Genomic DNA, 60,948 nt, shown 5'->3' on the forward strand with positions numbered 1-60,948 from the left:
CCCACCCCTACCCCGCCCCGTTGCCATTCCTAGGGATGACCTAACCCAGCCCAAGTTTCCCCATGCTGAGATTGTTTACATTAATATTTTAAAAACCGACCCCGAGACTAAACCATTTTTGCCTCTATGTTATGGGTCACCGGTTCGACCGACTTGGTCGAACAGTTCATACCATGCCATGTCATCATATATATGTATGTATATATGCATATACATGTACAAATATATATTTTATCAATAAAAAATGTATAAATATGTTTTAGATAGGTTATATGTATTTTTTCTATTTAATTTATATTTGTAACTCAGCTCTTAATTTTTTTATTTATAAAAAATATTAAAATTTACAATTTAAGGCCAAAAGGGGTTTTTTGTGAAAATAACGGGGCAAGGTGCCTATGTAGAGGTGTAAATCAGGTTATGCCGCCCACAGCCCGACACGACCCAGCTCGACTTTGGACCAGCCAAGCACAATTGTATGGGCCGTGCTAGGCCTGGGGTTTTAGGTCCGTGGGCCAAGCCGGCACTATATGACTGAGCGGGCCCCCAACATGGCCCATATATATTATTTATATATGTTTTATATATATTTAAATATAATATATAATATATTTATATAAATTATAATTATATAATAATATATTAATAAAATAAATAATTGCTCTCAATTTTATTATACTAATTTATTTAATTGTTGTATATATAAGCAATTGTATACATCAAAATTCATATAAAATAAAAAATTTTAAGTTTTTTTCAATTGTTTTAAATAAATAGCTTTGTCCTGGTCTAGCCCAAGGCATGACCCATTTTACACCTCTATGCCTACAACTCCCTTGGGATGCATAGATCTCGAAAAGTTACCCAAATTAAAAAAAAAAAAAATCACCACAATCGAACATCGGAGTACAATGTTGTGGCTTTCAAAAATTTGTATACATTGTGTGCAACCCAAAACCCGGTGACCGGATTGAACCAGTCAACGGTTGAATCAGCCGGATCAAACAGTTTTTTACTATCTGACAGGTCTTGACTGAACCAGACCTAAAATCTTGGCTGGGTGACAATTCAAACGATTCGACCGACTGGGTCAACATCTGGTTAAAAACACTAGGAATATCCTACAAATGAAGCCCAAATATCCTGAAAACACTGGTTCGACTGACTGGTTTGCCATAGTAGATCATTTTTTTAGCTAAAAGAGAAAATTAAAAAGTAATGGATAGGTGATGATAACATGGAGCCCAAATATCCTGAAAATGAAAATTTTGAGAGCATGGCATCTGTACATTGGGAATATCTCCCATATATGTTTGTTAAATTCATGGGAGATGCTCCCAAGGTGCAGTTGGATGCATATGTTTTCAGAATGATTGTAGTGTTTTTGCTTTCAGTAAATACTCTTGTTCACCTAATATGTCCCAAAATACCTAGTTCAAGGCGAAAACGGGAATGCCATGCGAGTAGAGGAAATTGAGAGCTTCTCACATAATATTGTGAATTTATGATGTCTATGTAAAAGATGTAGCCAAATAACAAAAAGACGTCTGATGATAGCAGAATTTTTTGTAATTTACACTCTCATAGTAATGTAGCATTCTCAAAAACTCTCTCAATAGCATAAATTGTTGGGGGAGATTTTTCCGTTTTCCCTTCTCTATCCTGGGATACCTGTAATAGGAATGTCAGTATCCCTTCTTGAACCATTCTCATTTGTGAAATTTACAGAGGTATTGTTACTTGGGACAGCCCTCCCTCTTGTATTAAACATCTTGTTTCCTTTTGTTAGTATTTAGTTTTCTCTACCTATCAATGAAAAATCAAAACGATGCCACATAAACAACAGGACCCAATACCAAAGAAATATCAATCAGATTCTAGGTGCTAATTCTAGGTGCTAATTGGATCTGATTATTAATTGATTAGCTCCAGTATTTTGGTATGCATGCCTAACAATCCTTATAAACCAAATGATGAATGTGGGATGTAGGATCTACAATGTGAATGGGTTGGATAGTGTAAAGGTATTTGTTATACAAGGATAAAAATATAAATTGACATTATATAATTAAATTAATTTTGACCAGTTAACCAAAACCAATGCAAATATCCCTAGTATACATATACAAATATTTAATTAAAGTAAAATTAATAAAAATAGATAAAAATCACTTGACAAATATACTAGACTCAGAACAAGTTGACGGGATGGGGTGGGTTACCCGATTAACCAGTTCTATTTCACATCCCTAAATCAATGGGGATGTCAACGGATCGAGTTTGGCAGTTGTTTGGCTCAACCTGAAACCATGCCAACTCAACCCAATCAAGAATCTTTTTCTTTTTTTTGAATCAGAAAATTTTACAATAAAAGAGGTCATAGCCACGAAAAGAAACTAGTAACAAACCCAGGAAACTACAGAAATAAAGACACCAAAGGGCCAATAACAAGGACGAAAGATTTATGGTAAGTCAGCTTGGACCAAAGCCGATAACCTGTCAGGATAATCTTCCACAAACACCTGTAAGTAGTTAGACTTCTTAAAGTTTAAAGTATTCACACTTGTTGACTCGCATCGGCCGATATCTATTATTTCGGGACTCCTTCAGTATACTTCTATACTTCTATAGTGGGTGTGTCGGGGGTCTGATCAGTTCAGGGGGTGAAGGAGTTCTAAATCAGCCTCTCTGAATTAGTTTCAGAAAAAATAAAATAAAAAATAGTATCAATTCACCCGATACGCCCTTACCAGCATATCGAGTATATCGATATTTTGAACCTTAGCTTGTCTATTTAAACGGGTTTTGAATGCATTTTGCTCGATTTAATTGATTGATCGAACTAAATCCAATCTCTTTCTTCATGAGGGAATGCCTTCGTGCTTGCCAATATTCCACCATGCGTGGCCTATTGTATTTCTTCAATCAACAAAGGTGAAGGGAAAAAAGTAAGGGAAGAAGAGAAATGGAGCCACTTATGACAATAGCAAAAGAAGATTATGGTGATGAACAAAATAGGAAAGGAGAAAAGGGGAACAATGACATGAAAAGAAGGAAAAAATTATTATATAATAATTTATTTATATCTATACTACTAATAAAAGACTGAATAAATCCATTTTCTGAATTTTCATTAGACATTTTTACTCCTTCTTTAAGCAACATACAACAGACATAAAAAAGGAATACATATTTTTTATTCTCACTCCAAAAGCTGTCCAGTGATAATAGTTAATAAATTCTTCACTTATAACTATTCAAAATAAGTGCCCATTTATATTTATTCAAAAACTATTTATGAATATTAATAATTTTGTCTTGGAGATATTGTCATGTACAAATGAAGTACATATTTACAAGTAGGAGTGTTCATGGTTCGGTTAACCAAACCGTGGGGTAATTTTCTAGACCAAACCGACATGTTCGATTTTAAATCTAGCCGAACCGATGCAACCAGTCAATTGGTTAACTGCGGTTCAATTTTTTGGTATTTTATGCACTGAAATTAAAAAAAAAAAAAAGGAAAAGACCTTCCTTTTGCAGATTGAGAGTGAAGAAGAGTGAATAGAACTAAGACTGAGATTAGATAAGAGAATGAGAGAGATGAGTGGCTGAGACTAAGAGAGAAAAGGAAGACGTTGGGGAAGAAGAAGAAGAAGAATCTGAGAGAGAGAGAGAGAGAACAGAGAGTGAGACACATGGTCGCCTGGTCCTACGTTGGTGATGGTGACTTGATCGTTGGAGGCTATCGATGATTGGATAGGAGGGCGAAGCGTCGGAGGCTGTCGGTCCATTGGGAAAGAAGAGAACTAAGACTGAGAGTAACAAAGAAAACTTAGAGTCTCAAAGAGGAAAGAAAGGGGAAACTAGAAACTGGAAAGGCACGACGGAGGTAAGAGGCTTATTAGGGATGAAGGGAGAAATTGTCGGTCTGGCAAGTGAGTTTGCCTGAGTTCACTTATTCGCCAGTTTGCTAGCCTTTTGAAGAGAAAGACTGAAAAAGCCTGAGTTAGCATGTTCGCCAGTCACTAGTCTGCCTTCAAAAGGATGAAAGCCTAAATTAGATTTTCAAAAAAAATGAAAAAGATAATATATAATATAATATAATATATATAATATGTATATGAATATATATATCGGTCGGTTCAGTTAACCACCGATTTTTTTAAATGGTTAACTTAAACAGAGCCAAAATTGTCGGTTTTTTTAAAACATCGAACTGAAACCGACCAGTTTGGTTAACTTATTTTTCAATTCATATTTGGTCGGTTTTTTCAATTGGTTTAGTTTTTCGACTTTTTTTTTTTGTTCACCCCTAGCTACAAGAAGAAAATACCAAAAAATAATATTTTCTCATACTACACCTTTCCCAATCTCCAAAAATGGTCTAAAAAACATTTTTTGGAAAAATGTATAACCAAACATCAGATAAGTCCTAGAAAAAAAGAAAGAGGATTTCATACATGATGTTGATGTGGTACCAATTTTTCAAAAAAATAAAAAGGAATGACATTGGTACTAAACACCGGCTTTGAATTGGTGGTTGAATTTTGAAACCTACTAAGTCCATGTTTGGGAGTGCTTAAAAATAAGCGCTTATTTGGGCAGGGACCACACCATTAAGCACTTATTGGCGTTTGGGAAATCAGCCCAAAATAAGGCTTATATTTTAAGCCCAAATTTCCAGCTTTTTTCAAGTGCTCATACAACAAGCGCTTATTCAATTTTTTACTCCCAAAATTGTCCATGGTAAATTTTTAGAATACCAATTATACCCTTTTACAAAAGCAATTTTACAAAGGCACTTTTATAAAGTATTTTTACGAAAATACTTTTACAAAAGCACTTGTATAAAAATACTTTTATATAAAATCGCTTTTATGAAAGCACTTTTATAAAAGTATTTTTATGGAAGTACTTTTACGAAAGCACTTTTACAAAATTACTTTTACATGAAAGCACCTTTACCAAATTACTTTTACATGAAAGCACTTTTACCAAATTACTTTTACATGAAAGCACTTTTACGAAAGCATTTTTATAAAAATACTTTTCTGAAAGTACTTTTACGAAAAAACTTTTATAAATACGTAAATACTTTTACAAAGGCACTTTTACAAAAGTACTTTTATGAAAGCATTTACAAAAGCACTTTTATAAAAAGTACTTTTACATAAATACTTTGTAAAAACACTTTATAAAAGCACTTTTAAGGAAGTACTTTTATAAAAGCACTTCTACAAAAAAACACTTTTATAGAAATATTTTTACGGAAGTAATTTTATCAAAATACTCTATGAAAGCACTTCTGTAAAAGTACTTTTATTCATTCACTTTGGATTGGGTGTTTTGAAAATTTGAAAGAAAATGGACAAAAGAGTCCCAATTGCTTATTTAAGTACTTATTGAAGAGAAAAAACTACCAAATACCCAATATAAAATAAGTGCTTATTTTTTAAAATAAACACTTAAAAAAATTAAGTGTCAAATGCAAATAAATGCTTATAGAAATAACCACTTATTTTTAAGCACTTATTTATAACATAAACACTCTCAAACATAGCCTAAATGCCGTAAGCTCACCATATGGCGGTTAGGCGGATGAAATTATCGGCATCAACTTTAACACAAGAGTGACGAAAGCTACTAAACAAGTACAAAAGACAAAACGCACTGCAAGATTACAAAATAATGGTCTAGTTTTCTACTTCTCTTCCATGGAAATTCCAAATGGAGCCAAACAGATGTTGGATGGGACATGGGACCATGCCCTGTTAAGTTACGTCCACTTCATGAGTTTAACTTTACTCACCGGAGAATCAGAGAATGTTGACGCTGGACTTGATATGTCGTCATCGTCACAGTTCTCTGTTTTCTTTAGCTGTTTTTGTCTGTCTTTTTTAGTTGGATAGAACATGGATGGATGGAAGCTAGAGTTGAGTATAAAACGCTTTCTTGCATTTTATTACAGGATAGATTTACGTTACAGTTGTAACGGCTCCTCTGTTTTTACCCATTTTGGAAGGAGTAAAAATATTTACAATACAAATATAAATATGTATAATACAAATATAAATATATATATATATATAATATAAATACATATAAAATAATATAAAATACAAAATTTTACACTATATATTTGTATTTGTACTCCTTCCAAACTGAGGCTTTCGGAGAGACCGGTTAAGGACACCAGTCTTGTTATACCAATCTTCGCAATCCTCCATGTGACAAGACAGATAGTAGAGAAGGAGCAAAAATTGGATAAAATACCAACTGGACAATGAGAAAGAGTGCAAACGATGAACATTGATGGGCCATGGTAGGGTTGAAGGGAGAATAAAACCGGATAGAGACATGGGGCGAAATTTTCAATCATGGTTAGAGGTTAGAGGAGAAACAAAAGAACATGGATATCTGGCATCATCCATTGAGATTCTGGGGCATATGGGAGAGTCAGGAGACCGTCCCTAAATGACCAATAAAATCAGAATGAACATCCATAGAAAAGCATAAATTGAGGTTTTTGTGCAATTTTCCACTTCCCTTTCCGTCCATCTTCGTTCAAGCCTTCAACGAGAAGAAAAAAAAATCAAAAAGACATGCCATCACCACATAAGTGAGTCAATATGCTATGCCATGTCAGGATGACGTGGCATATCATTATTGATAGATGTGTTCAGATTTCAAATCAGCCCTTTTTTACCAACTTCAGAGATGGATAGGACTATTCTACCAAAACAAAAAAACACAAAGGGGAAACGGAGATGCATAGGACCACAACAACCGTGCTCTTTTCAGCAGAGAATCATATAGGTCTGGTGGTGGTGGGTCTTTGATAAAAGAAATTTGATATTTTTGCTACCTGCTTTCAAAGACCTGTGTATTCCAGTTGGAATCAATTTCCCTATCATACAAATCTTTTTCAGAACAGAAGCAGTAATTCACGGAAATCTTAGCAATCGTATCTTAAAAGCAAAAGTGAGAATGAGCTGAAGAGCCGGCAGAAAACAGGCTAGCTGTCCACAAATAAAGAACCACACATTACTAACAACTCAAAGTGCCTCATGCATATACCCATTAATGAACCAATAAACACATAAATATCCAAATATAAAAACCATAATCCATAACGATAGGTTTTACTCCACACGCCAAATACGAATTATAACAGAACAAGTAGGTCCAATGCCTCGTATAAAAGTATGATCATAATCAAAATACACAACTAGACTAAACAATTACCCAGCTCAAAACTAAACGAAGACCAAAACGCAGCCAGACCCTAAACTGTTAAGTGTAAACAATTCTGTTTTATTTTATCTTCCTCCTCTTTCCCGCAGGATTTCAGACTTGACTTGGGAGACCAGCAGTTGCCAGCCCAAGTGAAACTTTGATATACAACGGCACCACCTATTGCAAGCGACTGGTAGGTCTTTTCTCCATGTCTATATCCCAGTACGTCAAGTGGGAACTCCCACCCGACTTCCTTGATCACAGCATCAAAATGCATGGCTGTAGAGAATTCCCTCAGATGGAAACATGCCAACACCCTCCCAACCAACTGTGACAGATTCACAGCCTTCAAATCATAACCTACAGCTTCAAAGCTTGCGTAACTGAAACCATCTTCTGGTGTGACATGAATGGTGGAAACCGAAGCTCCTTCGATGGCATTCATGGAGTAACCGCATGGCTCAAACTCAAAGTCACATATCTCAGAATCCGGAAGTATCTTCCTTATACCAGACATGTCAGTCATCTTCGCAGCTGAACTTGCTTCGGTCTTGTAGAAGATGGATGCCAACTTCTTGTCCAAACCAGTCATGCACATTTCCAGGGTATAAATTGGTTCGTAGTGGTTAACCACCTCCGCACTTGCAGAGTAAACATGCCACTTCTGTGATTTGATCAGATTCCCCACCACATACGCTTTGCTGCCAGAACCAAGATTGCCAAAGTACTTGTCAAGGACAACTATTTCCTCGGAGATGTTGCGATGAGGAAAGGGCTGAGCCCCAGGAACTGTGAAGGTCTCACGAGTGTACTTCACAGCTCTTACAGTGAGGGATAAGCTGTTGGCCAACTTGAGGATGGCTGGGATTGAGAGAAGCAGCTTTGTAGTGCCACAGGTCTTGATGATGATCTTGTAAGGGTACACAAAAAGGCTAGATTCTGAGAGGACATAAGAGTCAACATTTGCATTTGACTGTGGCGCAACTATGGTGCACTCAGCTGGTTTTAGTATTTCATCCAATTGAGCTTTGGAAAGAGATCGTAGGACCTCTCCTCCTGGATCTGCAAAGATGCTTGGCTCGAAGAATGATATTTCAAGCCTCTTCTCATAGCCTTTGAATCCAAATGGAGAGATGGGCAATGCCATCTCTGCTTAGAGGGAAGAAATAAGGTTGCCAAAAAGAGGAGACTGGGAAGAAGAACAATATGATAAAAACTATCAAACTAAAGCGGTAACTACTGTGAACTACGTCAGGTAGATATATCACACTTTAAAAGAACGTCAGGATGGCTTCCGCACGCACTGCACAATGGAACACAAAATGATAGATTAAGTTAGTAATGAAATGATGATATAAAATGCTAGCTAGTTAACACCATGAATCCCTAGAAGGAAAATAAATAGCCTTGAATTTTCAGGAGCAGATAACGTGCATTTTAATAGCCTTCAAGATATACACGCAGAACAAACTGGAACTTACGTTGGAGTAGGCTGCAGATCTGAATTTCTTAATTCCACCGTGAGGACGGACGTCTTCAATGCTGTAACCTAGAGGAGCTTCATAGAATTTGGTTTTACTACTAGACTTTTTGCCACCCTTAGCCTCCATTAGATCATTCAGTCTTGCCTGAAGAGGAGACAGAAGATAAATGAGAATGAACCACCAAATGTATAACATGAGAACCAACCGGAAAATGAAGTAACAGATAGAAAGAGAAAGACCGGACCACCTTAAGGAACATAAGATAAACTTCAAGAAATAAACAATATAAGTCCCACAGGACTATATTTAATAAAAGCATTGACTATATTTATCCTGATCAGTAACCAATAAAAATGAACAAGTACTGCAGTAAACCTATACTAACAACAAAAGCTACCAAGTAATATATGTAATGTGCATGTGAGAAGTATCCTGCATGTAATATATGTATTACCAACTTTGACTACGAGTAAATTACACATTGGTAACAATTATGAGAAGAATATCCTGCAAGCAAATGCTGCAAATCTGAAACATATTAGCGCAATTTTAGCAGTAAGTTATGCCAATGGTAAAAAGTAGCCAGAATTAATATTTTTCCCCAATCAAGCGCAAAGATCAAATATGAAAGAATTAAAACAAAGAAAATAAAATAAGATGTGAAAAGAACAAACATAAATTTATTAATTCTGAATGAATGTTCTTATGCTACAAGTCTACAATATACACGCTTCTAAAAAATATATTCTCGAAGAAAATGGAACATAGATTCATAAAAAGGGATTTTAGGAAGAAGTCCACATAATAACATAGACTAACCAATGCCACCAATAAAAACTATTCAAGAAATAGTATGGAAGGAGTATTTGAACAATTATTCAGATTAATTAGTAACAAATCTATAGAGCCATGCATTGTTTCCATATGCATAACAATAATTTAAGTCCAATCTATCAAGACCAACAAGTTTTATCACATTGTCTCTGTAGGACACAAAAAGAGGGGAAGAAAAATGGGGACATGGAATTATACTTCATGGTTCAATGGAAAGCAGAACCGGCAGGAAGAACCAAAAGAAAAAGGGTAGAACAGAGTCAATAAACAAGTCAACACTACAGGAGCCTAGGCAGGAAGAAAGAACCCAAAGACGATTTGGAAAAAAAACAACATTAAACCAGAAATATAATATTAAACTAAGAAAGAAAATCTCGAAAATAACAGAAAAAAAAATGCAAAATTCAAACATAGAGAGAACAGAAGGCCTTATAATGGTTAACAATAATTTCGACAAAACCAATGATGTAGCATGGAAAGTGGCAGGAAATTCTGTTGGGATGCTAGACAGTTATGTTTGTTGTATTAGTTGGCATGAGCTGGCGGTTGGACGAGCTGTTATAAAGCCCTTGTACCGAGTCGAATCAATACAGAAAATATACACATACATTCTCTCATTCCCTTCTTCTTCTCTACTTCCTTCATTTCTTTTCTCTGTTCGTGTGGTTTTTTTGTGCTAACCATACATGCAAGATAATTCAGTAGTTCTCGGAGTGCTTCACAACCTAAGTTGCATCATTGGTATCAGGGCCTGTTTTGATTCTGGATAATGGTAAATGCGACACAGCAACAAACCTCCATTCGAGAAGTGGAGGAATCTTTAACAAGGAAGTTGAATGAAACTAATGCTCGACTGGATCAATCCATCACTGGGCTAAAGGATATGATAATGGCATTGGTTAATCAGCAAGCAAGGTATGAGCAGACCGGGGTGACGTCAGGGAGAGGACACCCAAGAAGTGGTGGAGATGGTAATTCCTTCTCTGATTCCTCCTTCTCCACGAGGCTTACAAAGGTAGATCTCCCGAAATTCAATGGAGACAATGTGAAGGATTGGCTTTATAAATGTGACCAATTCTTCTCTTTGGATAACACTTTGTCTACTGCTAAAGCCAAATTGGCAGCGATTCATTTGGAAGGTAAAGCGTTGCAATTGCATCACGCTTTGATGAAGTCTAGACTCGCTAATGACCCCATGAATTGGGAGGATTATGCTAAGGCCATTTGAGTAGGTTTGGCCCTGCCTTTGATGATCCTATGTCAGAATTAATGTCGCTCAAACAATCAGGATTTGTTGTTGAATATATGGAGCAGTTTGAAGACATATTGACCAAGGTGGAATTGACTAAAGAATATAAAGTCAGTTGCTTCATTACCGAGTTAGAATATGAAACACAGATGCATGTGAGAATGTTTCATCCCACGACTATTCAGCATGCTACCAACTTAGCAAACTTATTTGAATCTGCACAAAAATACAAGCAGTCGAAGTATTCTCAAATCAAGAATGTGTATACGAAGGCTGTGAGTAATATAATCAGACGTCTAACCAAGGTACTATTAAGCCATCACCACCTGTTCCTCTCAAGATTCAGGGAACACCTATCTTGGAAGCCACCTACGGTGTATTCAACTACGGAAATGGTTGATAGAAGAGCTAAAGGGTTGTGTATGTTCTGTGATGAACCCTTTACACCAGGACACCAATTGAAACACAAGAGAGCCCAACTATATGGTGTGGAACTAAATGATGATGAGGAGGGACATGGCACAATGTAAGGAAGAAGAACCCCCTGTTGAGCATTGCATATCAGTGAATGCGATTAAAGAAAACTCACATTTTTAGACTATGAGGGTGACTAGGTATCACAATAAAAGACCTTTACAAATCTTGATTGATAGTGGTAGTACACACAACTTTGTTGATGAACAAGTTGTGAAGAAGTTGGGGTGTAAAGTGGTGAGTACTAAGCCAATGGTTGTATCAGTTGCTGATGGTAATAAAGTGTATGTAGCAGCAGTCTGTAAAGGATTTAGTTGGCAGATACAAGGCACCACTTTTGTAGCAAATTGCATGGTCATACCTTTAGGATTCTGTGATGTGGATATGGGAATTCAGTGGCTATCCACTTTAGGGCCTATAGTTTTGGATTTCCAACAATTGAGAATGGAACTTAAGGTTGAGGGGAAGAAGCATGTTGTCAGATGAGCTGCACTAATAAACTAAGAGCAGCTGATGGCAAAAGAATATCTAAATCACTGCTACAAGGAGGACAATTAGCCTTGTTGCAACTCTGCAGTGTTGAAGGGGATGTTGATGCTACTGCTTATCTTTTCTCTGTTTGGGGATTTCCAACAGTTGAGAATGGAACTTAAGGTTGAGGGGAAGAAGCATGTTGTCAGAGGAGCTACCACTAATAAACTAATAGCAGTTGATGGCAAAAGAATATCTAAATCACTGCTGCAATGAGGACAATTAACCTTATTGCAACTCTGCAGTGTTGAAGAGGATGTTGATGCTACTGCTTCTCTTTCCTCTGTTACTCTGGATAATGCAGCCATCCCTGAAGCAGTCTTCTACAAACTCTTGGACAAGTACTCTGTTGTATTTGAAGAAGCTGTGGACTTGCCTCCTTATAGAGAAGGCTTTGATCACAAGATTCCAATTGAACCTGGGGCTCACCTTGTCAATAAGAGGCCATACAGGTACCCTTCTTTACATAAAAACATTATTAAAAAGTTGATGAATGAAATGTTGGAGAAAGGTATTATACAACCTAGTGTAAGTCCTTATGCTTCCCCTGTTGTCCTAGTGGGAAAAAAAGATGGTTCATGGCGCCTTTGTATAGATTACAAGGAATTAATCTACCAGATGCTAGTGTGTTTACTAAACTGGATTTAAGATCTGGTTACCACCAACTTCAAATGCATAAGGAGGATGTAGTTAACATAGCTTTTAAGACACATGAAGGGCACTACGAATTTTTGGCCTCACAAATGCTCCATCTTCATTTCAGAATTTGATGAATCATGTCTTTAAGCAACATCTTAGAAAATTTGTCCAAGTCTTTTTTGATGATATTCTGGTGACTCATCTACATCATTTGGAAGCTATTTTTGAGTTATTGCAACTACATTCTTTGTATGTTAAGAGAAGCAAATGTTCATTTGCTGCTTTCTAGAGTTGAGTACTTGGGGTACTTTATTTCTTCCCAGGGGGTTGCTACTGACCCTTTTAAAATTTCAGCAGTCAAGAAATGGCCTCCACCTACTAACTTGAAACAGATGAGGGGATTCTTGGGATTGTCAGGATATTATAGGAGGTCTGTGCAACATTATGGTCATATTGCTAAACCTCTCACTGATCTTCTCAAGAAAGATCAATTGTCATGGAATGAATAGGCTCAATTGGCTTTTGATCAATTGAAGGAAGCTCTCTGCTCTACCCCAGTTCTAGCTCTTCCTGATTTTTCCAAGACTTTTGTCATTGAGACTGATGCTTCAGGTGTGGTTATTGGTGCAGTTCTTATGCGGGATAATCATCTTATTTCTTATATAAGCCGCACCCTCAGTCCTTTGCATCAAGCAAAATCAGTTTATGAAAGAGAGTTGCTAGTTGTCTTGTTTGCAATCCAAAAGTGGAGTTATACTTACTGAATAGACATTTTATTATAAGGACAGATCAAAAGAGCATCAAATATTTGTTGGAGCAGAAGATTTCTACTCTAGCACAGTAGGAGATAATGGCAAAACTGATGGGCTATGACTTTGAAATTTAGTACAAAAAGGGGCAAGAAAATAAGGCAGCGGATGCTCTTTCAAGGCTGCAATCTTCAAAACTTCTGTTATTGGCTTTGAGTCCATTAAATGCAGATTTGTATCAACAGTTGCAACATGCTTGGAATATTGACTCAGCTTTACAGAAACTAATCCTTGAGCTTCAACAAAATCCAATAGATCATCCTCATTATACTTGGAGTAATGGTCAGTTGCGCAGAAAAGGAAAATTGGTTGTGGGTTCTTCTGTTGCTCTTAAGCAGTCTATTCTTAACTGGATGCATGATTCACCATTTGGAGGTCATTCTGATCATGTAGCAACTTTGCAAAGGATTAATTCACTGTTTTATTCGAGGGGAATGTCTAAGGATGTTCACCAATACATCTAGTCCTGTAGTACATGTCAAACTTGCAAATATGATTCCTCAGCTTATCCTGGTCTACTGCAGCCTTTACCTATCCCTGATAAAGTTTGGTCTACAATATCAATGGACTTTATTGAGGGGTTGTCTACTTCTTTTGGGAAGGATGTTATTTTTGTTGTAATTGATTGCTTAAGCAAAGTTGCCCACTTTATGGCTTTACGGCATCCATATACAGCCCTGCAAGTGGCTCAACTTTATCTTAATGAGGTCTTTAAGCTCCATGGATTTTCGGATACCATTGTCTCTGATAGGGATCCTGTGTTCCTCTCTGAATTTTGGAGTGAGTTGTTTAAACTGCAAGGTGTTGAATTACTCCATTCCTCTACATATCATCCTCAAACAGATGGCCAAACGGAAGTTGTCAATCGCTGTCTCGAAACATATCTTCGTTGTATGTGTCATGATCAACCTGCTTCATGGAGTAAATGGCTTCCTCTTGCTGAGTGGTGGTATAATACCACCTTCCATACCTCTGCTAGTACAACTCCATATGAGATTTTATACGGGCAACCCCCTCCTCTTCATCTACCTTATTTGCCAAGGGAGTCTAAAAATGTTGAGGTTGATCGCAGTCTCCACCAGCGAGAGAACATGATGAAATCTCTTAAATTTCATCTGCAGAGAACTCAAAATAGAATGGTGCAGTTGGCAAACCAACGCCGGAGTGAAAGGTGCTTCAATATTGGGGATATGGTATTCCTTAAGTTGCAACCATATCGTCGAAGCACCGTTGTAGATCGCTCGAATCATAAACTCAGTCCCAAGTATTATGGCCCCTATAAAATCCTTGACAAGATAGATGTTGTTGCCTACAAGCTCGAGTTGCCTACTGGAGCTCAGATTCATAATGTGTTTCATGTATCCCAGTTGAAGAAGAGTTATTCGAATTTGATGCTTCTGATTTGCCTCCTCTCATGGTTCCTTCCGATGCCCCAAAAGTCCCTGAAGCTATTCTTGATCGTCAGATGGTCAAGCGAGGGAATGTGGTTGCTACAAAAGTCCTGGTCAAATGGTAGAATTACCCTTCAGAAGCTGCCACCTAGGAGTTCTATTATGCTCTCTGCAAGAAGTATCCTGGGCTTAACCTTTGAGGACAAAGGTTCTTGAGGGGGGATTTGATGTAGCATAGAAAGTGGCGGGAAATTCTGTTGGGATGCTAGACAATTATGTTCATTGTATTAGTTGGCATGAGCTGGCGGTTGGACGAGCTGTTATAAAGCCCTTGTACTGAGTCGAATAAATACAGAAAATCTACACATACATTCTCTCATTCCCTTCTTCTTCTCTGCTTCCTTCATTTATTATCTTTGTTCGTGTGGTTCTCTTGTGCTAACCATATCTGCAGGATAATTCAGCAGTTCTCAGAGTGCTTCACAACCTAAGCTGCATCAACCAGCACGTGAAACTAAATCCCAATAACAACGAACAAGGAAAAATGAAATAGGCTTCATCTAATCTCAGAACAAAAATCTAAACAGTACTAACAAATGTTAATGTATATATCGAAACAATGACTACTTGAAAACCCCATACCTTCCTTTCAAACAGTACTGAAGTATTGAGCTAGTCAGAAACCATGAATGAATAAAAAAGTTAAAGGAAGAACAAATCAAATTTAATAGAACATAAACTATGAAAAAAGTGCATACTTACAAAGAGCAAATCGTTATCGAAACTATTCACAAATCTTTAAAACAAACTCTAGAAACAACCTAATCTAATTTCCTTTTAATTGCCTTTTCTCTAGCGCGAAAGGAAGGAAAAACCAAAGAAACTCTTGTTTAATCGACGAACCAACCTCTTTATTTATAATTATGGTCGTATACTGAAAAGTGGAAATTTCCGAAATGCCAAATGGATTGCTCCTATCGAGCAAGGGATTACTTTCTTTTTTGGCAAGGATAAACCAGAAATCATTAAACAGCAAGTTAAGGGAACATTTGGATCCCTTTACATGGTTTCTCAAAAAGATTGGTGAGGTTTACCGAGCTGGCACAGCTATTTACAAAAGAGTTATGCCCAGCTCTCTTTGCCCTTTCCCAAAATAACATCCCTGCTTACCTACATGATTTTAATATTTTCAAAAAAAGATAGAAGTTTCAAAATATGGTCATAGAGAGCTTGTTGGTTTCACTGTATTTGGTTGTTTGTCCCTTTGAGCTTCGTTAACACTGCTTTAGCGTCTGAAAACAAAAAACATGTCTTTACACCCATACAAAAAAAAACCTTCTTAGTCCTATAATCATTGCCTAGAGCTCAACTGTTACTAGGGATCTTGCCAAACATGGTTCTCCTTCTGCAACAATAAGATGAGACCTGTGAGTGAATATATACAAACCAATAGTAGTTTGTGTGAATGGGTTCCATGAGCCATCAACAAGAATGATCGAAAATTATGAGGATAAAACTTGTAAATCCTTTTCCGATTGAGGATCTGATGGATTGAGGAGTTTAAGTCCCGATTCTTTGTAATTGTAGTAACTTTCAACCTTTCTCAATATTTGAATGGGATCTGGGTTCACTTTGTTAAATAATTGTTCATTTCTTGCATCCCATATGCTTCTGAAGATAGAATATATCTTTGCAATATAGTTATACTTTATCACTTTATTTTTCAAATAGGAATTGTGTTTCCACCACCACTGGATTAGGTCCACTTGGCCAGAATTCAAAAATATTTCTGGTACCAAACCAACTTGAGCCCGCATCCAGATTTCCCTAGAGAGAGGGCATTGCAAGAAAAGGTGCTCTTGGGTTTCTGGAGAAAATTTACAGAAAGTGCACCCAGTTTCTTCTCTTCTCCTATAGCTCCATATTTTTGTCTTGGTGCGAACAGCTCTATGGAGAACCTTCCACATGAAGATTTGACATTTGTGGGAGCATGGGCTTTTCCTGATTTTGGGCCATCTTAGAGGGCTTATTTGTGTTTGGAGTGGAGTTTCTAAGAGTGAGTGATGAGCTAAGTTTACTGTAAATTCTCCATTGCTTGTATTCTTTCAAAGAAGTCTATCAAGCTGTTACATGTTCATCAGAGGGATACTTAGAATAGCTTCAGTACTTCTTTCTTCAAACTGGTTGTTGAGGAGGTCAGCATTCCAAGTCTGTTGATCTGTGATTAGCTCACCAACTTTCATGTGGAGGAGTTCAGGGCTCTCAATTCTTTTGGCTGGAACGTTGCTGTCAAGTTGAGGCACCCATGGGTCCATAAAAGTTGAGATAAATCTGCCATCTCCAATCTTCTAGAAAAAGTGATTTTTTAGTTCATTTTTTAATTTGATAATTCATTTCCACCAAGCGAAGTCTGAGGCTTTTGCCTTTAACTCAAAGAAACATTTATCTTTGAGGTATTTTGCTTCCAGTTGCTGGGACCAAAAACTGTTCCTGGAGTTTAGGATTCTCCAAATTGACTTTAGCATTAAGGCTTTGTTCATCAAAGAGAATTTTCTTATTCCCAAGCCTCCTAGTGATTTTGGAGAGCAGATTGTTGTCGATTTCAAATTACAGTTTCTTGTTGTAGTTGTACTACTAGCCTACCAGAATTTTTTTGCATTCTATCCAAAGTTCTACATAAGGCTGGGGAGAGGATATTTGTTTGCATGGTGTACACTAGTATACTCTAGGTAATTGCCTTTATGAGTGTTGTACGGCCTGGTTGGGATAAGATTTTTGCTTGTCATTGCTCTATTCTTTGGGTGAAGCTGTCTAACAGTTGATGTTTGTTGTGGTTTACACCTTTTCCCCCATCTACTAGCCAAGTTCCCAAATACTTTGAGCTGTAATTTATGATTTTCATTTTGACTATACGGCTCTACAGCTTTTGGTGGGTTCTATGCATGTTTTTGCTAAACATCACACCATATTTTGCAATGTTAATATGCTGTCCTGAAATCTGCTCAAAGAACTGGAGGGTGGATTTTATATGGTTGAATGAATCAGGATCTGCTTTGTAGAATAAAATAAAATAAAATAAGTTATTTGCAAACAATAGATAGGTGATGGGTTGTGAATTCCTTGAAAGTTTTATACCTTGGAACTGTGAGAGATTTTCTTCCATGTTTAGGAGTGTTGAGAGAGTCTACAGTGATTCTAAATTAATATCTTTTGTGTGTATTAAAAGTCTTTTGTGTGTTTATCTTTTGTGATTATGAATTAATATCTTTGTTAGATGTTTTTGAGAAAGAATCAATCAGTTCTCTGCAACTTCTTTTTATCTGTTTTTGTTTTCTCTCCGGATAACGGTTTTGCTTGCCCATGGTGCGTTAGTTTTCTTTTTATTCTTCTGTTCAAGGCTTAAACTCTGTTCAGAATAAGAAGTCTGTGAAGTTTCAAATCATGATGTATCATTCCATTTCAATCAATAATTCTATCGATCTGTTATTCGTTAGGTTTGCTTACTTAAATTTGATATGGCATGGAATTTACTCTGATTTCAAGAGTTGTATTGGAGATGTTGCTGAATCGGCTTTCATGAGATCCAACGGTTTGAGAGATTTGAACTCCCTCTCTCTTCACACCATTCAACTAAGTCCGAAGGTGGGGGTTCTGGTAGAAAAGGGGTAAGGGAGCAATCTTTGTCACCCTTATGGAAGGGAACATTCTTTCCACTTGTTGGAAATGCGGATCTGGTTTGGTTAAAAAAAAAAGGAAAAATTAAAAATATATATATATATATTAAATATTTCTTCTTTGGTAAATTATAAACACCCCCTGTACTATGGGGTTTGTAACAAAGTCCATCCCGCTGAAAAAAACGCTCGCGTAAAAACTCAGCCTGAACCTCTCTGAAACCTACCCGAAAACCATTCGTTGAATCCATCCCAGTGTCCTTCGTCGGAGATCGCACTATTGCCATACCGAATGTAGAGGAAAGCAATTGTCGTCGTCGCGAGAAAGGATCTTGTCGCTGTTGCCGGAGAAGAAGATATTTTATTGCCATTGCCGGAGAAGAAAGCCTCTTTTCGATGTCGCCGTTGTCGGAGAAGAAGATCGTCCAATGTTCAGTCTCTCTTTAAACATCTCACCAGTAGAAGCTGGACTGACTTTCTTTTTTAAATCCACTTTGGAGGGGGCGGGGGGCTGCTTCACGTTCCAGGGTTAAGTTTTTGGTTTGGACAGCAGCCATGGGTATATGTCTGCTGGTGGATAACCTCAACATGAGAGGTATGGCCTCAACAATATCAACTGCCCACTTTGTGAACAGGCTGAAGAGAACTGTAACCACATTTTCCTTCATTGCAATTACACAAGAAGAATCTGGCATCTTTTTCTCAGTGAAGAGCCATTGGTCTGCTTCAAATTCAGTGGATCTGATGTTGAGGTACTGGCAGTTAAAAGGGTCTAAGAAAAAAAGCAGGTTCTGTGGGCTTATATTTCTTGCACTGTTTTGTTGGTGGCTTGCTTGGAAAGAAACACTCACTTTTTTGAACAAAAGAAGAGTCCTGTTGAAGCAGTGATTAATTCTTGCATTGAGCTGCTGTCTTCATGGCTTACAAATACATGTTTTATGCCTTTAATCACAGGAATGCACAGAAATGATGTACTGTCTTTCGACTATTTTTTGAACTTTTGGCACTTCACCTTGCTTGGTTTTACATATTCTCCTGGTATTGGGCTGCTTGTACAGTTTTTTGAGTAATTCCAGTACTTTTACCTTACCTTCAAAAGTAAAAAAGAAAAGAAGATGGGCCTTATCTACAACTGTTCTTTTGATGTGATCAACTCTGTTTTACAGATCTGGTTTAGTCAACTGAATTCATCCTAAACTCGTTGACTACAAGAAAGACCAAAGCTGGGTTACAACATCCAATGATTACCTTGTACTTTCTGGAGGTGATACTCAATTAAGGGCTGTTTGATTGTGTCATGATGTTCAGAATTTAACTCTCATCTTCATCTATTCTTTTATTTCAATATCCCTTTAATATGCATCCATTCAAGTAAGTGAAACAGGGGAATTTCCTAAATCCTTATTAGAATTTTTTAACTGTTTGTCTAGAAACTTGGACACTTCTATCTCTCTTGATGTAAAAGTTAGCTGTTTAGGTGAAAAGAGAAATTATGATCTCCACTGTACAATTATTTTAACAACACAAAATCATGATATTTGAACAACAGACGAAACTGTGATGAACCCAGCTGAGCAGTTTTGAAAGGCATGCCTTGGACTGAAACGTTATAAATCCAGTTCTGCAATGTTCTGAATCCAGCATTAGGCTTTTAAAAGGCATGCCTTCGGACTGCAACTCGGACGAAACTCGTGCAGATGTGATAATCCTAATACAACCGAAGTGGAAAAAGAAACCAAGGGATAACCCCTGATATTGATCACTCACCGAAGTAGGAACTTGCGACTGAAACTGGTGAGGAAGATGCGGCTGAAACTCGTGAGAAGAAATCCCTTGCGAGCTTGGTCACAGAGGAGAAATCCTTTATACTGATTGCAAGAGGTGAGAAAACATATAACTCAAAAGAGGGTTAAAAGTGTCCGAAATGTTATTTTAAGGGTAGTATGGGGATTAAACAAAATTGCAACAACGGATTTTAGACAGAATGCTAAACCCCATAATACAGGGGGGTCTCTCTAATTTACCCTTTCTTCTTCTTCTTTGTTGGTTTATTTTTAGTTTGTTATTTTCTTTATCATCACTACTGCTTATTAATTATGTATTTGCGATTATGCTCTCTTAAGACACCATGTGAGCCCCACTTATTGGACCCGGGAGAGGGTGTCTAACCTCTTCCCTCTCCTATCCGAGTCTTACCCAAACTGGTTAATCGGTGCCTCGAGCATTAGAGTCACTATCTAAACAAAAACATTTTCTGAAAATCATTCCGAGAGGTCCCATCACCTCCTTTTCATCTACTTGATGGGTGGCGACTCCATTTCTAGCCCAAGTGGCAAGTAAGCCGGATTTTCCGGCCCTTACACCAAGTACTCTCCAAATCAGAGAAATAAGGTGCCCCTTGATTTGAAATTAAGAAATCAAATATCAAAACAAAATACGAGGGTTGGAGAGTACTTGGTAACGGTGAACCAGTTGGGGCGATTGTTAGTGTCAAAGAGGGAGTTAGAAGAGGGGAAAAAGTTTCTATGGTTTGAAATGAAAAACAAAATATTGAACGAGGGTTTCTCTATTTTGAAATGAAAAAAACAAATATCAAAATAAAATACGAAGGTTGGAGCGTACCTAGTAACGATGAATTGGTCGAAGCAATCATCGTTGCCGAAAATGGAGTTGGATCTGAGCTCGAGCAAAGGGGAGTAGAACGGGGTCAGACAATTTGAGGCAAGGTTTTCAAACCGCCGTTGACCTAGACGATTGGACTGTTCAGCCTGGGAACTGTCCAAGCAACTAGTTCCGTTGACCCAGGCAGTTGAACCGTCAACCCGTTTAACGGTTTTGACCATTTTTTATTTTTTATTTTTATTTGTTAGAATGGGCCATCCATTTGAACATGACAATCGGACCATCGATCCAAAAAACAGTGGCTGAAATGGTTCCATTTCCGAGATTTTTTTTTAATGTTGATTTCAAGTTGTGGGAATATGGGAGAATGGAGATTTGGGCTCATTTTGGGGCTAACAGGACAAGCTAATGGTTGCCCCATTAGCCCCCCACACTGGAATGCCCCACTGCATGCGACTAGACACGAGGCAGTCGCACATTGTGTGGGCTGTTTGTTGGGCGACAGGCGGTGGGGTGGAGATGCAAACTCCTAACATAGTGGCACGTAGATGTGCTAGAATTTCTCATCTTTTGCTCGTTTTTTATGCTCCCATACATTCACAGATTCGCAGAGTTCGCACTTCGCCCCACCGCCTATCGCCCCACACAACGTGCGACTGCCACATGTCCAGTCGCACGCAGTGGGGCGTTCCCACGTGCGGGGCTAATGGGACAGCCGTTAGCTAGGGCTGTTCACGATTCAGTTAACCAAACCATGGGCAGTTTTTGTAAACTGAATCGGTACCACCAGTTTTTTCATTTCCCCAAACCAAAACCGAATCGATACCACCGGTCCATCGGTTTCAGTTTTTGGCCAGTTCGGTTCTTTGGTTTTTTGGTTTTATATTTATAATATATTATATATAAATATATGTATAATATTATATTATAAATAATAAATGATATATAATATATTATAAAAGTATATAATATATATATAATATTTATAAATAGATTATTATAAATATAGTATATGTATATATATAATGAATATATATTTATATATAATATATAAAAAATATGACATATATTAAAAATATATATAAAATATACATATAAATATATATACCATCGGTTCGATTAATTGTCAATTTTTTTGTAGGTTAACCAAAAACCGAACTAGTCCTTCGATTTTTCAAAAATACCGAACCGATCGGTTAGGTTAACCGCTTTTTCTGGTTCGGTTTGGTTTTTTGGTTTTTCATGGACACCTCTACCATTAGCTCGTCTCGTTAGCCCCAAAATGAGCCCAAACTTCCTTTCTCCCATACAATGTTTTAAAAAATGACCCGAAAACAAAACCGTTTTGGCCACCAGTTTCCAGGTCGATGGTACGACTGTCCGATTCGAATGGATGGCCCATTTTGATAAATAAATTAAAAATAATTAAAAATAAAAAAATGATCAAAATTGTTGAATGGGTTGATGGGTCGACAGTTTAACTGCCCGGGTCAACGGGTTGTAGACTTTTTAACAATTTTTTGCCAAATATCGGGTTTGGAGCAAAACGAAACCTGTTGCCTAGACGATTCCAAACGGTCCGATTGTCCAAGTTAACAATGGTTCGAAAACCTTGCTCCCTTATTCCTGCCCCCTCAACCTCAACGGTCTGACCATCCGGGCCGAACAGTCAATGGATTCCGTGGTTTTTGGCCAAATACCAGGTTTGGAGTAAAACGAAACCCGTTGCCTAGACGGTTCCCAGGTTGAACGGTCCAACTGTTCGAGTCAACGGCAGTTCAAAAACCTTGCTCCCATATTCCTGCCCCCTCAACCTCAACGGTCTGATCGTCCGAGCCGAATGATCAACCGGTTTTGTTGACTCGGGCAGTCGAACCGTCGACCCATTCAACAGTTTTTGACCGCTTTTTATTTTTAATTTTTTAATTCATTTGTCAGAATGGCATGTCCATTCGAACCGGACAATCAGACTGTCGACCCGAAAAATGGTGGCCAAAACAATTTCGTTTTTGGGTTGTTTTTTAAAACGTTGATTTGAGGTTGAGGGAGTGGAAATATGGGAGAAAGGAGGTTTGGGCTCATTTTGGGGCTAACGGCCATACCATTAGCCCAAGACGCGTGAATGCCCCACTAAGTACGACTGGACATGTGGCAATCCCACGTTGTGTGCGGCGACAGACGGTGGTGGTCGCCTAGTGACAGTGAACTGGCCAGAGTGATCGCCTATGCCAGAGATAGAGTTGGATCCAAGCTCGGGCGAAGGAGAATAGAACGGGATCAGACACGATTTGAGGTTGAGGGGGTGAGAATATGGAAGCAAGGTTTTCTAAACCACCGTTGACCCGGACGGTTGGACCGTTCGGCCCGGGAACCATCTAGGCAGTAGGTTCTGTTTTACCCCAAACCCGATATTTAGAAAAAAAACCGTTGAAAAAGTCAACAACCCATTGACCTGGGCAGTCAAACTGTCGACCTGTCGATCCGTTCAACAATATTTTACCATTTTTATTTTTAATTATTTTTTATCTTTTTATTTTATTTGTTAAAACAGGCCATCCGTTCGAACCGGACTGGATCATCGACCCAAAAACCAATAGCCAAAACGGTTCCATTTCTGGATCATTTTTTAAAATGTTGTATGGGAATCGCACATTGCATGGGAATGCCCCACCGCATACGACTGGACATGTGGTAGTCGAATATGACAAATAGTGACCAGGAATAACCCTCGATTACACCTGTTTTCAAGTTGGATTTGGGCTGGGTTTCACAGGTTATTAACAAAAAATGTCTGGTTCAAATTAAACTTTGTTCATGGATAAGGCTGGGGCCTAGGAATGGCAACGAGGCGGGGTGGGGACGGGGAGCCTCTCCCCATCCTCGTCCTCGTCCCCATCCCCGCTAATGGGGACAAGGTTATCTCCTGGTATTGGGCTGCTTGTACAGTTTTGTTGGTGGCTTGCTTGGAAAGAAACACTCACTTTTTTGAACAAAAGAAGAGTCCTGTTGAAGCAGTGATTAATTCTTGCATTGAGCTGCTGTCTTCATGGCTTACAAATACATGTTTTATGCCTTTAATCACAGGAATGCACAGAAATGATGTACTGTCTTTCGACTATTTTTTGAACTTTTGGCACTTCACCTTGCTTGGTTTTACATATTCTCCTGGTATTGGGCTGCTTGTACAGTTTTTTGAGTAATTCCAGTACTTTTACCTTACCTTCAAAAGTAAAAAAGAAAAGAAGATGGGCCTTATCTACAACTGTTCTTTTGATGTGATCAACTCTGTTTTACAGATCTGGTTTAGTCAACTGAATTCATCCTAAACTCGTTGACTACAAGAAAGACCAAAGCTGGGTTACAACATCCAATGATTACCTTGTACTTTCTGGAGGTGATACTCAATTAAGGGCTGTTTGATTGTGTCATGATGTTCAGAATTTAACTCTCATCTTCATCTATTCTTTTATTTCAATATCCCTTTAATATGCATCCATTCAAGTAAGTGAAACAGGGGAATTTCCTAAATCCTTATTAGAATTTTTTAACTGTTTGTCTAGAAACTTGGACACTTCTATCTCTCTTGATGTAAAAGTTAGCTGTTTAGGTGAAAAGAGAAATTATGATCTCCACTGTACAATTATTTTAACAACACAAAATCATGATATTTGAACAACAGACGAAACTGTGATGAACCCAGCTGAGCAGTTTTGAAAGGCATGCCTTGGACTGAAACGTTATAAATCCAGTTCTGCAATGTTCTGAATCCAGCATTAGGCTTTTAAAAGGCATGCCTTCGGACTGCAACTCGGACGAAACTCGTGCAGATGTGATAATCCTAATACAACCGAAGTGGAAAAAGAAACCAAGGGATAACCCCTGATATTGATCACTCACCGAAGTAGGAACTTGCGACTGAAACTGGTGAGGAAGATGCGGCTGAAACTCGTGAGAAGAAATCCCTTGCGAGCTTGGTCACAGAGGAGAAATCCTTTATACTGATTGCAAGAGGTGAGAAAACATATAACTCAAAAGAGGGTTAAAAGTGTCCGAAATGTTATTTTAAGGGTAGTATGGGGATTAAACAAAATTGCAACAACGGATTTTAGACAGAATGCTAAACCCCATAATACAGGGGGGTCTCTCTAATTTACCCTTTCTTCTTCTTCTTTGTTGGTTTATTTTTAGTTTGTTATTTTCTTTATCATCACTACTGCTTATTAATTATGTATTTGCGATTATGCTCTCTTAAGACACCATGTGAGCCCCACTTATTGGACCCGGGAGAGGGTGTCTAACCTCTTCCCTCTCCTATCCGAGTCTTACCCAAACTGGTTAATCGGTGCCTCGAGCATTAGAGTCACTATCTAAACAAAAACATTTTCTGAAAATCATTCCGAGAGGTCCCATCACCTCCTTTTCATCTACTTGATGGGTGGCGACTCCATTTCTAGCCCAAGTGGCAAGTAAGCCGGATTTTCCGGCCCTTACACCAAGTACTCTCCAAATCAGAGAAATAAGGTGCCCCTTGATTTGAAATTAAGAAATCAAATATCAAAACAAAATACGAGGGTTGGAGAGTACTTGGTAACGGTGAACCAGTTGGGGCGATTGTTAGTGTCAAAGAGGGAGTTAGAAGAGGGGAAAAAGTTTCTATGGTTTGAAATGAAAAACAAAATATTGAACGAGGGTTTCTCTATTTTGAAATGAAAAAAACAAATATCAAAATAAAATACGAAGGTTGGAGCGTACCTAGTAACGATGAATTGGTCGAAGCAATCATCGTTGCCGAAAATGGAGTTGGATCTGAGCTCGAGCAAAGGGGAGTAGAACGGGGTCAGACAATTTGAGGCAAGGTTTTCAAACCGCCGTTGACCTAGACGATTGGACTGTTCAGCCTGGGAACTGTCCAAGCAACTAGTTCCGTTGACCCAGGCAGTTGAACCGTCAACCCGTTTAACGGTTTTGACCATTTTTTATTTTTTATTTTTATTTGTTAGAATGGGCCATCCATTTGAACATGACAATCGGACCATCGATCCAAAAAACAGTGGCTGAAATGGTTCCATTTCCGAGATTTTTTTTTAATGTTGATTTCAAGTTGTGGGAATATGGGAGAATGGAGATTTGGGCTCATTTTGGGGCTAACAGGACAAGCTAATGGTTGCCCCATTAGCCCCCCACACTGGAATGCCCCACTGCATGCGACTAGACACGAGGCAGTCGCACATTGTGTGGGCTGTTTGTTGGGCGACAGGCGGTGGGGTGGAGATGCAAACTCCTAACATAGTGGCACGTAGATGTGCTAGAATTTCTCATCTTTTGCTCGTTTTTTATGCTCCCATACATTCACAGATTCGCAGAGTTCGCACTTCGCCCCACCGCCTATCGCCCCACACAACGTGCGACTGCCACATGTCCAGTCGCACGCAGTGGGGCGTTCCCACGTGCGGGGCTAATGGGACAGCCGTTAGCTAGGGCTGTTCACGATTCAGTTAACCAAACCATGGGCAGTTTTTGTAAACTGAATCGGTACCACCAGTTTTTTCATTTCCCCAAACCAAAACCGAATCGATACCACCGGTCCATCGGTTTCAGTTTTTGGCCAGTTCGGTTCTTTGGTTTTTTGGTTTTATATTTATAATATATTATATATAAATATATGTATAATATTATATTATAAATAATAAATGATATATAATATATTATAAAAGTATATAATATATATATAATATTTATAAATAGATTATTATAAATATAGTATATGTATATATATAATGAATATATATTTATATATAATATATAAAAAATATGACATATATTAAAAATATATATAAAATATACATATAAATATATATACCATCGGTTCGATTAATTGTCAATTTTTTTGTAGGTTAACCAAAAACCGAACTAGTCCTTCGATTTTTCAAAAATACCGAACCGATCGGTTAGGTTAACCGCTTTTTCTGGTTCGGTTTGGTTTTTTGGTTTTTCATGGACACCTCTACCATTAGCTCGTCTCGTTAGCCCCAAAATGAGCCCAAACTTCCTTTCTCCCATACAATGTTTTAAAAAATGACCCGAAAACAAAACCGTTTTGGCCACCAGTTTCCAGGTCGATGGTACGACTGTCCGATTCGAATGGATGGCCCATTTTGATAAATAAATTAAAAATAATTAAAAATAAAAAAATGATCAAAATTGTTGAATGGGTTGATGGGTCGACAGTTTAACTGCCCGGGTCAACGGGTTGTAGACTTTTTAACAATTTTTTGCCAAATATCGGGTTTGGAGCAAAACGAAACCTGTTGCCTAGACGATTCCAAACGGTCCGATTGTCCAAGTTAACAATGGTTCGAAAACCTTGCTCCCTTATTCCTGCCCCCTCAACCTCAACGGTCTGACCATCCGGGCCGAACAGTCAATGGATTCCGTGGTTTTTGGCCAAATACCAGGTTTGGAGTAAAACGAAACCCGTTGCCTAGACGGTTCCCAGGTTGAACGGTCCAACTGTTCGAGTCAACGGCAGTTCAAAAACCTTGCTCCCATATTCCTGCCCCCTCAACCTCAACGGTCTGATCGTCCGAGCCGAATGATCAACCGGTTTTGTTGACTCGGGCAGTCGAACCGTCGACCCATTCAACAGTTTTTGACCGCTTTTTATTTTTAATTTTTTAATTCATTTGTCAGAATGGCATGTCCATTCGAACCGGACAATCAGACTGTCGACCCGAAAAATGGTGGCCAAAACAATTTCGTTTTTGGGTTGTTTTTTAAAACGTTGATTTGAGGTTGAGGGAGTGGAAATATGGGAGAAAGGAGGTTTGGGCTCATTTTGGGGCTAACGGCCATACCATTAGCCCAAGACGCGTGAATGCCCCACTAAGTACGACTGGACATGTGGCAATCCCACGTTGTGTGCGGCGACAGACGGTGGTGGTCGCCTAGTGACAGTGAACTGGCCAGAGTGATCGCCTATGCCAGAGATAGAGTTGGATCCAAGCTCGGGCGAAGGAGAATAGAACGGGATCAGACACGATTTGAGGTTGAGGGGGTGAGAATATGGAAGCAAGGTTTTCTAAACCACCGTTGACCCGGACGGTTGGACCGTTCGGCCCGGGAACCATCTAGGCAGTAGGTTCTGTTTTACCCCAAACCCGATATTTAGAAAAAAAACCGTTGAAAAAGTCAACAACCCATTGACCTGGGCAGTCAAACTGTCGACCTGTCGATCCGTTCAACAATATTTTACCATTTTTATTTTTAATTATTTTTTATCTTTTTATTTTATTTGTTAAAACAGGCCATCCGTTCGAACCGGACTGGATCATCGACCCAAAAACCAATAGCCAAAACGGTTCCATTTCTGGATCATTTTTTAAAATGTTGTATGGGAATCGCACATTGCATGGGAATGCCCCACCGCATACGACTGGACATGTGGTAGTCGAATATGACAAATAGTGACCAGGAATAACCCTCGATTACACCTGTTTTCAAGTTGGATTTGGGCTGGGTTTCACAGGTTATTAACAAAAAATGTCTGGTTCAAATTAAACTTTGTTCATGGATAAGGCTGGGGCCTAGGAATGGCAACGAGGCGGGGTGGGGACGGGGAGCCTCTCCCCATCCTCGTCCTCGTCCCCATCCCCGCTAATGGGGACAAGGTTATCTCCATCCCCATCCCCATTCCCACGGGGATCCTTATCCCCATGATTCTTTATAATGCTAATCATTTTGTTTTTGTTTTTTATTTTATTTAAAAAATAAAAAATAATAAATAATATTTACAATCGTAGTAGAAAATATTCAAACATATTCAACCATATTTTTTAAAATATTAATATATAGATGTATGTTTACATATATAACGTATGCATACATAAATATACATATATATTAGTGAGGATCCTACGAAGCGGGGATTGGGGTCCCCGCCGCCACATTCCCGCTAACGGGGATGAAAATTTCTGCATCCCCGTCCCCACGAGGGGAAAATCATCCCCATCCTTGCCCCATTCAGGGTGGATCCCCACGGAGATCGGGGAAATGGGGAAAATTGCCATCCCTACTAGGGCCTAGGTTTTGTCAAAATTTGAATGAGCCTAACTCAAAAGCAATGTAAAATATTCATGGACCGAATCTCAAGCCTGACCCATCATATCTCAACTATTTGCAAGGGTGTCCATGAAAAACCGAAAAACAAAACTGGAAAATATGGTTAATTGAATCAATCAATTCGGTTTTGGTTGGTATTTTTCAAAAACCGAAGGACCGGTTTGATATATATATATATATATATATATATATATATATTTATATGTATATCTTATATATGTTTTAAATATATGTCACATATTTTCTATATTATATGTGTATATATATATATATATATATTTATAATATATTATATATCATTTATTATTTATAATATATATTATAAATATAAAAATCGAAACCAGAGCGATTAACTAGTGGTACCGGTTCGGTTCGGTTTGGAGAAATTGAAAAACCGGTAAAATCGATTTGATTTGTAAAAATTGTCCACGATTCGGTTAACCGAACCGTGGACACCCCTAATTTGCACCTAACCATTATTTACAAAGTAGTATTTTACAACCAAAGATTATACCATTATACACCCCTGTCCGATTAGAGATGGGGTGCAAGAAAAGTACCTAACTAGAATTTACATAGCATCCCATTCAAATGTCGGAAAATGCTCAACCTGAATCGGCTCAAATTGAATCCATAGATCCTAATTAAAGGACTTTTTTCCTAATATATGGTGGAACAATCTTAATTTTTTTCCCAAACAAATCAACATTCTTGGTGGTACTTTTGGATCAAATCAATTGATTTTTCGATGATTAGGCCATGTTCAGGATATGAACAAGCCATCCAGATAAGCATGGAAATGCTGCTGGAATCATGCATATGACCTGGATCACCAGTAATAAATTCGATTCCAGAATAACTTTCAATAGATTAGCTGTAGGCTATCAATGTATTTCTTCAACGGAGAAATACTATAGCTAATTAGATGCCTTCTATTATCGCCAAATATTAGCTCTCCCCACAATAAAATTACCATCATGATCTGTAAACACACCCATACCGCCCTCAGATTCCTTTCGAACTCTTTCTACACTAATTTTCAGTGTCTTCAATCCGTTGATCCAAAGGGTTGAATCATTTGAACCATCATTGAACCATGATTTTAGGTCCAGTTGTCCTAAAACCCGAGTTTTAGTTAAAACTGTGTTGACTTAATTAATTTTTCGAGATCCATGTTTCCCAAGGCACTACTGAATCACAATTTTTAACATTTTTACAAATAAAAAATTAAACATAAAATAATATATATATATATTACATATGTTGATGTGGCAGCCTGACCCATTCAAGTCAAACGGGTGAACCGATGACCCGCAAACCGGGGGCAAAAACGGTTTAGCAGCATCAGTTTTAAAACGTTGCTAATTTTACGAAGACACAAATGCTGTCAACAGGATTTTCCCTTCTGGATCTTTGCACAACATGGTTTGAAGACATTTCTCATATGAATTGATCATTTATGATTATATAATATTAACAATTTATGGTCCTCAACCTTCAGCAACTTAAGTCGTCTATATACACTTTCTGAGAATACATTTGATAGACAAAAGAACAAATGAATCACAGCCAACAGTGCGTATATTGTGTCTCGTCTATCTCCCTCTAAGACAATCACCTTTAACGCCTTGCTGACATTTGCTTCTGCTTAAGAGCTTGAATTTGCTTCCCACTAGATTCGATGGGTTGAACTGGCTTACCAATGCTATTTCCGTACTCTTGCTTGAGCTCTTCCAAACGTTCCGACACCTAAAGATTTAATCAAAAAAGCCACATCAAGAAAAGTAACCAATAAAAGCCATGCCCAAATGATGACAGAAAACGCAAAACTACAAATAAAAGCATTATCCAGATGCACCAATATTTCAGTTTCTTCCTATTCATCAAAAAAAATATTTCAGTTTCTTCCTTAGGAGCACTAAATTCATGAATTTAATATTTATAGACTGGGGAGAGGGCAGATGTTCATTCAAATACCTCTATCTAGATTAGGGCTGCAAGTTAGGTTGCCCGACCTGAAGAATTTCAACTACATCAAGCTCGGGTTAGGGTTCGGGCCCATTGAAAATTTAACAAATTCCCAACCTGACCGGACCCAAGTGCACCCCTAATCTAAAATCATGTACTATTTTGCCAGAACAAAAGTTTCAAGACAGAAGGATGCCAAGTCTATAGAAACCATAGATGTGGATGCTAAGAGCTACTCCTTTAGGTTGATTTTCCCTGCTCAACAAAAGCTGAATTGATGTGATTATTGATTAAGCTTACCTCATGATCTAAATTCTAAGGCTATAATCTGTCCTCTTCCAAAACAAATGATTATCAGGAGAGCATGAACAGAGATCTCCTCAGTAGGACAAACAAGACAGGTGAAATTTCAAAACACTATTAAAAGGTATACTAATACCAGAATGACAGCACACAGTGCATCCATGAATCTGTGGTGTGCACACACACCCGCAAGAAAAAGTAGAGAGAACCTTGATTGAGTAGGCCATTGGTAAAAGTATATCTGGATTCATTGCATCCTCGGGGAAGTTACGCAAAGCATGTAGTAGCTTCTCAAAAGGTAATTTCACCTGATCAACCAAATTTTCTTAGTTACAAATAAGCACTATTAGGATATCAACCCTAAATGATATGCAAGTAAACAAGAAACTCACCAAGTCATCTTGACAGAATTTCAATAAAGCCAAACCAACTTGAAAAACAATCTTAACACCCTGTGTCAAAATTAAACAAGTTCTGAGGAAAGGATACTTCGGTTGATCCAAATTAAGATAAAATAAAAATAATAAAATTACACTTATGAATTTTATCCCATTTGCTGATTATTACTATAAAAGAATATAATAATTCCTTCAAGATGGTAACAAAGTAGAGTGGTACATTTGTATTGTGTACAAGGATCAACTGATACATTTTTTTATGTGTAAACTGATGAGAAGTTGGAGAGCTTTAAGAAAAGAATCATTGTTTTCAGAAAAAGTATCTATCATATTTGTGCATATGCATTAAGGGATTAGGAAGTAAACAACTTTCCCTTTTTTCTTGAAGATACTTTTTTTTTCAGATATAAGCTTATGAAATTATTTTCTGCTCCTTTATGTGCAAATAAGCTTAACCTAAAAGCACTAACCTACTCACTGTTCATTGAGTTATATACTTTTCCAATATAGCACTGCTTTGTCTGATACACTGACAGTGTAACACTTTCTTCTTTTTCCCATGCATTGAATTGGTTTTGCATAATTGGTCTGGAATAAAAGCTAAAACCTTTTCTACCAATTCTAAGATTCAAATATATCTAGAAGAAGCAAAACAATACGTGGAGGAACTGAGGAAGATGATGACAACGAGGAAATGCTTCTGTTGATGACTTACAGCCAACATTTTGGCCATTCAAAAATTGGAGAATCAGTGAAAGAGTCCAGAATTTAACACTAAGATACTAATAGTTTCATACTTCATCTGAGATGCTTTATCAGCCTTCTTTAGTATCTTGTTTTTTGTTAAATATTTTATTCTTTAATTATTCTCAGTAAACTTTGCCCTTAATTTTTTGTACAATCAATTCTCTCTGTTTTTCTGTTCTCTCTCCTTAATTTTCTTATCTTGAGAATGCTCTATTGGCACTTTGACCACACTGCAAAAGATAAAGCAACAACAAAGAAAACACATACCATATGCAGTATTACCTCATAAAGAAAGACATCCCAGATTCGAAGAGCCAAATGGAAAGGAAATGAATATGAGAATACAGTTATGAACCATTGGCTTGCATACATGGTTGGATTTATCATTTCTTGGCTGAAGTGCTCTCCTAGCTTAGGCAGATGCTCTTTGACCAATTGCTCAAACTGAAAGAGGTATTGTTGTACAAGCGGCAAGCCCACCTACTCCACAAGCACTAAGTAAGCATTCTAAGAACAGAAGAAATGCAAGCTGTGCAGTAAAAAAGAAGAAAACAAATGAGAAGGGGGAAAAATTCTTTCAAATAATATAAAACCGTAGCCAGTTTAGCTTTTGTTCATTACTTGAAATCAAGTAAAATGGGAGAAATTTTAACATAACCACCAGCAGGACTTTTTTTTTTTTTTGATAGGTGAATGAAAATATGAAATTTTACTAGAATGCTTCAAAATATCATCATTACAAGCAACCCAAGGAGAGGTTCAAGGAGCACCCTCACCCAAACAATACAAGAAAAATTACATTACAAATTTTTCCCAAAACAAGATATCCCTGTCAACCCCTAGTTTGCCAACAAATCCGCCATCTCATTAGCTGATCTTTGTACCCATTGAAGTTTTAGGACATTTTCCTGGCTATCCAAATAAATTTCTTCATTAAATCCCTGTATGCCCAAATAACTGTCTCCGCTTTTTCTAACCATCCCATCACCCATTTGGATTCCTTTTCAATGAATAACTTTTCCAAATTTAAATCTTTTTCTATCTAAACCCCTTGGATTACAGCAAGAAACTCTTCTCTAACAGAATCCCCCACGCCCAATAGACCTGAGAACAAGGCAGCAATGTTACCATCAACATCCATGAAAACTCCTAAGTCCTACCCTTGAAGGACTGGGATTGCCTTGGCTGCTCCCATCAAAATTCAGTTTTATAAAGTCTTCAGTAGGGGTCAGTAACTCATATTCTCCACCTTCTTTCTTGATGAACTTCTTGCTACTTCACCCCAACTTCTCCAAATATCATCAAGGAAATATGTGCAAAGGTTTCCTAATCAATGTACTGCCCTAGTCACCAGATACTCCTTCACTGCCTCCGAACTTCTTTCCTTCTCATGAAAAATTCTTGCATTTTATTCCTCCCACGCAGACCACAACACAGCTACCCTTGTGTAACTCCATTGCCTCCCAATCACCAGCAGGACTTCAACTAATGGTACTCCTAGGAGAATGTAAAATGTCTCCAGTTATTTGACACAAGTTTTTTTTTTTTTTGTAAGTTTGGCACAAGCTAATCTTCAAGTATAATAGCCTACTACTTTGCAAATGCAACATATAAGAATTGTTGGTCGAAGATTAACTTTGAAAAGAGTTGTGTGGTGGGGATGAATTTGGAGTAGGAGGAGTTGAGCCGAGTAGTAACATCCTTAGGCTGCCCTACTTCTAGCTAGCCTTTGACTTACTTGGGAATACCACTAGGAGATAATCCAAGGGAAGATAGATCTTGGAATCCAATTGTAGAAAAGTGAACAAAGAAGTTGGCAGTTTGGAAGAGAAATTACATCTCCCTTGGAGGTCATATCACCTTAATAAAGGCTGCTTTAGCAAATCTTCCGGTCTACTTTCTCTCAGTCTTTGGAATGCCACAAAGGGAGATTTTAAAGGCAGAGAAAATTATGAGGGATTTCTTGTGGGAGCCGGGGGGAGGAAGGATCATGTGGTTAGGTGGGAACTAGTATGCAAAAGTAAGGAGCAGGGAATTTGGGTTTAGGTAATTTAAGGAAAAACACAACTTTACTAGGTAAATGGCTGCAGAGGTGACCTCTGGAGAGGGAAAGACTCTTGGCACAAAGTTGTAAGAAGTGTTCATGGTGTGGCGGTAATGGTTGGGATGCTAATGTATCACACTCAACTCCCCTAGGAAGGCTATTCATGGTAATCTTCCTCCTTTCTTGAACTTGATCAAGCATGATGCTTGCACTAGAGATAAGGTTCTATATTGAGAGGATGTTTGGGTTGGTAACTCTACCCATAAGGACCTTTTTCCTTCCTTGCATTCCCTTTCATGTTTTAAAAATGAGCCAATTTAGAGGTTTTCATCCTTCTCCGTTTCCTCCAGTCTAAACTGGAATTTGGGCTTTAGGAGAGATTTAAGGGATTTTGAACTTAACCAGGTTGTCTTGTTCCTTAAAACTCTTGAACCAATTTGTTTGGACCCCTCCTCTGCTGGGTTCCTTCTCCTTTGCCTCTTTTTTCCTGTCCCTATGCTCAAATCCTATTCCTCAACCATTTTATAGCAAGGAGGTTTGGTCCAAGCCCATCCCTCCAAAAGTGGGAGCCCTATGTTGGGAAGTGTCTCTTGGAAAAATTAACACTTTGGATGTCTTGCAAAAAAGAAGACCTGGTCTTTGCATCTCCCCAAACAGGTGTGCCCTCTGCAAAAGCAAATGAAAAAAGTTATTACCATTTACTAATCTCTTGCCCTTTTGTTGTAGGCCTCTAGGAGAAGCTTTTTGATCTTTTTGGGTGCACGTGGACAGAACCAAGGCAGATCTACAATTTCTTTGGCCCCTCAACCATCAGGTGGCCAAAGAAAAGAGGTAGTCTTGTGGAGGTGTGCAAGAGCTGCTTTGGTGTGGACTGTTTGGGAGGAAAGGAATGCCAGAATCTTCAATGATAAGGAGAGGGATGAGACTAGTATATGCGTAAGTATCCTAAATAAGGCCATAAGTTGGGCAAAGTCACTGGGCCTGTTTCAACCCTTTTTCTTTGATGATATATGGAGGAATTGAGAGCAAATTTCCAAAAGTTCTTCTGTGAGAATTAAGCCTTTGGTGTAGTGGAAGCTTTCTGGAGAAGGTGTTATTAAATAAAATTTTTGATGGCAGCAACCTAGGTAACCCAGGGTTGTTTGGAATTGGAGGAGTATTCAGAAATGCCGAGGACCGGATCATAGCTTTATATTCTGGTCCTATTGGTCAGGGAGATTCAGTTAATGCAGAAGTCCAAGCAGTTCTAAAAGGAGTAGAGATTGCTAAGGAGCTTGGAATGGAACAATTAATCATTGAAGGTGACTCTAAACTGGTTATTGGGTGGTTAAAATAGCCGGAGACTGCAGCCTGGTTCTATAGATGAGCTTTGAGAAGGTTCAGATGATTAACATCAAATATATCAGTCACAGCTCAATGGGATAGAAGATCAGCAAATGGGTTGGCAGATCCTTTAGCTAAACATTGGGTACTGTTAGAATTCAGGTCTGCCTTAGAGTTCGGCCTGACTGAGTTCAGTTATGTAGAAGAAGAAAAAGTGATAGAGAAAGAGAGAACGAGAGGAGAGAATTCTGGTTCGAACTGAAAGAGTCAATCTCACTTCTCCCAGTCGGCAAGTAAGTATTTATATTATTATTAAAACATAACTGAAAAGACCTATGTGCCCTTACTTAAGTTAAGAGCACATGTTTCAACACGACATTACAGATCAGCAACATCAATCAAGGTATAAAGACAGAAATACCCCTACGCTAACACTCCCCCTCAAGCTGGTGAGTATATATTACATATGTAGTCCACTCTTCCCCGACTCAAACCTTTCGTAAATAAGTCAGTCCACTGATTTCCTGTATTAACATGTGTAGTGTCTAGCTCTCCATTCAGCACCTTCTCCCTCACAAAGTGACAGTCAACCTCAATGTGCTTGGTTCTTTCATGAAACACTGGATCAGAGGAGATATGAACTGCAGCCTGATTATCACAATAGAGCTTCATTGGAGTGTTAATGTTGTACCATACTTCCTGTAGAAGGTTCCTCAGCCACACTAATTCACAAGAGGTATGCGCCATAGCCCTATATTTTGCCTCTGCACTGCTTCTTGCCACAACCGTCTGCTTCTTACTTTTCCATGTCACCAGGTTACCTCCCAGAAACGTGCAATAGCCTGTAGTAGACAGCCTATCAGACATAGAATCGGCCCAATCAGCATCGGAATACCCTTCTATTTCAAGTTTTTCCCCACTCTTGTATATCAAACCGAGCACATACTTCCTCTGGCACAGGTTAATCCCATACTTGGATCTCGCTACCTCTATCCCCAAGAAGTATTTCAGTTTACCCAGATCCTTTGTCTGAAAGTGATCCAGTAGATAAGTCTTCAGCCTATCAATACCAATGTTATCATTCCCAATAATAACATTATCATATACATACACCACCAACAGTATTTTTCCTCCCGGAGAGTCATGAATAAATACAGAATTGTCAACTTTGCATTGTTTCATGCCAAACTTCTTTACCACCTCACTGAACCTACCAAACCATGCTCGAGGAGACTGTTTAAGCCCATATATAGCCTTCCTTAGTCTGCACACCTTACCATCATCTCCATGAGCAACAAACCCTGGAGGTTGCTCCATGTAGACCTCCTCGAGTAAGTCACCATGCAAAAAGGCATTCTTGATATCAAGCTGATATAGTGGCCACTCATACATGGCTGCAAGAGAGATCACAACACGAACTGACCCTATCTTAGCAACCAGTGAAAAGGTCTTTGTGTAGTCAATGACATAGGTTTGGGAGTACCCTTTTGCAACTAATTGCGCTTTCAGGTGTTCAACACTACCATCAGGCAGATACTTAACCGTATAAACCCACTTACAACCAACGGCTTGCTTCCCAGGAGGAAGAGCAGCGAGGTCCCAAGTATGATTATGATGAAGGGTTGAGAGTTCTTCTTCCATGGCACGGCACCACCCTGGAGAGGCAAGGGCTTCCTGGACATCTTTAGGAACAATAACTGATAATAACAAGGTAACAAACTGGCGATGGGAAGAGGAAAGGTAAGAGAAACATAATTAGAAATGGGATGAAGGGTGCAAGTACGTTTACCTTTCCGCAAAGCAATGAGTAGATCAATCTCAGATGCCAAGTGGGGTTCTGGTGTCGGTTCCGTCGACGGAGATGTAGTCGGAGGAGTAGTAGCCAGTGCATGTGAGCGATGTGTATACACATGACGGATAGGTGGGCGTTCAACAGGTGGTGGCACCGGAGGCAAGGATTTGGTCACAACTGGAACAAAGGGAGGAGGATCGACAACGGGAAGTGGAAGGGGAGGAGGTGATGAGGAGGAAAAAGCATCACCGGACCCCAAAAAGAACGTAGACTCAAAGAAACTGACATCAACACACGCAAAGGAGCGTCGAGAACAAGGATGGTAACACCTATACCCTTTTGGGGTCCGAGAATAGCCAAGGAAGATGCACTTGAGAGAACGGGCATCAAACTTGTCATTCCCAGAACCCAGATTATGGACAAAACAGACACACCCAAAAACTCTCGGCATAAGAGGGAACGGAGACAAAGAGGGAAACAAGACCTGAAACGGAGACTAACCATCAAGGATGAACGTGGGCATCCGATTAATTAGAAAACAAGAGGTAAGCACCGCATCACTCCAAAAAGGTTTGGGAACATGCAAGTGATGCATTAGGGATCTTGTTGTTTCAAGGAAAAGGCGATTCTTTCTCTCAGCCACCCCGTTTTGTTGTGGGGTGTAGGTATACGAGGTCTGATGTATAATGTCGTGTTGGTCCAAGTATTCCTGAAATGATGAGGATAAATATTCGCGGCCATTATCAGAACGAAAAACTTTGATGTGGGTACCAAATTGGTTACGAATTTCAGTATAAATTTTTTGGAAAATGGTAAACAATTCACTTTTTTCTTTCGATAAATAGAGCCACGTCATCCTTGAAAAATCATCCACAAAAATGACAAAATATCTGTGTCCATTATATGACATTACTTTATAAGGACCCCAAACATTTGAATGAACTAAAGAAAAAGGACTCGACACACAGTTATCAACCCTAGAACTAAAGGGAACATGATGGTGTTTCCCAAATTGACACGACTCACAATCCAAAACTTTGAGCGACAGATGACCAAATCGGCAGTGCCATTGGAGAGGAGAAAGAGATGACTGGAGAGCTATTGAAATTCTACCACCACCACCGTCAAGATAATACAGTTCACCTGCTTCATGCCCTCCACCAATATTTATCCCCATCTTGAGATCCTGAAAGACACACATAGAAGGATAAAAGGTAATGAAGCAGTTAAGTGATTTTGTCAGCTTACTAACAGACATGAGGTTAAAAGGCAATTTAGGAACATACAGAACTGATGAGAGGGATACAGGATCTAGGTCAACATTACCAACACCACAAATTGAGGATGTGGAACCATTAGCAAGGGTGACAGATTGTGATGTTGAGCAATGAGATAAGGAGGAAAACACACTTAGAGTTCCAGTCATGTGATCGGAGGCTCCAGAGTCAATGATCCAGAGATTGGGTGTAGATGCCAGACAAGCCATACCTGAGTGAGCAAAAGTCGTTGTGTTCTGCTGTGATTGAATAAACCTCTCATATTCATCACGGGGAACACTCACTATCTCCTTCATGGGACCATCTGTGGATGTAGGAGGCAACTGGTCAGATGAATGATTCTCCTGTTTAAAGCTGGAACTTGAGTCATCGATCGCGGCATGATTGGCCAGGTTGAGGGAGGACCATATAAATCATAACAATAGTTGATGGTATGTCCATCCATACCACAATGAGTGCACTTCCTCAGGCCTGAGCTACGTCCTCTACCACAGGCTCCCCCTGAATCTCTGCTCCCAGTACGACCACCACCACGATTATAAGTAGACCCACCATTGCCACTTCGGCCATATGCAGAACCACTACCAACACCACGGCCAGACTGAGCTCCCCAAGCTCCACCTCTACCACCACGGCCTCTCAATGCAGCAAAGGCAGATCTATCTGAGATATTAGAGTTCTCAGTAGATCAGATAGAAATCCTCCGAAGTCGAGCAAATACCTCTTCTAGGGACGGAAGAGCTGATCCCCCTAATATCTAAGCCCGTACTGGTTCATATTCAGACTCTAGTCCCACCAAAAATGTAGTCACATCAAGCTGCTCTCTCTGTTGTTGTTGAATCTTGACATCAGAAGTGAGAGGATGATAGACATTCAACTCATTACGTATGTTCCCCATGTTGGCATAGTACTCCTCAAGACTCTGATTGCCCTGTTGCAGATTAAAGTACTCTTGATAAAGCTGATAAACTCTGGTTGTATTGTCCTGCCCCGAATACAATTTTTTTGCATGGTCCCACACGTCTTTGGCAGTACCAAGGAACATGAAGTTCACACTAATCCTGGGTTCCATACTGTTCCACAACCATGTGATGATCTGAGCGTCCTCTTGCTCCCAATCTTCATACTCGTGATAGTCAGAGGAGGGTTTCTCCTCTCTTATATGTTTTACCTTCTTCTTTGCCTTTAGAAAGACTTCAACAGATTTAGCCCAAGGCACATAAATCTCTCCATTTAACTTAATGGAGGTCATCTGAACATTCAAGTAGTCTGTAGGCACCATCACACTAGGTTTATAATCATTACTGTCTCCCATTATGTTATCACCAATTCTGCACACTTGCTGAATTCTATTATCACTGAAATCTGCACACTACACACCACTAGGTCACACCCGTCACACTGATTGCAGCACTAATTGTTGCTGGAATGTGTGCTCTTTACACCACAAACCCTGCTCCTACAACTACCTGAAATCTCACCACTATATGATCATATCTCTTCCTTCAACATGCACAAAGAAACCAGCATAAACCCTAGCACTTACTGGCTGAAACACTAGCAAATGGTTTGAAAAACACCTCCTATTTAATCCATAACAGATATCAAGAACTGAAATCTCTTACCTTATCGCTGAAGTTGTTAGACAGTTTTGTATGCCCTTAGCTTCAATCAAGATGATGTACTTTATGAGTTTAATGTAAATGAATAAAAGTGCATATTTGATTCATGTTCCCTTGGTATGTTTCTGTGTAATACCCTTAAACTGGACACTTAATGAGACTCGTGTTAGTTTAGAATGTTCACAGCCAGTGGGTCGGTCTGGGGAGACCTATCCTAACAAGGCTGACACTGTGGTGCCACCAAGTCGGTTGGAGTGGCTTGTCTCAGCTACCGGGGTGAGACCATAGGCACATACAGTGTAGGATTAATGAATCTTTGAACTGGACCAGATTTCCAATATTGCCCTGGACCTTGGAGATTGATGGGCAAAACTGGAAAGTTACACCCGACCCCTAGACTCGATTATGATACTGCACTAGGTGTTGGACTGGGTTGTCTTTGATGTACCAAATCAGTGAGATCCTTAACAGGTTCAAAACCTGGGTATGTTGGGACAGTCTGAGAATTCATCTGAGTGGGTGATCATAGTGACAGGATCAGCCCCTTTGTCGGACAAAGGTAATGATCGGGGATGCTCTCACTAATGAAAACCAAGACTACCGACAGTCGATTTCAATCGTTGAGATTTGTTTTGCAAAATATATATGAGATATAAAAGTATATATATTATGGTTTCAAAATGTTTGCAAATAGGTTTTAATTCCCGGGATCCATAGAAGAGAGAGTGCAACACTGTTCCTTGCAGCCGAGAGAGAGGTCCTCTCTTGTCGAGCAGTGTATGATCATTATGGGCTGAGAGGTTGAGTGTAAGAAAATTGAGGATAATACCTGATGGGCTAATCTTGCATCTGCCCACAGTCCCTAGGTATTACAAGGTGGCTTGGCCCAGGGACTACTTAGGGTAAGTGTTGGGCCCATAGAGACCATCTGATGGGTTTCAAGGGGTGTGTTGTTCTTAACAATGTATTCGGCCAGACCTTGTAACAAAGGCTGGGCCGAACCCATGTGGCTGATGTGTAGATCAATGTTAGGGTCCCACGCCATACAAGGAAGCCCAACTGGGCAACAGTTTGGAAGGCTAAATGAATACATAACCTTAAATGGGCCTTAAGCCCATTTCGAACTGGGCTAATTCGATTAGTCACTTAAGGGGCGAATTCTGAGATGGATCATCTGATAGGATTGGGCCCAGACCCTATCCACTTAGAGAGTCCTGGAAGCCTCCTAATCATATTAGGAGATGGCTGATCTAATCTGCAGATAAGATAAGTGTTATCCCTATCACTTAAGGGTACTTCTAATCCAAATATGATTTGGGTTAGCAACTCCTAATGGGATTACGAGTTGATCCCTTTGAGATTATAAAAGGAGGAGGGGGCGGCAGCCTTTAGACATGCAATGCAATCCAGAGATCCTTGTCTTCAGAGCTGAGATTACAAGAAGAGAAAATTATGCTCCCTACAAATACTCTTTTGTCGCCTCCTTCCTGCAGCCGCCGCCTCCAGCAGTTCGATCTCCACTTCTTGGGAGAAATCAAGATTTGATCTTGATACCAATCTTTTGGAGAAAATATTGGTTAGAGTTGTATTCACAAGCCATCCAGTTGATTCTTGCGAAGGGTCAAGTTCTTTTGGAAGAACACTGTTGATTCTGCTCCACCCTGCACTGCGCCATTTTCAGTGGGAGCAGATTTTGGATCTTTCCTTGGGTGTGAACACCTCCATTGGGAGATATTGCTTCTCTGTATCAGGTATCATCCCTCCCTACTCCTTTTGGTTCAGATCTGGTTCAGTTTGTGGTTCAAGAATGATCCTTGAAAATATGATTTTCTAAATAGGGAATTCGATTCCCAGTTGAAGGGAGAGAAAAATTTTTGAAATTCACCCCCTTATTCCGCAATCTTTGGGCGTCCATGTGATGGATATCCTATCCCTTCAGAAGTAACACCCATGCGAGTAGGAGAGCAGTCCACACACAACAGCCGCTTCACACACAACAGCCGCACACAGTTCGGCCCTCTATTCTTCCTCTACTAGGAGAGGGTGATCTCAGAAATCACAGCAACCGACCACATACGACCTGACTGGAGGCATAGAGACCCCCAAGGGAAGAGGGCGATCACTCCTTTTCAGCCCTTTCCCTTATCTCCAATTGAACATAGAAAAAAAAAAAAAGAGGAAAACCCTAGATAGGGTGCGCAGAGAATGAACCCTAGGCAAGCAGAAATCTAGGCAAATTTAACCTGCTCTGATACCATGTTAGAATTCAGGTCTGCCTTAGAGTTCGGCCTGACTGAGTTCAGTTATGTAGAAGAAGAAAGAGTGATAGAGAAAGAGAGAAAGAGAGAAAGAGAGGAGAGAATTCTGGTTCGAACTGAAAGAGTCAACCTCACTTCTCCCAGTCGGCCAGTAAGTATTTATATTATTATTAAAACATAACTGAAAATACCTATGTGCCCTTACTTAAGTTAAGAGCACATGTTTCAACACAACATTACAGATCAGCAACATCAATCAAGGTATAAAGACAGAAATACCCCTACGCTAATAGGTACATAGGAATCAGCTTTTTTGGGCTTAGTTGTAAGCTTATGATATATAGTTTAGAGGCGGCACCCTGCGTCTCTTTGTGGGGTTTTGTAATATGTATCCTTTGTGATCTTATTAATAAAATCATTATAATTATCTATCAAACAAAAATAAATAAGAATTGCTTGTTAATGGTAGGGTTTAAAGAACAAAGTCCGTAAATGCGATAACTTTTTTGGTAATAAAATAAAATTTATTAAAGGAAAAAAGAAAAAAGAGAAAGATGACCAGAAGTCACCTGAGAGAAGAAACAACCCCCCCAAAAAAAACCATCTCCACCTTACACCCCCCCCCCCCCAAAAAAAACCCTTAAAACCATCCAAACACCGCCAACAAACTTAGCCAACAGAAAACATAGCTATTCCGCCTCACTATTACAAAAACCTTCTTATTTCTCTTCATAACTTTTTTGGATTCCTTGACCTTTTTTATAGGCCCAATCCTATATAAACCTTATTTCTCTTCAAAAATAGTGATAACTTCTAGCAACAGGAGAAGAGGGAAGAGATCTTATTCATTATGTTATCACTTGTTCAACCATAAAACCTAGCCATGGCTTTTGAAGTTGTAAAGATCAAGTTTTTGTAAATCTGTAGTTATTGAGATGCAGAGGCACTTGTGCCATGTCCAATTTTTAAACACTTTAAATACTAAACTAGTGTTTGTGCTACCCCATGCACTTGATATTCTTTCAATTCCTGCAATCCATCCTCTCTTTTCTTCTTCTCGTTGTCTATGACAGATAACACAAGTAAAAGTCTTTTGTTTCAAGTCAATTGTAGTCAACTGTATTGTCTATTAGTAAACACATCCAACTTGGATATTTAATATTTTAATTTTCTCAAAGCAATTTTCCATCTTCGGGGTTATCCCCTCAAGTTTTTGCAGCTAAGGTATGCAACAAGGACATGTCTTTAAAATGAAAGAAGATAAAATAGCTTTTTTTTTTATTTTCAAGATAAAGTAGGTTCAGTGCTTAATAAGCAATTTTAGATTATACATAGAATTTGGGAACCATTCTTCTCTTTATTTGGGTATAGGTGGATTCCTCCTTTGGATGTGGCCAGCTTGTTCTCCTCATCAACCTTTACATGGCCAAGGAAGAGAGGAACAATTGTGTGGAGATGCACTAGAGCAGCCTTTTTTTATCAGTAATCAGTAATCAACTATTAAATTACTGGAAAAGCATTACAATGCGTATTCGAACAGACAGAAAATTAAAATTCAAGCTTGACAACCCCTATTACAAATCTGTCCAGAATAATTGATCCCTATACACCCCTTGTTTTGCCAAGCAGTCAGCCTTCCCATTTGCTATTCTCTTCACCCATCTGAAGTTTGCCTCTAAGTCCTTTCTCATGCTCCTGATTTCTCTTATTAGATGTCTTTTGCCATGCACTAGAACAGCAGTTGTTTGGACAGTTTGAGAGAAAAGATGCAAGAATTTTCAAAGAGCAAGAAAGAATCAAGGAAACTTAAATCGAGAATGCATTACAATACGGGTAGTACATTGGATAAAATCCTTGGATGCCTTTTCATCTTTCTCTTTTGATGACATTACAAGGAAATGGGGGGGGGGGGGGGGGGGGGGGCTGCATAGGTAATAGACAGTGGACATGGGAGGTGTACCTAGGGATGAAGAAGGCCAAGCAAAGGCTTTGTTCTTGGGCCCAATTGGAGTTGGAGACTCTACAAGGGTAGAACTCATAACCATTATTCAAGGGGTGCAGCTAGCAAAGGACTTGAATTTTAACAAGATAGTCATTAAAGGGGACTCAAAATTGATGATTAGTTGGCTGAAAAATAGTGACAAAGCATTGAGGTCCAACTATCCAACAAAAATGAACTGCGAAGATTTACATGGATGGAAAGGAACATGTATGTTAAAATTCAACGGGTAAAAAGATCAACTAATAGCATGGCTGATGCTTTACCTAAACAAGAGGCTACTAGGGAGCAAACGTTTGGGTCTCAATTGCAATAGTATGGATTTTGGGAGTGGCAATTTAGGGAAAAGACAGGTTTCCCTTTCTTTCAAACCAGACAGCCTAAAGATCTCTTACAAGTCATGTACATTTCTGTTCGTTGTTGAAGTGCCTTCTTTTAGATTTTGGCATGAACAGGATTAACAATGATACACTTGTAGCAAACCCAGTGGAAATCTGTCTCATACCACATTGATCGGTTCTCCTTGAGCACTAGAAATTATCAGATTATCCAGCTATACCCATCCAAAGAGCTCCAAATCACAAATATTTATGAGGTGATTGCCAGGTTCTTTCCTTGCCGTAACTATATGGGGTCTGCTACATGAGTCCCGTTTTGCCATTCAATTCTGTTCAGGGCCATATCCAACACTAAATTATGGGCACTTAAATCATTTATTACTTCCACCCTAGTCCATTTTGGTATACCCCTAAATCTTCTAGCCCCTTCTACTTGTAACAGATCACTTTTTTTCTGACAGGTGTTGTAAATGGTCTTCTATGCATGTGACCATACCATTTCAATCTTCCTCTCATTTCATCACCTATTGGAGCTACTCCTAGGTTCCTTCTTATGACCTCTTTTCTAACCATATCCTTCTATTTTTACCACCTATCCGTCTAAGAATTTGCATTTCTGCCACACTCATTTTTTGAAAATACTGTTTCTTAACTGCCCAACAATCTACACCATACAACATAACTGGCCTTGCAACTGTTTATCCTTTTACCCAAAGTGTTGGGCAGTTAAATGACCAAGGGAATTTTTAGATGACCCCATCAAAATACTATCATCATAATGAACAAGGGAACTCATAGATGCATTTTATAGTTATAAATACCAAAATATTTCAATAAAATTAATGAAACTAACAACACAATTTTATAGAGTCATATCATACAGGTGTTTTGTAGACATATGTATGCATAAGCAATGAATATTGCTTTGAGAAGATAAGATCATAGCAGCAATTTAGAATGTTTATCAGAGCAAAATTTGTTTCTTATTGCAGAAGATACTCTAATCAATACCTATTAATTCTCCAAGTAAAAGAAAGGATCCCACAGAATTGCACCTTCTATATGGGGAAAAGGATGTACAGAAGCTCCTAGGTCAATTACACAACATCTAGGCCATAATGCAATTCTGAGGATCAAATGAATATATGATTCATTTAGGACAAACAATTACCATCCAAAATAAAAGAATTACCGCATATACCACCTAGAACCTACAAAGCATAATATGCAATTAAAAGCATAATTAAAGCTATAAATGGTTCCACCATAAGAATTGAAAGAAATCATAAAAAAAGCATTTTCCAGTAAGTTTTTGTAAGTAAACAAAGCATATTCAGACAATGAAATCACAATCTTCTCTATATGGTGCAGTTACCAAATAGAGTCCTTCCATTGGAGCATGAACAGCACCCTTTAACAAAGCAACCAATAGCCAAAATGCATCTTCTTCACTCATATATAGAAGTAAAAGTCCAGCTAAAAATCCCATTCCCTGCATTTCCAACAGTTTCATATCAATCAAGGGTATTTGACAAACTTGAAACTAAAAAGCAATCTATATTATGGACTAAATGGAAGTCTAGAAATTAGGACAAGGTTTAATAGAATCAAACCTGAACATATCCAACATCTCTGTCATACACAGAGTAAGCCTTTAGGACATTGTAAAGTGATCGCTGACCTGGTCCATGTCTCTGTTGAAAGAAAACATGTGAGGGAAAAGTACGAGAAATATCTCGAATTATGTCCAATTCTGAGGCCGATGTCTCATATATAACCAGTTGCTGCAGTAGAAGCACCACTTGATTAGGGCAATAAAGGCAACAGATTAATTTGGCAAAGAAAGGATAACAGTATCAACAAGAATATTAGCCATCAACCCATTGAAGAATCATATATAACAAAGGCAGAAGATCTGGTTTCCAAGTCTGACTTGCCTAGTCTTCTAACATAGTTCATTTACCAGCTCAGACTCACACAACAGGAAAGTCCACCAGAGTGAAGAATGAAAGAAAGTGTTTTTCTCAAAGAAATGAGGATCTAGTTCTGGTAAAATGGAAAAAAGCAAAATAGCCAGATCAGAATTCTATGAAGAATCCCCCTTGCCACATTAAATGGAATTAACAAGAAATTAGTCTATGATAAGGTGCATTAGAGGTCTAAAGCAGGTGAAGCAGGAACCCTAGCCTGCAGCACTACTGAACAAATCAAATTAAAGGTTTGGGGGTATTTTAAGGCATAAACCTTTTAATAGTTGTTCCATTTCTTTCAGACCACCTCTGAAGGTGCTTTCCAAGAGGCAGAAGATGTTTAAACCACCCTATTACAATCTCACACAATGAAGGAACCTTACTTTCTCACTTCAGAAGTAGTACTTACAGTAGAAAGGAAGGTTTCAATGACTTGAAAAGTGTACTTAACTTGTACCATGGAGAAACTAACATGCAATGTCAACACTCTTGTGCAAGTTTCTGGGATTGGCTTCTCAGATTTTATCTGTTGCATTTATCTTCTGCAGTCTCCTTCATTGATTCATGGGAGCTTTCCCATTTTCGTTATATGAACAAATCTGTGTTGATTGTGTCACTGAAAAAACGGGGAGGTTAAGAAGGTTGGTGGTACAGGAAAATTGAGGACGAAAGGAGAAAGTATAAAAAAGACAATTACCCAATGTTGGTCTCAGCTTTCTGAGAGGTCTTGGGAGGGGTAGATTGAATACAGACCTAACCTTTGGCTTTTTTTTTTTGCATAAAGTGGCTACTCTCAAACTTGAACCCAAATTTCCACACTTGGCAGCCCAAGATTTTACCATTACGCCAAGCAATAGCCCCTATGAAAGGAGAAACCAAGCAAGTATGATTGGTCTAAATAAAGCAGGAATCTAGACATGAATATTGAAGAGGAAGAACTCCAAAGAACCAGAACTAGATCCATGAAGACAATTCCAAAGAGAAGAAAAGGCAGAAAAAGAAAAAAAAAAAGATGAACAGAATCTTCTAGCCTTTTTTATCAGCCTTCTAGCCTAATAATTTTTTCCTCAAAATAGCAAAAAGAGTGGGAAGCAAGCCATAGCAATAAGCTCACTTCCTAAATGAGACACTGAGATATTCACTAACATTCTCAGATTAGATAAGATACAGTTCCAGGGAGATAAATTCAGATTCAGATGAACTGTGCACATTCTGGGATAAGGAGGACATTTTTGTATAGTGACAGCTCCATTCCCACACACATGTAGTTCTTGTAGTAGGTATACCTTTCTATCTGTATTCTGTGCATCATTGTATATCCTCTGAATTGTTCATCTGATTTTTTATATATATTCATTGCCTTCTCTCAAAAGCAAAGATATGGAAATTCATTTAATTCAACTCCAACAGATAGGAGGCTCCAGGTGAAAAGTATGAGAGCTCTGTATAGACAAACTAAATAAGATTCATAAAACTTGTAATAGTCTTGCTGTAAAATTGTACAGTGCATAGCTGCATAGTTTACACCATTAGACAAGTAAGAGGAGCCAGGGTTTATATCAACATTTCATGCAAGACACTATTCAGAGTAATAGGCATCCTAAACAAAATAAAACATATGGTGTAAAGAGTTCCACTCATAAACCTAAACTTGGCAGCACGGCCAATCCAACATTCCCATCAAAAACATTCCTAGCTTAGGTTACATACATAACTTGCTTAGATCCCAAAAGTTTATAGGTTTTTTTGGAAGTTTAAGCAACCTTAATATCAGAAATGATCCCCTTTTTTTTTTTTTGAAAAAGCAATTTATACAAAGGACCCTAGATATCTTGAAAACATAAGCCTTTTACTAGGAAGCATAAATCAGAAACCAATGTAAAGTATATTATAGGCATAGCTTACATGCAAACAATGAATTCATATGACATGTTACAAGACAAAAGTACAACTTAACAAGTAAATCTTATTAACAAATTATGAATTCAAATAAGAAGAATTAGCACCTCATAAACCCCAGGATTCATTAATAGGAGGTCCCGACTTCCAGAGATCAACTGCCAAACAAGGCCCCTTAAACAATCAGGAATCCCCTTTCTGATGCGCCTTTTGACTACATGAGGTTTTCGTCTAACATAATGTTTCCAGTCACTTCCACCAACCCCGACCATTTTCCTCCACTTCCTAACCCTTCTTTCCTCCCTGAAGAAGATCGGCATTCATACCATATCAACAAGGAGTAAAAGTAATAGATGCGATGAAACAAAGTAGTGTTCCTGAAGTAATTATCCCTTGAAGTATCATATAAATTGGTTCACAAAATGTTTGCTATATAATGACAAAACCTGCCCTTAGCAAGCAGCCTAACCTCAATGCAACCTCCACCATTTAGATCTATAATTCTTCCACTTAACCAATGCATGTGCAATGCACATGCCATTCTGCTAGTATATTAAATGAAAAAAATATTACAACAGAGCAATTGCAAAAAAAAAAACATGAAACAATCCACTTATTGTACACATTAAAGAGTAACATTGAAAATATATGCAATATAATACAAGTTCCAAATAGAAAAAGGACATGAAAAGAACTTCCAACTAGGAAGAACATAATACTGCAAAAGGAACAAATAGACAGGGAAAAAGAAGATTGTGGAGAAAAAAAAAATAGTTTTAACAATTACAGTGAAGAGATGTGAGATTCAAAGGAGAAAAGAAACTCTCAAACTTCCAAATACAGTTTGTTTGCCTTTTCCACCCAAATTGCTGAACTTCAATGAAATATATTAATGGAATATTCAAGGAATGTTAAAAAACAAATAAGTAGAATATTTAAGGATGGCATACACAAACTTATACTTTCACAAGTAGGAGTGGCAAAGAAATATGATCTCACCATGTAAATACATGTGGCTTCTCACCAGTACAAGAGGGCTGAAAGTACAGTATTATATGTGTATTCAAAAAGGCAGATATAAATCCAAGATTCAAGAATTTCTACATGGTAATAAAAAATTCTAAGAGATTCCCCTTGAATAACTTAGAGGACAAAAGGAATAGGTGAAATGTGATTATGCATGCAATGGTATCTCTTTTATAGTACATGGGTTAAGATTGATTCATTCTTTTGAATTTCACTAAGTTGATTTAGAGGGTGATTCACATTTAACTTTTCACTAGATGGCAGATGGATCTGAAGGCCCCTGTTCACAATGCCACTATATCAGAGAGAATCAATAATTAGCATCCAGAACAAACATCTCGTTTAGATGATTTACAAGATCAGGCAATTCATTATTGAATGGCCTTGCCAAAAGGAAAGGTGGGGAGGAGTGAAATGCAATGGGGAACTTCCATTTGGAGGCATATTTTTGTATTTTGTTTTTTACAGTGTATGTCAGGCTCTTTATGATATGAGGCTCATGTTGGTCTAGTCTCTACTTTCTTGAGGAATCATGGAAATTTTACACTTCTTGCTTCACTCTTTTTTATCAATAACAGAAATTTTGTTTCAACACAGAAAATACCATACAAGACTTATGTACAAATTCATACAAAATTATAATGGAACCAGCCCCTTGCTGCTCCCCCACAAAACAAATAAAAATACACTTGGATGGTTGCAGTTGGGAAATCCTGGAACATCAAGGATTGGAAGTGTATTTAGAAATCAGGATGGTACCATTCTGATGGTGTTTTCTGGACCCGTTGGGTTTGGCTCTTCTTGCTTCCCACTTCTCTTCATATCTTAATAACATCTAAGTCAGATAACTGATGTGGTGGATATGATTGCAAAGTGATGTGCTTCTTTTTTTCTTTTTTCGATGGTCACAAAGAGATGCTCTTCTCAGAGGACCATGTGCAAAAACTGTACAGATGACCTCTTATTCCTTAGCTTTGTCCTTTTAGAATAAATTTTCTATCTTACCTATGATAGAACAATAGGCATTGACAGGGAGAGGGAAATAGTGAGATGCTAAAGTGGGAAAGGATGAAGGTGTGTGTCACTATGGCTACATTTTCTATCAGTAATCCATCCAAGGCAATTTCAAGAGCTTTAGAGGATTGAAGCAGGGAGATCCTCTATCACCTCTGCTCTTTCTCATTGTTATGGAAGATCTGAGCAGGATGACTTCTAGAGCTGTAGAAGGAAGCTGTATAGAAGGATTTTATGAGTTTGTTCTAAAAAATTTATCTTACCTTTTCAAAAAAAAAAAAAAGTTGTAATAGAAGGCTTTAATGTGGGGAGGAGTGGGTTGAGCATTGATTTGCACCAATTTGCTAATGACCCATTATTCTTTTGTGATACCAAAGTGAAGCATGTGCATAATTTAAAATATTTACTAGTGGGAAACTACCTCCCCATGGGAAGCTTGGCTTTGTACATCTTATTCAGTCAAAAAACGACAGCATAACTGTACTCAAAAAGCTGAGAAAGATGCTTGAAGTGGAAAGTTGGGGTTTGGGTGTATTGCTTGGGTTTTTGTTGGGCTTCGGGCTATTGTATTTTCTGGCTTTTCGCCTTTTTTGCTGTCTTGGATTGTTATGGGTGAGGGGCTTTCATTTAGTTGGATCTTTTAGTTTGATGGCTGATGCGGGTTTGTTTTGTTCTCATCGGGTTTTGTTTGGGTTTGTCTTTCTTTCAGGTGATTGCTTATCACATTCCTTGTAATCTTCTTTTTGTTTCAATAAATTTTATGGTTATCTTCAAAATATATATATATATATATATATATATATATATATATATATATATATATATTAATAAGTACTTTGTTGTTACTTACTAGGGTGGTTTGAAGTGGTATCAGGCTTGAAGATTAATCTAGCTAAGAGTGAGATGGTAGCTGTGGAAGAGATTGAAAACTTGTCTGAACTAGCTGTGGCTCTTTGATGCAGGGTTGGCTCACTTCCTACGAAGTATTTGTGGCTGACTCTACAAGCCAAGTGTATTTCTAAAAGCACTTGGAAGCCCAGTTTTGGATAATGTTGACAGAAAGCTTGCAAGCTGGAAAGCAAAATTCTTACCAAGGGGACAAACTGATCCAAATTAAGAGTGTATTGGCTAGCATCCTTGTTTATTTCATGTCCCTCTTCCCCATTCCTCTGGAGGTGGCAGAGAAAATTGAGAAATCCATTGGGGCCTTCTTATTTATGGGTAGGATGGAAGGATTCTTTTGAGAACCATTTGGTGATCTGGGAGCAGATTTGCAGGTCATTGGCTAAAGTAGTCGTATAAGACTACAATCAGCCTTGGGTTTCAAACAGAAAAGAAAAGGAAAAGATAAGAGGAGAGGAGAAGAGAAGTAGAGAGATGGAGAAGAAGAACTTATAGAGAGGTTTTGAAAAAGAGAGAGTGGTTGGTGTGTGTTAAACAGCCGCCCCACTCCTTAATTTATATACATAGTTTCCTAATTGTAAAAGAATTTTAATGCTTACATGGCAATAAAAGATAAGATTAAAATAAAACTAATCCTAGATAAGATAGGATAAAACTTATCCTACTAGGAAAGCTGATCCTAATCAATTAAATCTAAGTACCTCTCAAGGTACCACATGAATACTCTTAATGTGGGGTCCACAGTTTCCTACACTCCCCCTCAAGTTGGGTAGTAGATATTTGTCATTCCCAACTTGCATAGATCTTCTTCTAACTTCTTTCTTGGCACAGCCTTGGTGAGAAGGTCTGCAAGCTGCATGTCGGAGGTGATGTAGGGAAGGCATACTTCTTGAGATGTAACCCTTTCTCTGATAAAATGCCAGTCCACTTCGATATGCTTAGTTCTGTCGTGTTGTACTGGATTATGGGCTATATTGATGGCAACCTGATTATCACAGTACAACATTAGGGGCTTCTCATAAACAATACCCAATTCCTCAAGTAATGATCTCAGTCACACCATTTGCCATGGACCTATATTCAGCTTCAGCATTTGAACGGGAAACAACACTTTGTTTCTTACTCTTCTAGGAGACCAGATTACCTCCTACAAAGGCACAAAATCCAGAGGTAGATCTTCAATCATCAACACACCCAGCTCAATCAGCATCTGTGTAGACTTCTATCTTCATGTGGTCATTTTTCTTGAACAAAATGCCTCTGCCTGGGGACCTCTTCAAATATGCTAATATCCTTTCAACCGTAAGGAGGTGAGTAGTTCTAGGAGAGTGCATATACTGACTAACTACACTGACTACATAACTGATGTCAAGTCTTGTGAGGCAAAGATAGAGAAGCTTCCCAACTAACCGTTGAAACATAGCTTTATCTTCAATAGGCTCTCCACCCTCTGCACTAATCATGTGGTTCTGTTCAATAGGTGTTTTCGCAAGCTTAACTCCCAACTTTCCTATTTCTTCTAGCATATCAAGAACATACTTTCGTTGAGAGACAAAGATCCCATGCTTGGATCTAGCTACCTCAATGCCCAAGAAATATCGTAGTTCCCCCAGATCTTTTACCTCAAACTCTTGATGAAAGAATTGCTTAAGAGACTCTTTCACTACTATCGCTCCCGGTTACTACAATGCCGTCCACATATACGGCAAGCAAGGTTACGGAGGAACCCACTCTCTTAATAAACAAGGTGTGGTCTAACTGAGCCTGCACATATCCGAACCTATCAAGGGCTCGTCTGAATCTGTCAAACCATGCTCTGGGGACTATTTTAGTCCATATAGAGCTTTGTTCAACCGACAAACCTTTCCTGTCTCGTACCATAAAATCCTGGAGGCAATCTCCATTGAGAAAGGCGTTTTTAACATCCATATGATATAATGGCCAAGAGTAACTAGCTGGAAGAGATAATAGTACTCTGATATTGATTATCTTTGCTACTAGTGCAAAAGTTTCTAAGTAGTCAATACCATATGTCCAAGTAAATCCTTTTGCAACTAATTAGACCTTATACATTTCAACAGAACCATGAGCATTATGTTTCACAGTGAATACCCATCCACATCCAATCGGTTTCTTTCCTTTAGGTTAATCAACTATCTCCCAAGTATTTTTTTCTAATGAAGGCATCCATTTCTACTTTTATTGCATCTTTCCAATCTGGTACTTCCAATGCTTCTTGTATTGTTCTGAGAATGGGAATATCAGCAATAAATGCGAGAAAAGACTTGTAGGAGGGAGACAAATGATCATAGGATAGGAACTGAGAAATGCAGTGAGTTGTGGTGTAACGACATTTGCCTTTAAGGACTGCTATGGGGAGACCAAGGTCACTGAATGAAGGTGAAGGCTCCATGGTTGGATGTCTCTCATCTGTAGTATCTGTGGTACTTGGATCTTGATCTACAGAAGGAACTAGGCTACTATGGTACCTGGATCTGGATCTGCAGAAGGAAATGGGGCTACTATGGTATCGGGATCTGGATCTATTATCCAAGTCATATGGTCAGATGCTCCTAAATCTATTATCCAATAATATTTTGTATTACCTGGAGCTGAAGCATGATAAGTTGAGGCCCGATTATCTGCTTGAGCAAAGGATGAGGTTGAAGGAGCTGATGGTGGCGGAGGAGACGAGACTAAGTTACTAACTTCACTTTCCAATTGTGTTAGAGTAGCTCGGACAGCAGCTAGGGTGTCTAGAGGAGTGCCTCTTGAGGCCGTTGAGGCTGCACTATCAGTGTTGACAGCCATATTGGCATTCCCCTTTTTGTTTCTGAGTTTTGATGGAACTAGATGTGGATGCAACTTCCAACAAGTGTCTTTAGTATGTTTAGATTTCTTGCAGTGCTCACATACTAGGTCCTTCTTAGCTTCCTTCTTCATATCCCTTTCTTTATCACCCCCAGATTTGGGCTTAACTGCTACCAGGGCTGATTCGAAAGGCTGTTACTATAGCATAACTTTTCTCCTAGTCTCTTCACTGTGCACTAGAGAATAGGCCTGGGATAAAATTACATTGTCTCTTGTCAACAACTGTTGTCTCACAATATCATATTCAGAATTTAGACCAGCCAAGAACTCAAACACTCTATTAGTTTCAACATGCTTTCTGTAAGTTTGTGCATCCTTATGACTCTCCCATTCAATTGTTTCAAGGTGGTCAATTTCATGCCACAAGGATTTCAAGGTGGAAAAATAAATAAAGACTTGTTTCTCTCCTTGCTTGAGATTTTAACCTCACGTTTCAGCTCATAAGCCCTAGCAACATTAAGGGGCTGAGAGTAGGTTTTTTTTTGACAACATCCCATATTTCCTTAGTTGTTTTTGCCCATAAGTAGTTTCGGCTGATTGTGGCTTCATAGAGTTGCACAGCCATGTCATCACCAAATAATTCTCTTGAATCCACTTAGCATAAGTGGGATCCTCCTTAGTTGGTGCCTTCATATCTCCCAACAAATAGTTCAGTTTTCCTCTAACCCCAATGGCCATCATAGCTGATTGGGCCCATTTTAAATAGTTTGATCCATCAAACTTAACAGTTGTAATCTGGAAAGTGTTCTCAGTCATGTTACTTGAACCAAAAACACCCTCCCCCTGGCTCCTAAACTCCATTCTTGGTTAGGAGTTCATCAAAACCACCTTCTAATTACTATAACAATCAGCCTACTGGGTATGAAACTAATAACAGTAAATCTAGAAGCAGAAATCAGATTCAGCAGTACTGGGTCTTTGAATACAGAGAACAGAGAACAGAAATCTGATATCAACCAAGCTTAAATCACAAAAGTCAAGTCTAACTCTTATCCGGACATACTAACAGTCCTGGATTTCAGGAATTTCTCTTAAAACCCCAAATCAAAAAAGAGTATATATATAGGCGTACCTCTCAGATTAAGCTATCCTTGCTGCCGACCTCAAAAAAGGATGAAATCTTACCCAAAAGTTTCAGAAGAAGAACTGATCTTGATCCAAAAAATCTTCTGGAAATTCTGATCGTCACCGTTAGTCTTGCTCCAAAAAACTGACCTTGATTCTGATCAACCTCAGGAAAATTCTGAAAACAAACTGATCCTGAGAGAATCCTCTTTAAAAAACTTCAGTCTTGATCAGAAACAAACTGATCAACACCTCCAATCTTGACCAAAGACCTAATCTTGATCACCAATTCTTTTCTGATTCTTCCTGATTACAAGGAGCATCCTCCAATCCACGGACAGTTGCTGAAGACTCCTTGTAACCTCCAAGAATCAGCCAAAAAAAACTTTTCTAAGCTTCCAGCCCTAATTAATTCTCATGTGGTCGGCTGAATTAATTCCACATGAGATTTCCTAGATCGAGTGCTCTGATACCAAGTAGTCATATAAGACTACAATCAGCCTTGGGTTTCGAACAGAAAAGAAAAGGAAAAGATAAAAGGAGAGGAGAAGAGAAGTAGAGAGATGAAGAAGGAGAACTTGTAGAGAGGTTTTGAGAAAAGAGAGAGTGGTTGATGTGTGTTAAACAGCCGCCCCACTCCTTAATTTATATACATAGTTTCCTAATTGTAAAAGAACTTTAATGCTTACATGGCAATAAAAGATAAGATTAAAATAAAACTAATCCTAGATAAGATAGGATAAAACTTATCCTACTAGGAAAGCTGATCATAATCAATTAAATCTAAGTACATCTCAGGGTGCCGGTGGGTTGGGCATCAAAAGGTGATAAGGTTCAATTTGGCACCATTTGGAATGTGGTTCTTGCACTTCAATTGGGAACCAAATGAGCTCTGGATAAGATTAATCGTAGCTAAGTAGTTCTTTCATTTTTTTTTTTTTTTTGAAGATATAGCTAAGTATTGCTTTCATGAGAATGGCTGGGAAGCATCTGACTCTAATCAGCCCTATGGAATACGGATACAGTGTATTTGAGAGGAATCTATAAAGCATTTCCTTGCATCATGAAAGGAGTTAAATACAATACCGGAGATGGGGATAGGCTGAAATTTTGGAAGGACACAGTGTGGAGAAAGGCCATTATGTGAATTGGCCGCTGCCCTTTTCTTGATGACAAGTGACAGAAATGCTTCGATGGCAGGTTCCTATTTGGTGGAAGTGGAGAGTCTGGAGACTATAGCCTGGACACCAGCCTTTAGGAGAAACTTTAATGATTGGGAGTTGTCTCGGACTCTCAGCTAGCAGATCTATTGTATTTACTTCAGTCTCAAAGAGTTAACCTACGAGCTATAAATGCTGGAAATGGTCTAAATCTGGCCTTTTCTCAGCAAACCATGCTATCATGAAATAGGAACAACTGCTGTTTCATCTTCTCCTAGTAAAGCCATTTGGAAGCCTGCTGCCCCCTCAAAGATCAAGTTTTTCACCTGGGTTGTGGCCTGCCTAACCAACAAAGGTTGTTAAGCATGGGAATAAACTTACCAGGTACCCTTTGTCCCCTGTTATGGTGGAGGAAGAAACTCCCAGTCATCTATTTATTCATAGCAGATTCACTTACAAGGTATGGATATACTTTTATAGGGCTATCTCTTATCAAGAGTGCCTGCCAGCCTCTGTTCAGGTCCTCCTACATGGATGGAAGGTTGCCAGTATGGGTGAGAAAGGGAAATGCCTTTGATCTGCAATCCCTTTTGTTGGAAAGAAACTCAAGGATTTTTGAGCAAAAACGCAATCTGGAGGAGTGGTTAATTGCATATCGAGGCGCTAAGGAAATGGCTATTGTTTGGGTTATGGTTGAGCTGCCTTCGAGTGCCATGTGTCACCTCTGTGGCCGCCTTATCACTTCAGCCACATCGGCACCACGTCATTAGATAAGCATGCCTAAGGTAGGAGAGTGTCGTACGGATAAGAACGACAGCTCTGCCAAGGATAAGGTCTTATCCCAAAGACCTCGGTGGACAACCTCATCCCGACAACCCCGAAAGCCTAATCCGACTAGGACACGGATCTTCGACTATAAAAAGGTAACTCTCGCTCAAGGTAAGGGATTGGACTTTGGACTCCCTACATCCATACTATCACTCTGCTCGGACCAACACTGTTCTCTCAACTACTCGGCCCGACCACCCACCATTCTCTTCACTAACTTGAGCGTAAAAGTACCTACCCGGGGAATAAATCCTCGAACCTCTGACTCAATTCAAGGTTTCAAATCTTGGAGCACGGCTTCGTCCTTCCACCTCGTCTCCGTCCAGTTGGCAGGACTATCTGACTACGGCCTCGGTTCAAGAAACACCTCGAATCAAGCAGCATCAGCTATCACCTCTAAAAACATTTTCAGGGAAGATGAATTTTCTTCTTTTTTTTTTTTTTGCTATGAGGTTTTTTTCTCATGGTCCTTGAGTACATGTGGACATGTCCAAAGCCTCGTTGTATAGGGAGACCCTTGCAATTTTGTTATTCTTGTTATTGCAAATATATTTTCCCTTTTCAAAAAAAAAAAAAAGAGTGGAGTGGCAGTATCCATTTCTACAACAGAATTCTAAATGTTCTCAACAGTTGTGTTTAGTTTGACACAAAATATGGTGGAAAAATTATCTTGGGAAATATTAATTTCTCTGTTCAATTGTAGTAAACACACAAGAGAAAGTATTATTCATCCAAATCTACAGTGAAAGTAACACAATAATTTATGCTCTTTTAGAAAAGTCATTTTACTTGGAGCTTCCAATGACGTTGTGAGTTTTACTTTTGAGAGTCCTAGTGGATAACCTATCTCTTTAAAGCAGTTAATATGAGAAAGCTTTCATTTCATAGAACTCTCTCTCCCCCTCCACATATGACTAAAGTTCAGTACTTCAGCTTATAACCCCAATTTCCAAGCTTGTATATGTGTTACAATCAAACACTGGAAAACTTTAGAAACATAAATTAATAAGTAATTATTTTCCCCTTACAGTTGTACCTCTCCTGTTCGATTACAAGCCTGCTCTTGGTTAAGCCTTCGGGAGAGTTGTTCACTTCTTGCTTTCCAATTCCAAACCTGTCCACTGCTTTTGCCAGAGGAACTGGCCCTGGTTCAAACTCGCCTGATCGTTTCCACTCCATTCCACTATCTAATATAGCTCCCTCTCATTCTGAAGAAAAAAACACATATAAAGACCAGTCTTTTCCTTGACATAGGCAACTCTCACCATCTGGATCGCACGACTGCAAATTATTAGACAGGAACCTGTAAATAAAAACATAAAGCCAAGGTATCTGAGATACAAAAAAAAAAAAAAAAAACCCACGGTTCAAAATAACAAAAACAAAAACAAATCCAAATCCAAATAGCTAACTAAATCCAAAATCTAAGACGAAAGCAAGATCAAACGTTCAGAATTTTAAGTAAATAAACTTCTAAACTAACACATGCAATATAAACCAGGAAATTGGAACACGTAACGGAAAATGGAGAAAAATTCAATACCCATAAAGAAGCATGTCTGCTTAGGCCAATATAACCGAACATCCATGTAAGAATGATGATAAAGAACGAAACACAGTTCCGATGACATCAGTAACATATGGATCATCCAAACAACCGAATAAATGAAAACAAGTCTTTTTGAATTGAATCGTCACAATAGAAAACCCGTTACAATGAAATGATGAATGAACTATGTATACAGTGAAATGGAAAGCAATGACCCAAATATAAAAAGGGTGGAAACATTAAATTAAGAACAGTCTCCATCAACGGAAGCCGTAACAACCCATCATCGAGATGCCCAGGTATCAATAAGAAAAGATGAAAATATTGAGCACATCAGATTAGATGAAAAAAAAAAAAAAAAACATACGAATGAAATGTGAACAGAAGAACCTGGTATCAAAAAATGCCCAATTATCAGAAGAACATCTGGTTTCTGCGTTTGGGGGTGATGGCGTGGTGCGGCGTGGACTGCCGGATTGAGAAGCAAGGCCAGTACCCGGAGTGCTTGGCTTTTTCCGCAATGTTCATGAGATTATCGGGATTCTTCGCTTGGAATCTAGACGGTAGCTGAGGAGGCTGAGGAGCGCTGGCATGGTGCCCCAAGTCATCAGCCTGAGCCTCAACGGATCAACCGTCGCTTGCGTATCCGAACCCAACCCGACGCGGAAATGAAATGTGACTCACTGACACTGACTCGTGAAATACTCGCATTTAGGATGTCAACAGGTCGGGTTCGGTGCGGATTTACCTTCATTCTAAGGGCTGTCAATGGGTCGAATCTGGTCTCAAGTAGGGGGTGCATGGGTAGAGATGTGGGAACATTTTATGCGTAACAGACCCAAGTAGGGGGTGCATGGGAAGAAAGGGAAAACAAAGATGCGTATACTTTCAATGGAATAGAAAAAATGAGAGGGGAACACACATAAGAAAGATTTTGTATCTCTATTTTACAAAATAAGTACCTGAAGTAACCATACTTTTCATTAAGATAAAGAAGACGTCATTTCTCCAAGTTTTCTCTTCGTCTCTTGGAGAGCAAACAATGAAAATTAAAATCATTCAAATGAAATCATGATGCTCCTCAACATATGGTAAAAAAAACTATGAAATTGATGACTCTTCTTCTCTTAGAGCTGACAACCTAGTGACTCTTTGAACCAAACCATCAATCTTGAATGTCGGTCTCACTATATCTTGGTTTTCATGGCTCCCCCAAATAATAGAGGAGAAAAGATATGGATTTTAAGAGAAAGAGAGTTTTCTTTGTAAGGTAATCTGCCTATCTTATATTATGGGGAAAATTCTGGATTAGTACATGTAGCCATGGTTTTCAAAATCGGACCGGACCAGAAAAACTGGGAACTGGGCAGGTGGTCGGTTTCGGTTTTCCTCAAAACCGTTGATTTTGATCGGCAAACCGCTGACTCAGGCGATTAATCGTTCAAACTGTTCAAATAATTTTGACTGTTTTTTGTTTTTTGTTTTTTTTTTTTTTTGTCAGAACGGGCTGGCCCGGTAACCTGACCCCTG

The 60,948-nt window shown here is 38.7% G+C and overlaps 2 protein-coding genes across 9 annotated transcripts; both read right to left on the reverse strand.

The window, feature by feature from the left end:
- Positions 1 to 7,053: 7,053 nt before the first annotated feature.
- Positions 7,054 to 8,484, reverse strand: LOC148863445 (S-adenosylmethionine decarboxylase proenzyme-like). The gene has a single exon (XM_088980709.1). It carries the CDS (start codon positions 8,384 to 8,386, stop codon positions 7,289 to 7,291), a length of 1,098 nt encoding a protein of 365 aa, XP_088836835.1. The 5' UTR covers positions 8,387 to 8,484; the 3' UTR covers positions 7,054 to 7,288.
- Positions 8,485 to 30,490: 22,006 nt separating this feature from the next.
- LOC148863446 (uncharacterized) lies at positions 30,491 to 60,380 on the reverse strand. 8 transcript variants are annotated; one of them, XM_088979479.1, is made up of 9 exons: positions 59,809 to 60,380; positions 58,906 to 59,172; positions 49,110 to 49,305; positions 46,747 to 46,917; positions 46,509 to 46,625; positions 32,763 to 32,960; positions 31,728 to 31,787; positions 31,545 to 31,643; positions 30,491 to 30,813 (listed from the first exon to the last, which is right to left on the reverse strand). In XM_088979479.1, the coding sequence occupies exons 2-9, from the start codon at positions 59,046 to 59,048 to the stop codon at positions 30,685 to 30,687; spliced, it is 1,113 nt and encodes a 370-aa protein (XP_088835605.1). In that variant the 5' UTR covers positions 59,049 to 59,172; positions 59,809 to 60,380; the 3' UTR covers positions 30,491 to 30,684. The 8 variants fall into 8 exon arrangements, with proteins under 8 accessions (XP_088835605.1, XP_088835606.1, XP_088835603.1 ...); XM_088979480.1 differs by having other exon boundaries at positions 58,906 to 59,150; positions 59,809 to 60,326; XM_088979477.1 differs by having other exon boundaries at positions 31,522 to 31,643; positions 59,809 to 60,130.
- Between the last annotated feature and the right edge of the window lie 568 nt (positions 60,381 to 60,948).

This window comes from Nelumbo lutea, chromosome 3 (genome assembly GCF_056320005.1).
Source record: "Nelumbo lutea isolate HS-2025 chromosome 3, American lotus-T2T, whole genome shotgun sequence".
NCBI lineage: Eukaryota > Viridiplantae > Streptophyta > Magnoliopsida > Proteales > Nelumbonaceae > Nelumbo > Nelumbo lutea.

Coding starts and splice junctions, on each gene's coding strand:
- LOC148863446 (XM_088979477.1), bottom strand. CDS start 59,048: ATGGAGTGGAAACGATCAGGCGAGTTTGAACCAGGGCCAGTTCCTCTG. Junction 32,961..46,508: donor CAATGGAAGGACTCTATTTG/GTAACTGCACCA, acceptor CTTGTGGAGTAG/GTGGGCTTGCCGCTTGTACA. Junction 30,814..31,521: donor CTCTCTACTTTTTCTTGCGG/GTGTGTGTGCAC, acceptor TTAAATCTTTAG/GTGTCGGAACGTTTGGAAGA.
- LOC148863445 (XM_088980709.1), bottom strand. CDS start 8,386: ATGGCATTGCCCATCTCTCCATTTGGATTCAAAGGCTATGAGAAGAGG.